A 68,812-nucleotide genomic window follows, 5' to 3' on the forward strand; every position below is an offset into this window, starting at 1 on the left:
AGGAGGCCAAAAAGCAGTCAGGGAAGACTCTTCCCCTCAGGAGGGAATGAACTCACCTGTGGAGCTGGGCTGATTGTCTTGTCCAGTCACTGCTCCCATCTCCACGTGAGCTGTTGGAAATAGGAGAAAACATTGTTAGACTCTTTCCTGGAGCAGCTGACCAAAAATCAACCATTATGGTTTTTGCTGTGTGTGCACAGTTGCGGGAAGCTGGGACCAAAGGGCCCTGGGGGTCTGCGAGATGCACAGTGCTTTGTTTGGAGAAGGAGATCATTGTTTTGATAGAGAAATGGGAAAAAAAAGAGAAGGAAAGCACAGACAGCAGCACAGAACATCGGCCTGACTACCAGAGCCAGGCCCAAAGGGTTAAAGCAGCCCAGAAAACCTTAGGGGATCCCTCAGGATGCTCCCGAGCAGACTCCAGTAATGAATTTTCACTCCTGTATTTTCATTATCATTGTCCCATTGTCCCTCTTAGCTCTGCAGCACATTATTCCTGTCATTGAGGCAGCTGCAAGGACAGTGCTGCTCCCTCAGCTTTCTTCTTGGAAATGTGATGGGCTGAGCCTCAGGGCAGGAGTGTGCATGGGCCGTTACCCCAGGAATGATGCTCTGCTTTGCCTCTCTCTCCCGCCAGCTCCTTCAGATTGCTCAGAGTCCCAGGTTTGCCACAGTGCTCAGCAGAGCTTGGTATTTTGTTCTTTGGGAGATGAGCTGGAGGTACCATCCACCCCCCTTCCCTGCTCATCCAGCCAAGCTCACATATTGTGATTAAAGACAGGGATAGACCTGCTTGATTTGGTGCAGCTGAACTGGGTGGGAAGGAGCATCAACCACCTCAATGCTAATAAGAATAGTCTTTGTTTTCATTTTTTCTTTCCAGAAATATTTTATAACTTCATGGCAGAGGCTGCCCAGTGAGGTCAGTGCCCCATCCCTGAAAGTGTTCAAGGCTGAGTGGGATGGGGCTTGGAGCAACCTGATCTCATGTAAGATGTCGCTGCTCATGGAACCATTCTGTGATTCTATGGAAATTTATTAGTTCCCTGGAAACTGGGGAACTGGAGTGGTGGCAGTGGTAATTTGTGTATTGCACCCTGATACAACACCACTTGGAGTTTATCCCTCTTGTTTGGTAGGATCAGAGGAAGCTCTTTTATTTTTCCCAAGATTCCCCAGAAGTGGAAAAGCAGAAGGAGTAAGGCAGAGTCTTCCACAAGCCCCAGCTTGCTGTACTTGAGGTTGCATTTTTAAACACCAGTGTCACTCTAGTGCTGGTCCCACAGCTGACTTACTGAGGTCGTCAGCTTTATCGTCGTCTTCGCTTCCACAGCTCGGGCAGAGCCTGCAAGGAAAACAGGACTGTCAGTTCCCAGGCCTTGAGTGACCAAGCTGCCCACCTGGAAGGGAGCAGTTCTCCCTCAAATCTGTGTTTTGCTTCTGTCACCTGGTTTAGCTCAAGGGTGCTATGGGGACATCCATGGTGACCCATGTGGCCCTTTGTCTGCCTCCTCCCTGCCCGTGGCTCAGGGCTGCGTTTGGAGCCGATGCCTTTGGGCCAAGGGTGTGTCTTGCCCTCCTGATCTGTGTCCCTTTCTGCTTTAGGACTACTCAAGCAAAAAAGACCCGAAGCCTGTGACAACCCCTACAGAGCCAAGGAAGTGAGGACTGGTCCTCTTTCAGAGAGGGAAAACACTGAAGAGGCAAAGCATCTCCATCACTCTAAAAGTATTCCTTAAATAATCATCCATAACAAAGGTAAGAGAAGGTCTCCTGGTTGTTAGGTGTGAGGGCTGTGTGTGGTGCACTTGGTGTTTGGAGCTCATCTGCCTGTGGTGGGTTTGCACCAGTAAAGTCTGGAGCTGTGTGGGTGCTGGTGCCAGCACAGCTCTGTCACCACGGTCCCACTGCCACAGCCGCTCCCTCCAAACGACCGTCAGCCCTTCCTGCTCGGTGACCAGATGCCAGTGGATTCACATTGCTGGGGGCAAACACAGGCTCTTTGCTCTTTCCATCAGCACTGGGTCAGATGGCAGGGCTCCCCCCCACCGAGTATTATTGTTGTTATTTATTTGTACCGTGGCAGTGCCTGGGAACATCCCCTCAGGGCTGGGAGCCTTTCGTGCTAAGGCAGGGCAGGTTGTGACATGCAGCACCAGCAGAGTGAATGCTGAGTGTCACTGCAACTACCCCACTGTCCTCATCCGTGCCGGTGTGGGGGTCACAACCAGCCATCACCCTTAATGCCTGCCTTCTTTCTGGTTCATTTGGTGCCAAAATCACAGAATCGTGGAATCATTTAGATTGGAAAAGACCTCAAGTCTGACCTTTGACTGAACACCGCCTTGTCAACTAGACCAGATCACTGAGTGACACGTCCAGTTGTTTCTTGAACACCTCCAGGGATGAGGACTCCACAACCACCCCACCAACAGTGGGAACTGGCCACTCCTCAGGACCATGTTGCAGAACAGCCCGGGAGCAACGCAGAGGTTTGGTGGGCAGCCGACCCTGACCAGCAGCTGGAGAGCACCTGAGAAAGCAGGGCTGTGCAAACAGGCTGCTTTGGGTACAGCAGCAGGACTCCAATTAAGCAGGAGCTGGTTCCCTGGGTTTTGCTCCTTGAGCCCTGCTGTCCCAATTAACTGGCTCCCCTTACAGTGTTTTTCAACTGTACAGAGATGAGCCAAGGACACATGAACGTAACGTGATCCAGGAAGATTCCCCGAGTGCCAGGAAGTTGGAGCGCTGCTGCCTCTGCTCTTTATGGCCGTGCTCGCTGCCTGGGGCTCCTCGGAGCACAGTTTGGAGCAGAGCTGTTGGGCTCTCACGTGCCCACAGCTGTGTTAGTGCTGCAGGAGCTCCTGTTCTGATGCACCGCAGAGCCCCCACTGTGCCCCTGCCACGGGGGCTCTCCTGTGGTTGCCCGGAGAAGCTATTGCTCTTGGCCAGAAAGCCCCAGTTGATTGGTAATGGTGCAAAACGCCTAATCTGGGGGGCAGAAAACACCAGGTGATATCCATGGCCAATCCCTGCCCATGGCCCCTCTCCCTGCAGCCCAGCTGCAAGCCCTGGCTCCCTGCCTGTGCCCCCAGCCCATGGAGTGGTGGCCAGGCACAGGATCTGCTTCCTGCCTCTGCCATTGCCACCCCTCCCCTGCTCCTCCTGCTGCCCTGCTGTGCCCCTTCTGCCCCTTGTGCCCTTGTCCTAGGGGCAAACGGGGCAGCAGATCCTTCCTGGGAGCTCTGGGCAGCCGGAGCTGCATCAACAACGGCCACCAAGGGCAGGTCGTTGCTGGGTGATCGTGGCTTTTGAGGGTTTCCCTGCGGTGCTGTGATCCCTCTGCCAGTCAGCATTGCTCAGGGTGTCTCTACCTGCCAAATTCTGCCTACAGCTATCCCAGGCTTTTGCTCACGCAGGAGCAGGACCCTCCGTAGCAGCTGGTGATGCTGGCGCGGGGGCACCGCGATTTTTGGGACCGTTTAGTGTTAACCCCTGCCACGCCAGCAACCGCTCCGGCTCTCCCCCGGTGCCGCTGCCCTGGCCAGCCCGCAGGCGTGCAGGGGGCCCAGGTGGCCTCGGTGAGCACATCCTTTGAGGTGAGGAGCCCGGGGCTGACGGTGGCCCCGGGCCAAGCTGCCCTGACCATCTGCTCCGCTCTGTGCCAGCCCGACGGCTGCTATAACGAGCGTGCGTGCGCTGGGCGCGGGAGCCGCCGGTAACAGGAGCCGCCGGACCCCGGCGAGGAGCTGACTCTGTCTTTTCGGCTCTGCCCCGTGTATATTTATCTGTACGTACAAACACAGCCGCCGGCAGAGGTGGCTGGGTGTCCCCAGGCTGTGCCGGTCCAGCGTCCCTGTGCCTGCGGCCCCGTCCAGCCTCGGGGCTGTGGGGAGCAGCCGAGGGGCTGCAGGGCACCGAGGGGGAACTTGGGGTTGCTGAATGTGGGCAGCAGGATTTGGGGGGTTTCTGTGCCCGTTTGCTGTCCAGAAAAGGGGATGTCAGGGGTCCCTGCTGGCTTGTAGCAAAGCCAAGGGCCAGGAGCCACGAGGCACACTGGGATGGTGAGAAGGAGGGGGGAGAGCAGGAGCAGGCCCTGTCTTCTTCCTTTTGGGAGCAGCAGTGAGTGCCCTGGTCATAAACGGGACTTTTATCTAAAATATACACCTTGGGAACGCAGAAGAAAAGCAGGAAAGGGCTTTTCTCAGTGCTAAAGAGCTGCCAACAAACCCCTGACTCCACATTTTGATTTGAGCCAATCAAAGAAATGCAGCCCAAAGCACGACTTTCTCTGAGCTGGGGTTTGGTTTTTCAGTGGAGTGTGTTATCAAAGGCAGAAATGTGGCAAGAGGATTGAATGAGGACTCCTGGGGTATTGTGTGCCCAAGGACGTGGCACAGCACGTGGATTGGGGCATTTTCTATTATTCTAATATTCTGTCTTTGAATCTTAGCCCTCGCTCTCCTTGTAGCCTGTAAAATGCACGAGGCCACTCCTTATTCAGAAAGAGATTTTCTTTGAGAGCCAACTTAATGCTGTTTTGGATCAGAGTGACCCTCGCAGGGAGACTCATTTCCACCAAGCTTAAAAATCTTTTAAGAATTGCCCTAAAAACAAAATGTGTCAACATTGAAAGAACTGCTTAAAAATAAATCAGAACTTATGCTACCTGGGGTTAGGGGACCAGAAATGTAAATTTGGGAAGAAAAGGCTGGTGGAAGCTCCCTGCAATGTTCCCTAAACCTAACAAGGTCTTTTATTTCCATCCCAAAAGCATAGCGAGAGTCAAAGAAAAAGAAACCTGAATCTAGTTGACTTAAAGGTCATGAGACTTAGCGTCGGGATATTTGAGGTCTCGTGATTTTTTAAATGTTAATACTGCAAGGGCTGCTGTGGGAGATTCACTGCCACAGTTCCCAGCTCTGACCCAGAGGCTCGAGCTGTTTCTGCCCTGCTTTAGTGCAAGTTTGATGATGGAGTTACCAAGTTATCTGTAGGAAAGGTCTCTTATACAAGGCCCATGAGAAAGCACCAAACTGGAGATTTTTTTTTTTTTTACTAATTCCTATAACATTTCTGATGTTTTCTGATCAGCCCCCAAAGCATTTAGTTTTTTAGGATTTTGGCAGCTAAAGCCACTGTCATCTCTCATTTTTGTCCTCAGGGGTCTTAGCACACCTTAAAGAGGTCACCTGAGCTCCTGCCTGAGTCTCAAAGAGTGAGGACTGAGATCTGAGGGTGAAGAAACTCATGAACCTGCTGCAGAGCTGAGGTTAGAGGCACATTTCTCTTTAGTACTTGATGTTCTGAGCCTGCCTCTCCTCTCCTTTTCCCAGCCCTGAGTTTTACCCTCACATCACCTGGAAGCTGTTGGTTGAAATATTTCATACTCGGTTTATATGTAACGCTCAACGAGTGCACAGGACGGCTCTTAAAAGGTCACGTTTATACAAATCTGTAATGCATGTGTATAAAATAGGTCAGTTTAGAGTGAATTCTGAACTCCTGTAAAACATGGAAAGGTTTCCTTAGGGCAATCTATTTTAATGCTTGGTCAGAGGAGGCCTGGACCTCACCACCCTCACAAGGAAGAATTCCTTCCCAATATCCCACCTAACCTTGTCCCCTGGCAGTGGGAAGCCATTCCCCCTTGTCCTATTTCTCCAGGCCCTTGTCCTAAGTCCCTCTCCATCTCTCCTGGAGCCCCTTCAGGCACTGAAAGAAGCTCTAAGGTCCCCCTGGGGTCTTCCCTTCTCCAGGTGAACAGCCCCAGTTTGCCCAGCCTGTCTCCAGAGCAGAGGGGCTCCAGCCTTTGGAGCATCTCTGCGGCCTTCTCTGGACTTGCTGCAGCAGCTCCATGTCCTTGTTATGTTGGAAGCCCAAGAGCTGGAGGCAGCTCTGCAGGTGGGGTCTCACCAGAGTGGAATAGAGTGGCAGAATCATCCCCCTCGACCTGCTGGCCTTAAGCCATCTCTGGGATGGGGATTTTCCCAGCCGGAGTTCCTCGGGGTACAAGATAAGGAGGTGAACTGCAATTGCAGGGTCAGCTGAGGGGCTGTGATTCACCTGGCTGATGGCACCCCAGGGCCGGTTACACCCCGGGGCTGTGTGCTGCCTGATGGACTTCCTTCTGGGAAAAGCTACTCAGTCACTCGGCTGCTGAGAAGCAAATCCTGATGATTCAGTGTTGCTGTATATGACTTAGATGAGGTGAATTCTTGTTCTGCACTTAAATCCAGAGGGGCAGGTGCTCAGCTGCTGAATCACATCTGCCCGTGAGCAGCTCAATCCCCGCAGGGCAGGAGAGCTGTGGTATTTACACCGTGGTTTACAAACCCTCAATGCCTCTGTGCAGCCTCTCGGGTGATTGCCCACATTATGCTCAGTGCCTGCCAGTCCCTTCCCAATGCAAACACCTAATTAATTCCCGTGCTTTTAAGGAAATGAAGCCATACAGAAATATGCCACCGGTAACAAATTATGTGGTACCAATGCCACCGATTAATGCTGCAGGAAATAATACTCTATTTCAGATGCTGAATGTTTTTTTTTTTTGTTCTAAATTAATTTGCCATCATACAATAAATCACAGAATGAATCATAAAACGGTTTGGGTTGGAAAGGACCTCAAAGATCACCCAGTTCCAATCCCCCCGCCATAGGCAGGGACAAAAATACCATCCTGCCTGGAAGTTGCTAAATTAACATGCAGACATTGTCCAAAGGGCTAGAAGGGAATTTTATTTTTTCCCCTCTTATTTTCATTATCTGAGAGCAGATTAAGTGTATAAGTCTGCAGTACCATGGATGGCTGTCCCAGTGCTCCCAGCCTCCAGCACACCTCCCATCCCAGTGCTCCCATCTTGCCTCTCCAGGAAGCTGATGGATACTGCAGGATTTCTAAAAACCAGCAGCTGCCAAGACACCATCAGTCCCCGCTGGAATTGTGATTACCTCCTTGCCCAGGTGATGCAGAAGCTTCGGATGTTTCCCATGCAGGTGAGGATGTGAGCAAGACCTTCTGGGGCTCTGTCAGACCAGCCACAGCTTCGCTTTCCGTGGAGTAGATGGGAAAAGTTGTGGGAAAAGGTGGAAGTGAGTGAAGTTTATAGTCCCACCAGGGCTGATCTTTGCACCTGTCAACTCCAGTAACAGCTCCATTTACGGGAGCTCATAAAGGAGATCTCTCTACCTGGCCAGGTGTGGTACCGAGCACTGGCTGGGGGGGTGGTTTCGACGGGATGCCCGTGTGTGAGTGCACCGGGAAATGCCAACACAAGCAGGTGCCATGGAGCACAGAGAGGCAATAAGGAAACGAGCTGGGGCAAGTTCCCTGCTCCTTACTGGCTGCCTGGAAGGGTGCAGGAAGTGAAACCAAAAGAGAAAGCAGGACTGGAAAGCAGGTGTGGTGGGTGGTGGCACCTGCAGTTGTGCAGGAGGAGGTGTTTACCAACATGGACTATGACTGCCTTGAAAGGTCTCTCAGTTTATCACCCAAGTGCTCTGTGCAAACACTCTAGAAAACACTCCAGGAACAGTGATTAGATTAAACCCCAAATGAATCTCACTGTTATCAGGCCCCAGAGTTGGGAGGTAATGTCAGTTTAGCAGGGCTGGTGTGCAAGGATCAGCTTAAAAATAGCCAGGCTATCATTGTCAATATTTTTATTTATTTATGTAGTTTTCAGAAGCTTTCTAAGTGTCTGCTTAAGAAAAAGCAGCATCCTGAGACATTTCCCACTCCCCCTGGATTGCAGGGTGACTCTGATGGGTGCCGGGTGCTGGGCAGTGGGTGAGGAGCTGAGTGGCTCCTGGCATCCTTCTTGTAGGGCCATCAGAAATGATCTCAGGACATCAGCCAGGGAAGACCATCAATGCCAGGGGCAAATGAGGCTGAGAACAGAGACTGTTGGGTGTCCAGCTAATCATCAGGAGGGGAGAGCTGGCTGGGTACAACGGTTCTTCAGCAGGGGCTCCTGGTTCCACAGCTCCAGGTGGTGTGGGCAGGGCTGCAGCTGAGGGCAGGTTACATCCCCGGACACTGGGCACATCAGCACGTTCTGCTGGTTCAAATGCAGAAGAGCTCAGTTGAGAAAATGTGAAATGAAGCCTGTTACTGGTCTAAACCCAGCTCTGAAAATGAAAGTAACCACTTCTACAAGTTTAAAACCGGTGCCATGTAGCAGCTCGGTGAGTCTGTAAGTAGCACTTCCCCCTCTCCCCAGTCTTAATGCTCTGTCCTGCTAAGACATAGAGTCAGTTAAAAAGAGATTTTCTTCAAATCCCACAGACTCTCACCCAGAAGGACACTGGGTGTGTTCCTGGTGGGCTCTCAGCAGCTGGGACGTCTGGAAGGAGCAGCACAGCAGCATCGAGATGCTTCACCTGCCACCCAAACCCCACTGTGGGTAGTGAGAAATGAATTTGATAGTGTGGAAAATCTGGGCACTATTGAGAAGTTAAGTCAGTCTCCAACTGGATTCATTCACTGCTGGTAGTTGGAAAAATTAATAAAGTGCAGATCTGAATCAATCTTGCTGATATTCCGTAAAGCATGAACATTATCTATGGCAAACTGCTGGAGTAGCAGCTCAGGCTCGGACCAGCAAGAGGCTTTGTGTGCTGGGATGCTGCACCCTGGAGCCTGCTGGGGAGGGGTGTCCTGGCTTCCAGCCCCTCCATCAAGGCTGGCTTGGTGTTCAGCTGGGTCCCCTCATCACCAGCCGTCGTGTCCCTGTCCTCGTGCCAGTGTCTTTCTTTTCCAAGTGGAGCAGCACTGTGGGTGTTACTTGCTGTACGTTATAGCCTGGTGGCTTTGCCACACTGTCCTGAGCATGGAGCTGGACATTTAAATCCCCAGCATCCCAAATATCACCTTCAGGATGCAGCTTTCAGAAAATAAAGCCGGATGAGTTGAGCTTTGGTTCCGTGACTGCAGTGAGCACAGTGAAAATCTACTAAATGCATTTCTAGGGAATAATTTCCTGGCTTGTACTACACTGATCACAGATGAGGTTTGAATTTGGGCTAGAGATATAAAAAATGCACCAATTAAGCTGGTTTTTTTGCACCTGGCGAGAGGTGAGTGTGTGAAAGTTAAAGTGGCCTTGGCTCGTGTGGAGCGGGGTTGTCTGTGCCGGCCATAAATCGAACCGGGACGGCTTAATTGCTCCTTCACAGTAAATAAAGCTCTGACTGAGATGTCTGCTCTCTAATACAGGGGGGATCTCCCGGGCTGTGGAGGATGATAGCTAGCCGGAGAAATCCATTCCGGGGCTCTTTGGGATCGATAAGCAGTTAAGGGAGCGGCGGGAAGATGACATTGCCTGTCTTTGTGCGCACACACCGCAGAGGGGCCGGGCCGTTAAAGGGCAGCGCTCGGGCTCGGAGCCATCGGCTTTAGAATGTGGTGGTTCCTGCTGGAATTTTGGACACTTGGTGAGGTAAGAGCAGCCTGTGCATCACAGTGAATGGTTGGGGACCATCACCCACCCTCACTCTGGGCTGGTGCCTGAAGTCAAGGTGATGGGCTGAGCCACGAGGTTCAGTAATGCTGTGAGGGCTCTGTGGCTCGGAGGGTTTCCAGGGCCAGCCCAGCTTGCCGGTGGCCAGCCCAGCTTGCAGGTGGCCAGCCCAGGGCTGCCTCACTCGGGCTGCAGCAAATCCACTGTCACAGTGGAGGGAGCTCGGGGGCTCAGAGCTGGTTTTAGCTGAAGGCTCCCAAGACGTGCTGTGGGGAGGTAGTGGCTCCATCCAGCTTTCTGCAGAAGGTCCCCTCCACTCATGACCATACTGCTGGTGGGTGGTCTGCGCTCTCAGCTTTTTTCTGTGCTGTTTCCCCCAACCCTGGAGATGTTGGACCCTGCCATCAACTATGGGAAACGTAAATGGCAGTGTCTGGCTCATCCCTAATGATTTACCTGGAAATGCTGTTGTGCAGAAGGGAGATGAATTGCCACTTAGCTTCTAGCTCCTGCCCTCCTGCCTTTTAAAAGGGAAATATTGCAGCTGCTTTCTAGCCCCACTACTCCTCACCTGGCTTGTGTTTAATTATTAATTCTTCCCTGCCAGGGAAGAGCCGGTGGGACTGCAACAGGAGCTGGACCAAGCTGCTGCCCCTCCAGCCCCAAACCCAACTGAGATTCAGAACAGACCAGGAAAAACCAAATTGTGAAGCAAACACTGTTGTGATTCTGTTTAGTGATATGTGGGGTTCCACCTGGCATTGCTCCCCTTAGGCACACACACCTTCCTCACTCCAGTAATGCAGGATGCTGGAATCTGTGGGTGAGACCAAACTCCCACCAGCCTCAGGAAGAGTTAGAAAACCCTTCTATCCTCTGAACTAAGTCTTTTTGGAAAGAGGAAAGTTCTTGCTGATGGTTTTGGAGCAGATGCACCCAGTGGCACAGTTTACCAGCAAATATTTGGGAAGGTCTAGGGTCAAGTCATGGTGTAAAAGGTGATATATTACATTTCTTTTAGTGACCATGTGAAAAAATGGCCCAGCTCACAATCACTTTGGCAGGACAGAGGGATGTGAGGCTCACCAGAGCTGTTATTTCCAGTGGCTGATCTGCTTGGCCTTGTTTAATCCATCGTCCTTGAGCCAATCTGCTGAAGTGGCACTGAGTGCACCCCGATGCAAAGCACAGGCTCACAAAGCTGGGGCTGGACGAGGCATCTGGTGCACCAAGGCACCACCACCTTCTGCCTCAAGGTTTTCCAGCAGGTAGGTGTGTGACCCAGTCTTAGTAATGCTAATTCTAATGAATTTTTTTTAGGGGAAGGTGGGGTAAGCCCTTGCAAAGTACTTGTAGATCTGTGCTGTTCAAGCTGAACAAGCTTAATGGCAGAGTTGGAAACACGAGTCAGGACTTGGCTGTTTTTGTGTTTTTTTTGTTTTGTTTTGTTTTTTTTTTTTTTTTTTTTTTGTTTTGTTTTGTTGGTTTTTTTGGTTTTTTGTTTGTTTGTTTGTTTGTTTTTATGTTTTTGTTGTTTATTCTATGTTTTTGAGCAAGTAGTGCCACAATTCTCCAAAAAATGTGGAAGTGGGGAGTAACCCACAAAGTGTAGGAGCAGAAATTCCCTCAGACATCCCCCCTACTCTGACCTGGCTAAAACGAACCAACAGGTTCTAAAATTGTGGGGTAGGGAGTGGGGATGGATGAAAACGCGCTTTGTTTCCCCAATGAGGCTGACTGCAAAACCTGCCTTGGAAAAAGAAAGTACATGCTTTGCCCTTTGCCACAGGGAATGTTTTCCCTCTTGTGGTATCCATTAAAATGAAACTTTAACTGTTTAAAATGATCCTGCCCTTACCTCTGTGGCCTTATTTAGATCTAGACACATCCCATCCTCCCTCCCTGCCCATGCCAGCCCTGTCACAGCGTTACAGAGTGTTGGGATGTTGCACATGTACAGGTGGTGCTTCCAAAAGCATCCGTGTGGATGGACGCTTGGATCCAGGCTGTCAACGAGGACAGCACTGTCCATCCCATGGGAGCATCGGGCTACCTTCCCTAGAATATAACCCCTTTCCAGCATCATCCTCCATCACCCTCCTGCCAAAATCCCTTCTTTGCCCTCATTCCTCCTCTTCTGTGGCTTCAGGATTATGTTGTTGTTTTTTTTTTTTCCCCAGAAAAAACAAATCCCTGAGCTTGGAAGCATTGCATGGACACGTGAGCTGGGGGAGGGATGGCAGCTTTCTCCCTGCCCTTGGCCACACCATCAAAGTGCTGTGGGCACCGAAAAGCCTGGGCAGGGGTCTTGCTGAGCTCTGCAGCTGTGCAGGAATTGCTCTCCAAATTCGAGATGTTCTCTGTATTTATTTTTCCGTCTGGGTCCGTTTGCTGACAGCCAACAACCCGTGGCTTCGGGCAGCCAGTGCCTGCGCTACATATTTTTGTTCATCCGTCCCTCCCTGCCAAGAGCTGGAGTCAGACAACTGGCTCCAGCTGGTGCCAGCTCTGGTTGCTCACACAGGGATTAGCACGTAAACTGCTTTGGTCCCCCTGCGGAGGCCGAGCGTGGCCTTCTCTCTTACCCTCCCGCTGCAGTTGCCTCTGTGAAAGATGTCTCTGACTTTGCTCTTGACTTTCTGCAAGAGGTTGCTGTAAGAAAAGGATTTTCCCTGTTTTTTTCGGGTGTCTCTGCACCCTGGGTAACGTGGGAGAGCATGAGTGCCTCGTGGTCCACCGTGTCTCAGGCTGCTCCTGTGCTTGACCCTTGGGCAGGACACCAAGAGGGATTAAGGGGAAGTGTTGGACCTGGGGATCTCCAGAAAACCAAGAAGTAATCTCCTAGTGCTGGGAGACTAAAACAAACCCTCCCTGAGATGGTGAGCACGACTGGATTTCTCACTTACAAGCGAAGCTGTTGTGGTTTCTCTGTGCTCACAGCCCTTGCCCAGGACTCCGCAAACAGAAATAAAATCAGCTGAAAAAATACAAGAGGCCCTGAGATGAGAACTGGGCAAATGATGAAGGAAGACAGTAAAACCAATGTAGAGATCTTGGGCCACCTCATCAAATAGCAGGAGCTGGAGTGGGGGTATTGATTTCAGCAGAGCTGTGCCAGTTTATGCAAGTTAGGGCTCTGACCTAAGTATTTCACCGTAATAAAGATATCCAGATGCTGGAAAACTTCCAGGGAAACTGTCTCCTTGGATCAGGTTGGTTATTGATGTATATGCATATCGATACATACACATTAACACCGCGTGGGGCTGTAAAATCCCACATTTAAGGCACCTTACAGCTCGACTTCAACTGTGCCAGGTGGTTACCTGTGCAACCTGCCAGAGTGAGGTGTTGTCCTTGGCAGGACCAAACGTTATTCCTGTTCTCCGGTGCACAGGGAAACTCGATCCTTGCTCTTCCCGTCACTCCGGAGCGTGACCGGGAGGTGGCAGGGGGGGTGGGACGCTGGGTTTCTGCGAACCCGCTGGCGCGAGGGGGGTCGGCGGGGCGGGAGCGGGGCCGCGGGGCCGGGGAATGTGCAGACTCAGTCCTGTCCTTGGAAAAGCCAGGGAGGAGTGCTGCTGGCGAGGAGGGGGCTCGTTTCGGGGTCCCCGGATTGTAACCCTGCCCTCCCTGCTGGATCTCATTGCAGGGAGCGGTGCTGGGCAGAGCCTGCCCGCGGCTCGCTGGGGATCCCAGTGAGGAGTTCGGACAGACTGGTTTGTGCTGGTCCTGCCTGGTGCGACAGTGGATGCTGTGCCCTTCATCCGACTGCCACCTCAGGGCACCCCAGGAGGTGCTCTTGTGCGTTCAGGACCTGGGGACCTGCCTGCAAGTCCCAGGTCTGTCCTCTGAACCTGAGCTCAGACTTGGCTGGCAACAAAATGAAGCCAGGTCTAAGGCTCTAGGTTTCCCATGCTTCCAACAGGTCCTTGTGAGTGCTGAGCAGGATGCTTGGAAGCCACTCAAGTGGGAACGGTTTACTTCCATAGGCTATTATATTTGCTTTGAACCACCTTCTTGCTGCGTTTTACACAAAGCCTGCTCTCTTTGGAGCAAAGCTTCTGTTTGGGTCTAATTTCTTTCAATGGGACTTCAGCATGTGCTCAAGTACTTTGCTGATTTGAGGCCCCAGTCATTAACTTTGCAGTTGATTACTCAAGTGGATTTTAGGTGGAGGAATGGGAATGCTAACATCCAGTGGGAAGAGTTGAGCCAGTGCTCAGGCTTAAACTGAAACCAGTCTCAAAGAATTAGTGCCGTCGGGAGTGTTGGTCAGCGCCGGATCCCGGAGTTGCTCCTCACAGTGTGTTTCCCCGCGGTGTCCGGGTGTCCTCCCAGCTCAAGGGAGTCGGCAGAATCCTTCCCCTGCTCCGTTTAACAGTTTAATGGCGTTTGGCAGCTTTAAAATTACAGTCTGGGCGGCTTCCCCCACACCAGAGCCGAGGAGGCGCAGAGCTGATTGCCTGATTAACTCCTCGGCGTCGCAGATCATCAGGAATGCAAACAACCCGCACGGTAAATACACATTTTAGGGCAGATCAGCAGCACACACACACTTTGAGGCCTTCACCAATTACCCAAATTGGTACGTTCCAGTCATTGCGTCGGCATATCGGATATAATGTATCATAGAAAAATCAGCGGCTCACAGCTAAGGTTGTCTATTGTGCTGTGGTTCTCAGCTTGTTGATCGTTTTATTTTAGAAAAGAAACAAATAGATTATTTTATGAGTACATTTATGGATTATGTAAAATTGTATGTACAGTTAGGGGTGGAGTGTGTCAACCCTGAGGTGCTGCCTGGTCTCGAGGCAGCAGCATTGGCCTCGTGCTCTGGCCTGGCTCATTGGTGGTGAGGGAAAGCAAAAGGGTTTTTCTTTTTAAATCATGATTGATGGATGATTTATAACCAGCTGCGGGGGCTTGAGTTCTGGCAAAATGATGACATTCAGTGCAAAGGGGGAAAAAGCGTGTTTTCCTCCCAGTACCCCCTGTTCAGTCTGGCCTGTGTGATGCAGCCTCTGGCAAACTGAGGCAAACCCTTTTTTATCCCTTTAACAGGGCTTGGGCACGCTCTGCAAGATTATTCCAAAATATTTTGAGAGAGATGAAGGGAATGAGCTCAGTGTAACACTGAAGAGCCTCAAAAGGGGTCAGTATTCTTCTTCAAACACACAAACCTGCATGGATGCGCTGACCTTTGAAAAAACACAACACACACGAAAATCAGCTAATCTAAAATGAAGGGATGATTTTGCTGTTGCCAAAGAGGCTCAAAAGCCTCGCTTTGCTCAAGCTTATCTCTTCTCCCTCCTCCGGGTCTTGCTCTCGTGTTGTACCGTCTCCGCACCCCGACGGTGGGAGCATCGCACCTGTAATCTGCAGATAACCTTTGTGCCTCCGGCTGTGTCTGCCCGCGTGTCCTGGGGGATCTTCCTCCCCGTTCCTTCCTTTAGCATTCAGGATCACTGCTCTCTGTGCTGGCATGACCTGAGCGTGCTTGTGGGCGTGGAGACTCCCACAGAATAAACGCCGTGTTTGGAGCCTGTGCTCAAACCCCCTTCCCTGTATGTCTGCCATGTTCTCCGTATGTGACAGACACAGACGGGCACCTCATCCCACGGAACTCTGTTGGAGCTCTGTTTGTGGGGAGCTCGTGAGGCTCAGGGGGGCTTTGAGCTGCTCCAACGCCAGGGTTTGCTCCCCCCCCCGGGAGGGCTCCACGTTGGTGTGGGCTCCCACCTCCACGCTGGGTGCAGAGCCCTTCCCAGCACAGCAGCTCAGCTCTGTGGGCTGCCAGGAGGTGAACAAAACAGCCCAGAGCAAGGAGGTGGGAGATGAAAAGAAACTCTGATGAAAGAAATGAAAGGGCAGGGAAGGGAAGGGGGTGTTGCCTGATGTCGCCAGGAGATGCTTGAAGCTCCTGGAGGGAAAGTGGGAGCAATAGTGTGGGAGAGGGGAAGTTTCTGGGTATGAAGGAGATGCTGATGGATGGGAGCAGTGAAGGTGCTAGTGGAGCCTGGCCACAGTCACAGTGTGGAGCACTTTGGGTTGGGATTGTGTCATGATTGATCAACCCAGCCTAATTAGAGCATTACAAAGTGGTTTGGATTGGGAGAGACCTTAAACAACATCTCAGCCCCCCCTGCCATGGGCAGGGACACCTTTCACTGGACCAGGTTGCTCCAAGCCCTGTCCAACCTGGCCTTGAACACTTCCAGGGATGGGGCAGCCACAGTTTCCCTTCCTCCTGCTTTTGAAGGATCTTCCTCAGCTTGGATAGCCCAGGGACAACTCCACAGCTGGCAGCCTGTGGGAGCTGTCACCAGGTGAAGAAGAGCTGGAGGTAGGTCATGCAGAGAAGTGATGCCCACTGCCTCTTGGGGCACCCTAGTGGAGCTCTCCAGCTGCAGAGGAGCCCTGTTAGGAAGAAATGAGTCTCAGCTGAGATGTGGTTGCAGGATAAATAAGGGCCCAGATGCACTGCAGGAGGTTTTGACTAGCTGGGGTGGTGCTTATTGTCCTCTTTGGCAAAACAGGGGCCATCCTTTCCTTCCACTGGAGTGGTGGCTCAAGCTGAGCATCTGTGCCTTACCTTCTCGAGCCCGAGGGACATGGCTGAGCTGCTGGAGAGCTCTTGGGGTGCTATGCCCTGCCCCTGATGGGACAGCAGAAAGCAGCTGGCTGTCCTCTGCCAGATGTCCTCCATTTCTCCTCTTTGATTGCCACAATTCCAGATGTGTTACCTGTCATCTGCTTCCACCCACTCCACTTTTGGGAGCGATCTTGTACCAGTGCACGATGGATCCGTCCTCGTCTGTGCTTCTGCTGTGAGCCTGGAGCTTTGAGAACACACCTAGAAATGTCAGCTAAAAATAATGAGATTAATGATCCTCACCCAGAAGTTGGGCTTCTGTTTTCCTAGAAAGCTGGATGGAAACCAGTGATGAGAGCTCTTTGCCAGTGGACAGGAAAGCTTGTCTCCAGCCAGCCGAGAGCAGGCTGTAGCCCAAGCAGAAGATGCCCTGCTACAGCTCCTTTTGGAGGGAACCCCCACCTTTTTGGTTGATGTTTAGCTTCTGGCACATAGCAGTGCTGTGGTTCTGAGAGATGCTGGCCTGTGGCTTTCCTGCTGATGTCCAAGGAAACAAGTCCCTGGGAGGAGACGTCTGCCTTGTCCTGGCACAGCTGCTGCCCCGTGTGGCCGGGGAGAGGAGGAGGATTTCTCCCATGTTTCTCCTTTGGTATTTACCTTTCCGGAGCAGGTGAAGGTAAGGATTCCATTTCCTGCTCTGCACAGGGAGTTTGGATGTGGGCTCTGCCCTGCTTCCCTCCATACCAGGTAACCCTCCAGATCTAAGTTCTTGCTGGCATCTCTCATTTACTGGAAATCTTTGTTATTTCCCAGGAACGCGGCGATGTATGCAGGACGATGTCAGATTCTGTGTAATAAATTTACTAAGAGGGTTTTTTTGCACTACCAGCTACTCCTAGCTTCTGTAAAATCAGTAATGATTTAGCTGTAAAAGGCTTTGCTGTGCGTCCTTCAGATACGAAATGTGCAAATGACATTGGAGGCTGGCAAAGTGAAAAGTGGATTCATTCCCGTTCCCAGAACGGGGCTTGCTCGTGGACAAATTGGCACGAGACCTGGAGATGTTAAATGGGCAAAGCAGGCTTTGGAAATTAATCATTTCCTATTAATGAGGAAGGTCCTGCCCTCCCGCGTGCCTGCAGGGAAGGAGAGCAGTGCAGGGAGGATGTGCCGGCCCCTGCAAATATTTGGGGTTACCTGCGGTGTGCAGGGAGGACCTCGCGCTCAGGCCGCCTGGTCCTTCCCCGCGTTCCGTCCCTTTCCTGGGTCGGGTTTTAGTTCCGCTCTCCGGCGGCAGCTGCCGGTGCAGGGCCCCAGTGCTGCCGGCTGCTGACCTCCAGAGGCTGGTGGGAGAAAACCTCGGCCACCCGAGTGGCCTCCGGGCACTCGGGCTGCAGGTCCCCAGCCCGGGCAGCAGCACAAGGGCGCGTCCGGCCCCAGGCTAACGCTGGTCCTTGCTGGTGGGTAACTGGGACAGGAGGCGGCTGGCCTGGGTGAAGCCCTGAGCAGCTCTCCTCGCTCGGGGGCTCCCCAAAACGTCTCGTCTAATTTGTACCAGCAAGGAGCCCTTTCTCCAGTGGGAGGGATCCGCCCAGATCCATGGCTGGATCTGGCAGCTGCTGCTCAGGCTACTCTAGGTAGGCTGAGAGTGTAGGAATGGGGACAGACTGTCCCAGTGACCCACGCTCAGGTGTGGAGCTCGAGACCCTCCTCAAGTGCTGCCTCTTCCCAGAGTTCATGCCCTTGAGCCAGGGATGTGCAACCTGGAAAGGGGCCTGGGATGAACCTGGTGGCATGTACAGGAGTGATGCCTGCAAAGAGGTAGCATATGTGTTCAGGCTTTATTAGGACAGTTTCCTCTGTAACTGAAAAGCCCCTTGCTGCTGTATTTACCTTCCTGGTGGGGACTGTCACTGTCCCTGGCTGGCTGCGGTCACCCCAAAGGGCAAAGCTGGCAGAGAGGTAGAGGGGCATGGAATGCTGCTCAGGTGGGGATTGTTCTGCCCACACTGAAATAGTCTAGTTGCAAATGATGGTTTTGCACAAGCTGTTATAGCACCCGCCAGTTAATTTTCAGAATTACCCCTGCATAAGTCTAGAGTTTTGCCTGAAAGATCTCTTTCAGCTTCTTCTTTTTTTTTTAATCCAAATCCAGATTTTTCTATTCATTTTCTGTAACCTGGTATTTGTAAATGGAAATAATTTTGTATCCCTACTGGATTTTTAAAAACGAAACTGCAGGTAACTGTTAAAAGCTTTCTTTGCAGACCCTGATCAAAAGCCTTTGCAGGTTTTGATCCAAAAGCTCTGATTTCAGTAAAAAAAAGCTGTTGTCCATCTGTCTTCCCCCACCTGTATTGCCCTCTCTGCTCTCCTCCCCTTTCCACTTAGACGAAAAAACCCCGTGTTTCCACAGGCTCAATCAGCATCAGAGGCACTTATTTAAAGGGAGGAAGAATATCATGATATTTCACTGCCTGTTTTGGATTCTGTGAAGGAATTTCATCCCCTCCCAGTTGCCACGTCTCTGGCATCCCTCCCAGATCTGAACTCTCTGGAGGACGGAGGCAGAATTATCTCTGAGCTTTGCAGCTGCCAGATGTTAACCGATGAAACGGCAGCCTCCCGCTTCCCTCTTCACTCCGGGTAAACCTCTGCCGGCCTGCCCTGTTTGAAATGCAAAACTCCCTCAAATCCCCTCTCACAGGGTTCTTGACGTCTCCTGTCAATCAAGCCTGGCAAAGACTCCCTTCATCCCTCTTCCAGCAGCTTTGCCTTAAGAGCTGCACTTGTGTGTGGCTGAGTGAAGTGCCTGGGCATCCTGAGCCGTGGTGTGGAGGGGTGGGAGCTGAGGATGGGGCAGTTGTCACATCCCTGGAAGGTAGCTGTCCTCTCCTGCCTGGCAGAGTAACCAGGCACAGTCTTCCTCCCCTCCCTGTTGGTGGTATGCAGCGGAGCCAGGGATGTGCAGGTCATTAGCAGGGTCATCCCAGAATCATTTTGGTTGAAAAAGACCTCCAAGTTCATTTGAGTCCAGCCTATGCCTAATCCCCACCTTGCCACCCATTCCAGAGCACTCAGAGCCATGTCCAGTCTTTCCTTAAACACCTACAGGGACAGTGACTCCACCACCTCCCTGGGCAGTTCCACTGCTTAACAACCCCTTCCGTGAAGAAATTCCTCCTGGTTTCCAACCTGCCCCTCCCCTGGCACAACTTGAAGCCATTTCCTCTTGTCCTGTCCCTTGTTCCCCCCCCCTCTGGCTCCCCCCTCCTGTCAGGGAGTTGGAGAGAATGAGAAGGTCCACCCTGAGCCTCCTTTTCTCCAGGCTGATCCCCCCCCAGGTCCCTCAGCTGCTCCTTGTATGACCATGAGACCGTGGCTGCTTGAGCATGGTGGGAGCCAGGACATGGCATCTCGTGGTCTTGGCAGCTGGTCCCTTGGGAGGGACTTTGGGAAGGGCCACCTGGATGTTGCCAACTGCCCCTGTGGTGCCCGTCATCCCTGTTTGAAGAGGCCCACGGGTGCTGCTGGGGCAGTTTGATATCTGGGATATCAAAGGGGTAGCTTGGTAAAGGCTTTGCTGGGATGCAGGTTTCTCTTGGGAGCAGTGAAATGCTCAAGGCAGAACTCGCTGGGTGAGGTTTAGTGTGTGTGCAGGGAGGTTACAGGGCTGCAGCAGCTCCTTCTGGCCTTCACACCCCTCCGTCTGCGAGGTCCATGGTGAACACAGCAGGGAGGCTGCAGTGCCTGCAGAGGCATTCACTGGCTTGTGTGAGTGTCTAGTGGGTTTGTGGCTTTGAATATTCCTGGTTTTGTTCCCTTTACCTGGAAAAAGCTGGGGTTGTTGCCCTGGGGATGGCAGTGGTACCAGGCACCGTGTGTGCTCCGTGAAGGGGTGCAGGACACATGCCCTTGAGTGCAATCATCCATGTAATTACCCTGTGAGCAATAGGAGCAGGGGGAACAATCATATTACCCTTATGATAGTGTTCATGGGACCATTGATCACGGTGACAATCGGGAATTCGTCACGATAAAGGAGGAAAAAATGGGAAGCTTCCTGTGCATGAGGTGAGCAGCCGATCCCAGACAGCTTTTTGCTCTTTAGTGGGTGATTTCGGCAGAAGAATGTCTGAATGGGACCCAGGAGCAGCAGATATGAGGTGGGCTGGACCATTCTCCCTTGTCCCTGCTTCTTTGGAGGGACTTGCATGTTAAAAACTTGCCAGCTCTTCTGTGCTTCCAGACATGGGGACACAGCTCGGATTGCAACAAGCCAAACGCTGCGACAAAGTGAAACTCTTGTGGCAGGTTCCCCTCCCTGCTTTTTTTTTTTTTTTTTTTTCCTTTTTAAAGCTTCCAAAGATAAATTGCATTTTGCTTCAAGATAATGAAATTTCCTTGGAGAAGCGACATATTTTTCTGTGGCTTTTGCATTCGGAACATGAAGAGAGTTTTTATTTTAAATCTCCATTGAAAGTGTTTGTCTGTCTATATTTTGCTTTCTTCCCTGTGAATGTTCTGACTTCACAGAGCTAGCAGGGACATGGAGATGGAGTGTTTCTGTCACTTATTATAGCTTGCCTTGGCATAAAATTTAATCTTTGGAATTTTTTTTTCCTTCCTAAAGAAATGAAAGTTGAAGCCAGATTAGAAACAGATAAAAAGATGTCATCCATCCTCAGACAAAGCAGTTTTGTTTTTCTCTTTCGCATTTGCCTTTGTTAATCCTCTGCCTTCAAAGGGAACAAAGAGATCCTTCCACCTGGAGAGGCTGGGAAAAAAGGAAAATCGAGGAGCAAGTGGCACTCCTGATCTGTGCTTGTGTTGTCCCGTGGCAGGCGTGTCTGCTGGGACTCACAACCACCCTGGAAAGCCCAATTAAGAGGAAAAACCAGGTGGCAGAAATTGCAGCATCTATGAAACAAAGTGGATTTTTTTGTTCCTAAGAGGAACTTGCTGATCTTTACCTGTCTCTGCTGTCTATTGCTAGAGGAGTAGTGCCTTCCCTGCCTCCTTCCCTGCCTCCATGGCAGTGTGGAGTGAGGGACACGGCGTGTCCATTGTGTTACGTGGAGCCTGGAGTCCCACCAGAGCTGCCTTAACACGGCTCCCCTCAGTGATTAATATGTTCTCAGGCACCGAGAGGCTCAAGGCACTTGGCACTTGACTGTCTCCTATTTCGGAACTTAATAAACAGAATATTCCAGCAGAAGAACCTGCAATTTATCTTTCAGTACTGTGCGGGGAGTTACTCCACGTCCCGGCTCTGGCTGCGTCTCTTGCCCAGGGAATTAATAGACTCTTCCATACCCCAGCTCCCTCTGTTCTCACTCTGGTTGCCAAATTAACCTTCATCTCACCTACTTTTTCTTCACGTCTCGCTTCAATTTAGTCCTCAAATTGTTCACATGACAAAGGAGTCGTCCTTCCTACAGCTTCTTCTGCTCTGATAAGACACCTGAATTTTCTGTGAATGCCTGAAGAGGACAATAACTTCTCTCCCTCCCTCTCTCCCGTTTGCTTCCCGATGGTTTAAGCCCCGAAGTCTCCCTGAGGTTATTTCCCCTGGGAGTACAGTAAGCAGTTTGGGCTGCACTGTGCCAAGTGGCTGAGTTGTGCCCTGAATACACCGAACGTTTAATGCCGCTAATTAATGATATTACATCATATTACATTTATGTGGGCTCACAGGAGGGGGTTCAGCTCCGCAGGCGATGCTGCAGGGGTTGGATGCTCCTCACCATTGCCACCCGTGTTCCCTGTCTCATCCGGCTCGCGTGTTGTGACGCACGCTGGACGAGTCTGGAGGGCTGGAAAACTGAAGGAATCTGCTTTTCTCATGGGGGAGAGGATTTACCAGCTCCTCAGGCTTCGACTCCTGGGAGGATGCTGTAGGTGCAGGCTTTTTCTCTGCAATTAATGCACAGGCTGGGAGCAGCCTGCACTGCCTTGGCAGGATTAGGGATGCGGGAGCGCTGCTCCTGTGCTGTGTGCAAAGCTTCCTGCCCTCCCCGCAGGCCTGGCCTCGGCTCGGAAAATAAACCGGGAGCGTCACGGCTGCTTTAGCTCTGTTCTTGTTCTGGCCTGGGGAGGCTCCCATGTCCTCTGCCAGCTCTGCTGCTCCACGGGGCTGATGCAGGGGAGGCTTGTTTGACCTTTCTCCTGCTCTGAGCCACTCCCATGTTAGTGAGTGGCTTGCCAGGATCCTCCTGCCACCAAGGATACCGTCCCAGTGAGCCCCTGCTCTGAGCTGGCTGGTGGTTCTGGTACACCCTCCGGGTGATGTCACAGGATGTGTCAGGCTCTGAGGGCTTGGGCTTGGCCACTTCACAGCTCAAAGGATTTGGGGTGACCCCTCCAGAGGCCCCCTTGCTGCATGGTTGCTCACAAGGGCAGCCTGGTGGGATTCATCTTAGAGCTTCAGCTGGTCCCATCACAGCCAGTGTGGTGGGGACAGTCAGGGACCGGCCCAGGCTGTGACCCCCTTGGTCTCAAAAGCAGTTACAAGGGATTTTTGATGAGATCTGTGTCGCGGTGTATTGTAACTCTTGATGCTTCCTTTCACTGGGATCCCAGATCTTCATCCTCCACAAAGGGTTTGGCATCGCCTGAAGCAGCATCTGAGAACAAAGGCAAAGCTGTTAATTAAGACAGAGCTAATTCTGGCAGCAGGCTGCCGCCATCTCGACGCGCTGCCGGCTGCGAGCGCAGAGGGACCAGCCGGGCACGCGACGGCCCAGAGCCTTCCCGGAGGCTCTTCATGCTCTGAGCAGGCCTTTGCCCCATGTCCTTCCTGCACAGGTGCCTGGTGGGCAGAACTGGAGGTTGCTGGTGGCCCAGAGAGTGGTTTTGCCTTCCCCGAGGTGTTTGCTGAGCGCTGCGGTGCTGCCCCTGCCTGGGCTCCTGGGGCTTCTGCTCCATGGGGCCGATGGCAGCTCTGGGATGGGGGGTCCTGGGGGAAAGGAAGAGATGGGAGCTCACCAGTGGCTGCCTGGTGATGGGTGGGGCACTGTAGGAGAAGCCTCCTGGCTCTGAGAGGGAAATGAAGGAAAACGTGCCAAAAACCCCACTAGGCTTTAATGTCCTTGGTGTGTCCTCCAAGAGGACACTGGTGGGCATAGTCTCTGGGGCAGCTGCTCACCACAATCCCATCAGGCGAGCAAGGAAGAGTGGCCCTGGGGCATGGTGCTGCCACCTCCCGTGCCTACCCTCCAGATGGCAACACGGCTTTTTTGGAGCCGTGTCCTCCACGAGAAGCGGAGCCTTTGCTGTTGGGAGACTCGGAGCAAGGCTGACGGAACAGAAAGCGTTTTGAACAAACACAGCTGGCTTTCACCCAGCGCAGCCAACTCTTTGGCCAGCTGAAAAGAAATCAGAAGAATATTGATGTTTTATTCTTTTTTTCCCCACACAGAAATTGTCAGGCTTTTTTTGGTCAAACGTTAGTTTCTGAATGCGAGTTTTTCAGTTGATAACAATTATTTGGGAGGAAAAAAAAAGACCCAAACTGAGGCAGTTCTCTGTATAACTCACAGGCTCAGCTCTTCATCTCTTGTATTCTCAAACGATTAACATTTTTTTGCTTTGCACATCATGAATATTCTATACTCGAGCTGTTACTGAGTTGTGCTAGATCAGATAAATAACATGGTGTTGCTTTTATGGCAGACTGGATAAAGATGCAAATAATACTGACATTTACTTCACAGTTTTCTTTCTGTGATCCTCTGAGTGAGTAAACTGGATTGCTGAGATATTCATGGGAAGGAAATGGAGAAGGGTTGTCAAGATGAAAGCAAATTTCCTTAAAACTTAGCCAGAAGGTTCTTGGCAATTTTTTTCTGTTATTTGCTCAGCTGAATGGGAGCTTCTTGAAATATATTTTGCACAACCGCAGAAGGAAAACTCTTATTCCCGTGGCACCGCTGTTTTTTGCGCACTCTTTCCCTGAAAAGCCGATGGTTTTCCAGCGCTCGGTGCCTCCGCGGGGTTTCTGGTCCCACCGTGGTGTCAGGTGGGCGGCCGTGACCGCAGTGAGCCCTGCCCGCGCTGTTTGTCCTCTCCCGCGTGTGCTGGGATGCGCGGATCCGTGTGGAGGGAGGGATGGGGTCGGCTGTGCTGTCTGGGTGCGGAGCGGGAGATGTTGAGCCCTGCGAAGGGTGACCAGGGTGGGATGAGACGGACAGGGCGAGTGTCCTTCTGGACGGTTCCTTTCGGAGGCTGTGGATGTAGATCGCTCCTGGCCGTGTGTGGGCACCAGGACGCGGCCCTGGGTGGCAATGCCCGGGGTGCTGCTGAGGGATGCCGAGCGCCCTGGTGTCCCCCGGGCCAGGCAGCTGCTCCCCCGCGCTCCGGTGCCCCTCTCACCCCGGAGCAATGCCCAGGAGAAGGCGGGGGCTGAGGGGACCCCGCGCTGTGCCCGCTGTGCCCGAACCCGAGGGGATCGGTGGGGGGGGCAGACGGGGCACATCCCCGCGGGGCTGCCGGTTCGCTCCAGGCTGCCTTTGGCGGTGAGAGAGGAGAGCGGGATTGCGGCAGTCTGAGCTCGCCGGCCCCTCGCCGGGTCCCGTCCCCTGCTGTGCCCGGTCCCCTCCCGTGTCCCGGCGCTGTCCCCGCCGGGGCCGACCCGTCGCGGGTCCAGCTGAGGGGAAACATGGAGGGGAGGGTGCCGCAGGTCCGCCAGGGGGCGCCGTCCCCCTTCGCACGGGCGCGCGTGGCTGGCGGGGGCGTGCCCGGGGCGGGGCGCGGCGCGGGGATTGGCGGGGCGGTGCCGGGGGCGGTGCCGGGCGGCGCGGGGATTGGCGGGGCGGCGCTGGGGGCGGGGCCGGGCGCGGCGGGGGCCGGCGGCGGCGTGGCCCCGCGCGCCACTCGCGGCTGCGATGTGACCCGGGCGGGCGGGGAGCGGCACCGGCTGCGCCTCCGGCCCGTCCCGGCCCCGGCCCGCCCTGCCCCGGCCCGACCCGGCCCGCGGACGTACCCCCATGCCCGCTCACGGCCGCCCGCCGGTAGCGGCTGACGCCTGCGGGGCCCGAGGAGGCGATGGCTGCGGATCTGGTGGTGCTGCTCTGCCTGGCCGCCGCCGCGGCCGCCGTGGAAGGTGAGCGGCGAACGGGACCGCCGGGAGCGGGCGGGATGCGGAGCCGCGGTGGGAGCAGCCGGGGGGCAGCTCCCCCCGCCGTGCGGCACCGGCGCGGAGCTGCATCTTGGCCCCGGGGCCCCGCCGCCGGTGCCATCCCGCGGTGCTGGCAGCCCGTGCCAGAGGGTGCCCCCGGCAAGGGGCCGGGGATGGCGGGGGGAACCCGCCCGGATCCGGCTGCTCCGGCTCGGGTCCCCTCCGCAATGGAGCCCTGCCCGGGGCTGCGGTGGGGCCGCCCCAGGGACCGCTCTAGGTCCCCACTCTGGTCCCCGGGGCCGCGGTGGGGCCGCCTGCGGGGTCTCCTCTGGGTCCCCTCGGGTCCCCGGGGACGCTGCGGGGGCCGTGGCGGTGCTTGGAGCTGCCTCTGGCAAACCTTCCTCCTCCCAGCGCCGGCGGAGGATGGATGCGCCGGGAGCCGTGGGCAGGTGGGCTTCGTTCCCTGGGATGAACTGAGCCGGGGGATGCTTGCCCGTCAGTGGAGATACAGGGCAGGTGCGTGCCCGTCCCCGTGCCGGTGGGCTGCGGTCTTTTCACTGTCTCCCGCCTGGTCGTGGGATTCACTGTGCTCCGGGAAGGCTCACAGCTGAGACCCAGGCTCCGGTAGGGTCTCAGGCCTGGTAGGACAAGTATCGCTTATTTTATTTTTTTTCTCTCTATTTTGTCACTGCCACCTTTTTTTCCTGGTACGGCACGGGCTCGCGGCAGGGCTTGCCCAGCGCTTGAGCGGTGGCTGTGGCAGGGAACGTGGTGCAGCCCCTTGCTGGTGGGCAGCGAGAAGTGTGTGGTTGCAGGGAGATGGTGCGCGGGGTCTCAAACCGCTGCTGGCCGATATGGGGCTGGACCCTCCTCGGGGGGATTTATAATGTGAGCGTGGTTGTGGCTCAGCTGGAAGCTGTCGGAGGTGGCCGGAGACTCCGGCTCAGCGAGGAGCTGGTTCAGGAGCTGGAATGCTGCCGCGATGGTCTCAGTGGGGTTTGTGCCCTCCGCTCACAAGCACAGCTGTCGGATCGGGGCGGGCAGGCCCTCTTGCTGCAGCATCCCTTTTCCACGGGCTTTTGGCTGACGCAGGTGTTGGCTTTTCGTATTCCTCGGGCTTCCTCGCCTCATCGCATCTCCGTAGGAATGCCTCGGGGCGGAGGTGCAAACGGGCGCGTGTTCGCTCGGCGGCGAAGCCGCACGTGAAGAGGCAGGACCTGTTCGCAGCGCTCGGCTCGCCGGCGTTTGCAGCGTCAGCTGCTTGAGGCACTGCTGGAATCGCGGCTGGCTGGGACACCTCGGCTCCCTTCCCGGTCCGAGGGCACTCCTGGGTGTCACCCGGGGTGTTCCCCAGCTTGTCCCGAGCCACCCCCGGGAGCACTGGCAGAGCCAGCGTCCCTGCCCGGCACCGAACCTGTTGAGGAGCGGTGGTATTTCTACTCTGATGAGGAAGTTGCTTGGATAGTAAAGTAGTATCCTAGGAGAGATCTCAGATTTCAGGGAAAATTTTGGACGGGGGATTTCTGAGGCAGAGCAATCGCATCTGATTTGGAGTCAAGGCGAGATCCTTCTGGCGTGGTCACATAAAGAAAATGCCTTTTTATGAGGTTTATTTAAGTCATTGAATCTCTTGGAGCAGACGCTGAATTTGCTAGGTTGAAAAGTGGGTTTCTCTAATGGAGCTGAAGCATCTCCTAGGGCCTGACCTGCCCTGGGGTCTTGCTTTCCCCCTGGAGCATCCGCAAGGCTGGATTTGCTGGCAGCCCTCTCTGACAGCGAGACAAACCCACGGCGGGCGCCCGGCTCTGCCCGGGGCTGCAGGAGCAGCTGAGCGAGGGATGGCTCCCTGCATCCCAAATCAGCCAGCGAGACAAAAAGTCTTTTTTTCTGGGATGGCGGGAGGAGACGTCTGGGGGTCTGGACCCGGCTGGAGGGGAGGAGGATGCAGCCGGGGTCAGGGCTGGGGCTGCCTATAACCCGCTCCCGTTATCCTCCATAAAACCTTGCTAACTCATTGCCTGCGGCACGCGAACCTGGAGGTAGTACAGTCGCTCGTCTGACTTTTTTTACGGTTCCTTGGTTTTTTTACCAAATCCAGTGGCTTAGCTGATCCTTTTCTGCCGGACACCTGGATGTTTGTATTAATTTTAAAATTTTTTTGTGGCTTGGAAAGAGGAAGAAGGACGCGAGGAGATGGCAGCGCCAAATACTCCGTCTCTCCCACACCCTGCAATCACTCAGGAGCCGCTCGCGTGCTCTCTCTCGTGTTAGCTGAACCAAATATAATCCCATTTAGCATATAGAGAGGGTGGTAATGGGCTGACGATGTACGTTTTAACTCGGGGTTGGAGGTGCCAGGTGGGGCTGATGACCATTTTGGTGCAGCTCCTTCACTATTTCACCTGCCTCCCCGCTCATCTCTGCGTCCCTGCCTCGCGTCTGCTCGTTTAAAATCCACGTTTTCCTCTCCGCGCTTGCAGCATCACGATAAGCAAAGCGCAGGAGGGAGCTGGAAAGCCCTGCTGGGGGCTGGCGGATCCGGCTTAGCTTTGCTTCCCGTGCTTATCCACTCGCTTGGGAACCGCAAGCCTGGGAGAGGACCAGGGATGGGGTTTGGTTGGAGAGCGACGTCCCTGGATCCTGCTCCTCGCGTGCTGCCCGCCCCGGGCGCCCCTCTCCTCCCGCCTTGGCTCGGGATGTGCACATCTGTTGCAGGGCATCCTTTGGGCTTCCTGCGCTTCCGCCCGGCGCCGGAGCGGAGCCTGTGCCTGTGCCGAGCAGGCTGAGAGCGGCGGCCGCCCTGCCCTTCCCACCGTCACCAGCACCATGTGGGCTCCCACCTTTGGCCCAGCTGCTCCGCCCGCAGCACAGCCGTTCCCAGGGAGAAGCTAGAAATAAGTCTCCAAGAGGGAATTTGCAAGTGCTAGTGTCCTGCGTGGGAATTTATAAGTGCTACTATCCAGCCATCCCTTTACTTTTGGTTTGTTTTGGGGTTTTTTTGGTTTGTTTTTTTTTTTTTTTTTTTTTTTTTTTGCACAAGCTACCTGGGGAAGGAAAAGAAAGCCCTAAGGGGAAAACCCTTATTCTCGGTGTGATGAGTGAGCCCAGATCTTGTCAACCTGAAGGGAAAGCATTTTGTCGAGTCATGGAAAAGGGGCTTGAGACCGCAGGTGCCTGGGTTACCTTTTTTTTACTAATTGCTGGTGTTTCCACTCGCGGATAAGGTGAGAGTCTGTGATAAATATATTTATTTTCCTGGTCTTTTGGATGTTGGGTTGCTGCATTTGTTTGGTGGCCCTAACTACTGTGACATGAACTGCCAGGGGGTTTGCAAGGTGGCCTCTCACCCATCCTGGGTGCAGCTCCTGACACAACAGACCAGAGTATAAACCTTCCACTGGCCTAAAAAATCAGAAGAAAATATAGATGTTTGATGATGAAGGAGCCCAAATGTGTTCATCTGGCTCTGGATCCAGACACGGTGCTGAATACATGTTTCTAGCAGAGATGGGTTCTGCAAGCTAAAGAAGTGCTCAGATTTAATGAAAAGGGGGAAATAGTCCCTTGGGCAATGGGTAACTCAATGCCAATCAGATCAGCACAGTCCTGGAAACCCTGGTCCTGGTGCAGCGGGAATGCTGAGGGATGAGGCTGATGCAAGCGAGCCCCAGACTCGTGTGATGCTGTCCAGAGGATGCTGTGGTGCTCCGGTGCCTCTGAGCAGACATGGTGGGAATAAGGAGTCGTTTAACAGCACAGCAAGGCTGAGTAAATAGCTGGGGTTGGGAAAGGGAAAAAGGGAATGTTTTTGCCAAATATTCATTAGGATTTGAAAGCGCATTTCGGTTTGACCTTGTTCTCCTGCTGCAAACATTCGAGCTCTCAGGCATTGCACGCAGTCAGTGCTTGAGTGAGGCAAATGTTAGGCTTGGATGTTGGGTGGGTGGCAGTTTGGGAAGGCATCTCCTCGGATGGAATGGTAGGAATTTGGAGTGCGAGTCGCTGGTGTGATAGAAGGGGTGCAGATAACCCGGGGATGGGAATTCGGGTCCCCTGGTGACTGAGAGCACCTTGTGAAGTGGTGGTGGGTGGTGGGGAAGGCAAATGGATGTGAATCCAGAGGACATCGTGACCTGTGAATGGTGCTCCTGCTGGCTGAGCCTGCGGCATCCCCCCTCAGGTTAGCGTGGGAGCAGAAAGGTGTGGAAAAGGGTGGAGCAATGGCAGAGTAATGTCAGGAGAGAGCTGGGACCCTGGGTGGACACAGAGCTGGTTGTTCCACTGTCCAGCTTTTAGAGGTAAAACCACAGTCTTTGCAAGAAGGAGTGGCGTGAGAGGCTGCTTGGAAGCGTGCAGGGAAGGGAATGGGCATGGAGCTGCTGCAGGCAGCAGGTAGAGCCAACACAGCCCTTTCCTTAGGGACAGTGAGAGCAAACTCTTGCCCAAATCAGCTCTACAGCTTCCCAGATAAGTGGCAAAAGTGGATGGGCTCCCTCCTTCCCTGAGTCACTTCCAGCCGCAGCTGAATTTTTGAAGTTGTTTTATTTCGGTCACCATCCATTTTCCACCAAGTCACATCACGAGAAATGGTGAGAAAAACAGGGGATGCGTGTTTGTAGGAGCGAAAGGATCTGCGCTTTATTTATTTATCTATTTATTTCTCGCAACTTTTGAATTATTAAAGCGTGTTCAGCGGAGATTAACTTTCCCTGCTCAATATTTATTATTGTTTCATTTCCCTGAAAGTTGGAGCTTTGATGAATGGGCTGGAAGGTTCTGTAGTTTCTCTGTGGCTAATCTAGGTACGTCCGTATCCTCTGCTGAAAAGCTAATTTGTAATTTTCTATGGTAATGCCGCTTAGTGGATTATAACGATGCACCGGGGTCTGCTTTTCCTCCCGCTCCTCTGCTGGGGGAACAGCGCTGCCATCGGAAAATGGTGTCAAACCTGGAAACTGGCCATTAGCCCCCTAAATTTTCGGTCTCATAACAGAAATCCAGAAAGCCCGTGGACCATCTGGTCTGTTTTCTCACGTCTGGGCTGGAAAGCATCCGCCTGCCCCCGGTGTGGTTTCAGGGATGGGAGAGGTGGCCGGAGCCAGCACCCTGTGCCGATGCCACGACCCGTCTGCCCGTGTGGGTTTGCGTCAGCGACCGGAGCTGGATGGTGTGCGCAATCCCTGCTCCTGCAAACCTCTCCCACCACCCCAATTATAATCAAGTGTTATCAGTCTTTTGAATAATTGAAGAGGCTTTCTGTTGAATATTTAATTACGATAATATTTGGTTAGCGGGGGTTGTTGGGCTCCATTTGTGCAATTGAGAATTATTGCAAGAAAACAACCTGTTAAAAGAAAATGTTTTTGTCTATGATCATTGATTTATCTTTTTTTTTTCTTTTTAAGCTAATCAGTTACTTAGTTGAAATTGGTTAATTAGCTGAGCTCCATTAAGACTCTTCAGCATTTAAACTTGATGTTTCTAAATAATTATAGTTTTGCCTGCTAAGCCCACAACCCAGGGTGACCTAATTACTATTAAAGGGAGACGTACTTTGGTCTGGCTTTAATAAGTCCCTGCTGGGAGCCCCGTGGTGAAAAATCACAGAGGCAATAGTTCAAAGGGGAAGGGGCTTGTGCCAAGCCTTGGATGGGGAGGATGACTGTCCTTCAGCCTTGCTTCTTCCAGCCTAAACCAGGGATGCTCTTGATTTGGGAGGAGAGGAGCCCCAGAGCATCCCCATGGCTGGCATCTCTGTGCCATCCACTTATGGGACCAGTGGAAGGTGATGGCAGGTGGTTGCTTGGAAAACAAGAGAGTTAGGATTGGTTTTAGTTAATTGAGTGTTAATTTGCTTGTTTTCTCAGTCATTCCCCTTAATAAGCAGGTGGAGTCCTTTCAAGATCTTTCCAGATGGGGGGAGAAAAAAAATACAGTATTAAGTTAATCTTGTTTATTTTGTTTTTTTTTCTTTTTTTTTTCTTTTTTTAACAGTAGTAAGGTTATTTTGGTTATTATTAAGATCTAGTGGAAGGTGTCCCTGCCCATAGCAGGGGATTGGAGCGAGATGATCTTTAAGGTTCCTTCTGACCCAAACCATTCTGTGATTCTAGGATTTTATTTATTTATTTATTTATTTATTTATTTATTTATTTATTTATAATTTGGAAATAGCCATGCCAAGTAATTAGAGATTAGTGGAGCCTCAGGTATGTGCTCCTTTGTGTAGTGAATAAAATGTTTATTATCTGTAGAGGCATCCAGTTGGGGTTACTGGTGGTTGGAGCTGATTAAGCTTTAATTTGTTATGCAATGAGTAAAAGTGGTAACTGGGAATAGGTGACAGGCTGTGGAAATCCTCACTTTTAGGCCATTTCATCCCATCCTTGGTGGGGTCTTCATTGTGGCTTCAGAGGATTGTTTCATGATATTTTCTCCCCAAAAGTCCTTCTCACATCCTGCCTGCCTCTACAATCACCAGTACCCTTTGTGCCACATCCCAGCAGCAACTGGGCACCAAGCTTTGGATTATTCAAACCCAGCCAGCCTTTTCCTTGGACTGCTCTGTGCATGGCTGGGTTTTGGTGTCTTTGCCTGGCTGTATATTACATTTTTGAGGGGAAGGGCAGCTCAGCCCACTGGGTGCTCTCCTCTCCTGGTTTTGCTGTCTACCCTCTCCAGTCCTGCAAACCCCAAGACCTGTTGCACATCCACATCTTTCCCACCCTTTCCCTATTTTCTTTACGTTTGCAGGGCAGAGCATGGGGACATCTTTTTTTGCGCGTCCTGGGGCAGGGCAGGTCACCTTCTTGTTGCCTCCTAGGCTCGATTTCAGGTGGAGGCTGCTTCTCCTTCAGCCCCAAAACCTGGGAAAACAGTGTCTGCTTTGAGCACGGGGTCAATCCCCTGTGTCCTCTCCTTGTGGGGTGTTGTGGGTGAGCCAGCAAGTGACACCCAAAACACAGTCGGGTGACAAAGCCGGGGTGGACCCAGAGCTGGTGTTGGTCCCCTGTCTCCTTGTGCTAAAACCCACACCACGGGTGGAGGGACGGAGCAGGGAACGGCAACGTTTGAAGTTTTATGGAGGTTTTTCATTTCTTTTTTAGCAATCAGAGGCCAGGGACGGGCCTTTGATTACTCGAGGTCTCCGCTCGCTTCTGCCGCTTCCGTAGCCGCGGGGTTGGAGCCGCCTCATTATTGTCCTCGCTGGGGTCCTGTTGATGGGAGGATAATTGCTTTTTGCTCAAAAGACAGTAAATCACCGCAGAAGAGGCAAAGGGGTGTGAATTACATCTTCCCCGGGCAAACCAGGAACTTGGCAGAAGAGTTGAAAAGGAAACACCATCCTCCAGAGGCAGGAGGAGATCGGGGCTGGCTGTGTGGGTCTGCTCCGGTCCCACTGCCCTCAGGATGGGGGGAGCTGGGAGGGAGACAGCCTGATGTACTGGGCACAGGCTGGGGCTGACCTTAGTGGTGGCTGGGCACTTTAGTTTTTCACCCAACACCTGTAGCTTCCTATTTCCAAATGCCCAAGGAAGGAGATGAACACGTAGGGCCAGAACAGGAGCGGGGTGCTCTCGGAGTGCTGCATTAGGCGCTGGCTCTGCTTTTCATTTGAAACAAACGTGTTTGGAAATAACAGAATTGTCAGAATTGTACTGTCAGAAGTAGTTCTTACAATGTTTTTGGCTAGTCCAGCACTTTTGCCTCCTGTGATGTACCCATGGAGCTGGTGAGGTTGCTCCATGGGTGTGTTTACCTGTGGTCTGTAGCAGCCCGGAGGTGCCTTCAGTGGTAACTCCATCCCTGTGCTTCTGCTGTGGTTGTTTTTAAGGCAGTGATCTTTAATTTAATAAAGGAAATTATGGGCATGATCTGGCTGCAGGCAAACCCAAGGCACATGGAGCTGCTTCTCAGCCCGTGGGGTTTGGCTGGAGCTCTCCAGAAGCTCCATGCAAGTCTCTTGGAGATGCGTGGCCTTTGCTGCCTATGCTTTGCCCCTTGAGAGGAAATTGCTGGTGAGGGTCTAGGTGGTTTGAACACATCAGGGTCTCAACAGAGGCACTGTGAGATCACATCAAGTGATGTCATTTGGACCAGAGATGGAGCTGTAAAGGGGTAATTTCTGGTGTCATAAAATAGAGGAGGATCAGCTCCGTGCCACGTCTCCTGGGGAGTGATGTGTGGCATCTTGAGCCGTGTAGTTGTGCCAGGTAGCCTCTGTCTTGCTCAGTGAAATGAATAAAAGCACCAGCTGAGCAGGAATTAAAGGCATCAATGCCTTTTTCTTTGGCCCCAGGTTGGGTCAAGCCCTCCTGAGCTCTGTCCATCAGCTGGCAGCGCTGCCCCTGACCCAGGGATGCCGCAGCCAACCTTGTAGAGGAGAGCAGGTGGGTGCTGGCTGGTGGGCGCTGTAAGGTCACGACCTAATTGTGTTCAGTATTTAAAGATCAGCTTTACTCTCGCTCCATGTGCCATGTGTGGGTTATTCCCGCAGTGGCTGCACCGCTGGGCGCTCACAGGAGCTCCTGCGCTCACAGCTCAGCTCCAGAGCCTGACCAAGGCTGTGGGAAGACACTGTTAACTTCCAGGGGCTCTGGATGAGGCTGGAGAAGAGGGGCTGCTTTGAGAAGGGCTCTGCTTTGAGCCCCCTCTAGCGCTGCCTTTGTGTGCCAGCGCTGTGCTCTGCTGCCAGGGCTCATGGGAACGGGGAAATCCCTGCTTTTGCACCGTCCCTAACTTGGGGGAAGATGGCCCAGCTGCCTCCCACCATTGGGACCCACTCAGTAGCATCCCTGAAGATGGGGATGCCTCCCACCAGTGGAATACACTCAGCAGCATCCTGGAAGATGGTCCATCTACCTCCCACCAATGGGACCCACTCGCAGCATCCCCAGGGCTCCCTGCTGATGGGGCTTGAGGAGCGATGGGCGGGCACCCACCTTACCCTGTGCCTCTATAACTCCTGTGTTTTCCCACTCTGGACCCTGTGGGTCTGGTGTGTGCTTTGGTTGTTCCCAAATGTCATCTCCTGAGTCACGGGGCCAGCAGATTTTTTGAGGTGGCTCTGCGGCAAGGCACGTTTTTATTTTGTTCTTTAAAGCTTTGCGGTGTTCAGGGGAAACTGGGATGTCTTTGAACCATTTAAAGTATTCCTAATAGGTTACCTTGAAAGCTTTCCGCAGTCTTGAATGAATCAAAGTGCAAATGTTTATAATGCAACACCCACACAGGCTGGGAGAGGAATTTTATTAAGGCAGGAGAGTCAGAAAACAATAATAATAAAACATGTTTTATGAAGTTGGTGAGAAACTTATAAACTAGGTGAAGTTTTACAGCAGATGAATTTGATACAAGTTGTAAATTTGAATTCCCAGGCTGGTCCTCAGGTCTTGCTCTTTATTACCTGAAATAACATTCTCCACTTTTAATAGTTGGCTGCGGCAGAGCGAGCGTGGTTTTATCTCTCTAAATGATCCGCCGTGCGTGTCTTATCATCAAACTTTCCCCATCCTAAGGACTCTGGCCATTTCCTTGAGCAGCACGGTGCCTGTTGCCAATTAGCAAATTGCTGCTGTTTGCTTTGCCATGACAGGAGGGGCTTTGGAAGTCCTTCCATACATCCCCATGTCCAGATTATTGAGATTTTTTTCCAGCAGAAAGTGCTTCGTTGTCTGATAAGAGGATTGTTTTGTTAATACCTCAGCAAAAAGGGACTGGGAGATGCTGTTGATAAATCAGTGTATTTCAGTAGCAACTTGCTGTGCTTTCCCACTCCTGTCACTGCTGGGAGGGATATGGGCACTTGCCAGGGCATTGCTGTGAGGTGACTGATGGCCTTTTGAGGTGTTTGGTGCTCTGTTCCAATTTTTCCTTCTCATATTTCCTTGAGAGCCCACCTTTTTCCCAAAAAGGAGGTTTCCTTGTGGTGCAATCCAGGGACCAGTGAGGTATCACTGCCTGAGCTGGCTTTGTCCCCATCTCAGAGGTGGCTTCCCAAGAGTGGCATGTGATGACCCCTGAGTGCCCCCCATGCCTCCAGCCCCTCTGTGCCACTCAACTGTCAGCAGCTGTAGCACGGGAAGAGTATAAAAATGGTTTTTCAGCCCCCTGCCCTGTCTGTGCACACACCAGGGGATTATTCCTCTCGAAAAATAAGTGATTACTTAAGTAAAGCTTTAGAGGTAATGGCCAGATTATTCCCTTTAAAATGGGAAAATAATTAGGGATGTTTTTTTAAATAGGCTTCCCACCCTTGGATCTTCTGGGATTAGCCTATGTGGGTGTGTAAATATTTAGTTTCCAAGGACTTTTTTTTTTTTTTTTTTTTTAATTTTGCTCCCCTCCCCTTCCTTGAAGAAACAGCAGCGATAAGTGACTGAAATGAGGCAGCAGCTGTGCTTGGACACTTTCCCCAGCATCCAAAATATAATTGAAATTAAAGATGACCCACAGAGGAAAATGAAATTAAGGCTTTGCTGGTGTGATGCACCATGGAGGGTTTCCTCTGCTTTCCTCTGTGTGTGAAGTTGGAGAAAGAGGTTGTGCCTTGGGGTGCTGGGATGTTCGAGGTGATGGAGAACAAGTCCAACCCTGAGTAAGAGCTGTGGTTGAGCACGGTGGGCTTCGTTGTGTCTTCTGCCTCTGGCTGCCCGTTGGCTTGGAAGGATTTTTGAGCTTGTTTCTGTTCGTGGAGGACTCTCTTTAACATCCAGATAATTTAGACTTTTTGCACCAAGGCACTTTGATATTTGGCTTCAAAACCACGTCTTGTTTTGAGACTCGTTGCAGCGCTTGCAACGTGTTGGTAAAGCTGGGAAGGCGAGCGAAGGGAAGCTGAAAGCAGAAGCAAAAGATGTAGGTAGATGCAAAAATGGTTTTAACCAAGTGATCTGATGGAGTTGCAGACTGAAGGAGTGGTTGAAGCCAGTAACTCACGCAGCTCTCCTAGGGGTCTGCGTCCCCTGAGACACCTACAGCTGACAAGCATCTTGCCAAGCTGGAGGAGGCCAGATCTTGCATTCCCCATCCATCTAAGGGATAAATCCCAAGCCCCAGTGAGCCATCAGAAAGCCAACAGAAGAAAACCTGGCTCGGAAGCAAACCTGCCCAGCCCTCACTTTGGAGGTGTCATCAGTGTGTTGTGGGGCTTCGGTCCCCATCCTGCTGCTGGGAGATACTTAGGAGGTGCTTCTTAAAATACTCATGACCCTATCATTTCTCTTTCTGGCAGGGGTTATTTATTGCAAACATTCACCTGGGGCTGCTTTCAGGTGCCTCGCTTGTTCTTTCAAAGGCTCTATTTGTGCTGTTCAGCTGCTTTTGGCAACTTTGGGACTTTTTGTTTGCTTGCCTGCCTGCTGGAAAGCCTTCAGAGGTTGTTTAAGAGGCGAGGGGAGCCTGTAGATCCAGAGAGTTTTTTTCTTGTTATTATTATTATATATTATTATAATTAAAACATATTTTTAGCAGCTGAAATTCGAACCCGTCTGGGTATTTATACAGCAAGATGTTTTGGATGAGGAATAGGCCAAGAGAGTCACATGGCTGGGGCCAACGTGAAACAAAAGAATCCATTTATTATCCAGGCAGGAAATTTGTTCCTCGGGATGTTGTAGCTGCAGACATAATGATTTCATTTCCTCTGGTTCACCCAGATTAATGGCTTGTGCTCTTTTGTTTGTGTGCCTGTGTTATTTCTGCGGCGCGGCTTCCCCTCCTGCTCCGTGCGTGTGCGAACATGTGTGCGAGTGCCCTGGGCGAGGAGGGGGGGACGGGGGGTCTCCGGGCTGCAGCAGCCAGCTTGGGATGGTGGGGTGGGATGGGAGGGCTGGGAGAGCTGAGCAAAGCCTGTGGGACCGCCTGGGGAGTCCTTCTTGGCAGTGATGGATGTCCTGGTGCGTGTGCACCTCCAGGGGTCCTCTCCTCCTGTGTCTCTGGAGATCTTCTCCTGCATCTCCTTTGTTTTTGTCCTACTTACATTTCTGGGGGTCTTCTCCTGCCGTGGTCTCCAGGGCAGTGAGGGGTGTTTTCCTGTGGTGGTGAGATGGAGAGTTTGAGACAAATGTGAATGTTTGCCTTGTGGAAGGTATGACAGCAGTGTGTCTTCTCTGCAGCCACGCTCAAGGGTCTATGGAGGTGTTGTGTGCTTGGTGGGAAACCCAAACCTTTGCACCCTCCCAAACATGATGCTGGGAAGCAGCTTCTTTTCCCAGGGAGCCGTGCTGACGTGCAGGGGTGTGGGTGTTGGCCACATGGCTATGGATGAGCACCTCCCTCCTTGCTGCCTGGGTTGGCCTTTCGTTCCAGGCAGGTCCCAGCCCCTCATGGGGCCTCTGGCCATCTGGAAGCCGATGGTACTTACACTCCCTGCTTGATAAAAACCCAACAGACCCGTCTCTGTGGACACTCCAAGATCAGTGGCAGCCTTAATCGCTCCCTTTCTCTCTCTCTGAGGGTTTGCCTTTCAAAAGTGATGTGACAGACAAATGATGCCTTTGCATTGCTGTTGCCTGATGGGCCCTTGCGGGGTTTTGGCACAGAAGAGTTTTTGATTTACTGTGTGCAGTGTGACCGTGATCTTCTCTTCTGGGTTAATCTGGAGTAACCTCGTGGAGTTGGAAGCACCCATCTGTGATGAGGAGTTCAATGTGGCATTGCCCAGGATCCACCTGGAGAAGGATTAAAGTCTGTTTTGCTGCCCCTGTGCCTGGCTCTTCCTCCTTCCCTCCTTTAGGTGTTTCTGCTCTAAATTTGTGGAAGAGAGTGAGTTTCTTCTGCCTCTTCTGGGGGAGGTTTCCCTTGTGGGGACATACCTCACTGAAGGAAGACCCTCTTGGCCATCAAGGTGCATCTGCCATCCCTCCTGGCATACTTCTGGGTCCTTGGTGCACCAATCCCATCTTGCACGTGTTTTGCACCTTCTTGCTTTTGTTCTGCTGAGCTTTTGTGCCATGAGGGGTGCGTGCGGCTGAAGGCGTGAGCTCAACGTCCAAAAGCTGTGGAGGAGAGGGATGGGGGAGCTCCTGGTACCTTGTCAAGGGCAGGCTCCTTCTCCCCACCTTCCTGCCCTCCCAAGTGGCTCCCGTGTCACCCAGGTGACAGGGTTTGTGAGGCTGTGACAGCTCCGTTGCGCAGAAGATGATGAACAGTAATGAGACCCAGAGCACAATGTGCACTTAAAGTGATTTATTTCAGCAAGGAAACCACAATCAGGGAGGATGGGTCAGAGTCATCAGGAGAAGAGGTGGGTATGGAGATGAGCTCCAGGGGAACTTTATCATCAACCAGCACTGCTTTAAAAACGAGCGGAGCTGGCGTTGCATGAAATGGAGCCGTGCCGGTCATGCCGAGACCATCCCTATCCCACGGTGGATTGTAGGCACTTCCCAGGGTCTGGCCAGTGACCAGGGTGGTTCTGGTGGCCTTCTCCGTGCTTGCCTCCCTGCAAGCTGTGCTGAAGGATTTTGGTGAGCTGTCACCTGTGTGGTAAGTCAGCACTTGGGAAGGAGACTGTCCTGGCGAGGAGGGGGGGAAGTAATCCCTGAGCCCACCTTGGCGCAGCTCCCAGCACGCAGATGGCTCTGCTCGTGCTGGAGCCTTTTCCCAGCTTGCACCCGCGCAGGCACTGGGGCTGGAGGCAGGGCTGTGCCAGGCAGGCCTGCTGCCAGCAGCACCTTCTGCCAGCATCCTCCTCTTCCTCCTCTTCCTCACCTCCCGGCGCCTGTGGGAGCTGTGGCAGTGCAGCAGCTCAGCTGGGCACTGCAGCTTGTAGGAAAAGCTTAGCCTAAGAGTGGCCCTGAGCAAAATCTTATGATTTGAGGTTGACTTAGAGCAATGCTCGTGCTTCCTCCCTTCTCACAGAAGAGGGTCCTGGTGTGGGGGGATCCCTGGTTCTGCCTCCATGCTGGCAGGAGCTGCGGGAGGCAGCAGTTTGGATCATGCACCAAGAGCTTACCATGAGGGGTCCTGGAGCGTCTTCCAAGGGGGTGATTGCAGTCACTGATAGCTGTTGGTGAATTTGGACAAGGATTTAACACAGCCCCACTGGCACCCTGTGTGAATGGCTGTTTGGAAATCTTGGCAAACACATGTTGTCGTTTAATCACCAGACCAGATGTGGTTGTCAATGTACCTAAAGATGGCCCAGTCTGATGGGAAAGTTTTTTGGGTAGGATGCAGGATAGTTATAGATCCCAACCACTGGCTGCTTTGTCCAAATCCAAAAGTGGAAAAGAAAAAAAAAAAGGCAAAGCTGAGAGAGCCCAGGATGTGTCTCCAGGGCATTTTAGGAAGGGGCATTTAGATGTGGGGCCAGAGCAAAAAACCCATTGGAGTCTGCTCATGGAGTGCTCTGCCCTTTCCAACGGACCTGTTGGCTTTGCCACATCCCCTTCCCCACGTGTGCAGCCGGATGAGGGGGAGGACTGGGCAGGTGACGGGGCTCTTTGCCAAGGCGTCCCCAGGGGATGCAGGCGGAGCCTCCCCCCATCCCATCCGCGTCCCGACGCGGTGCCGGCAGCCCCGTGCGGCGCCGCGGTGGCACAGATTTATTTCCCTTTGCCTCGTTTGCACTCGCGAGCTGACTCCATATGGTGCAAAAACCAGGGAGACGCTGCTCGGCACAGCAGCCGGCGCCGGGCTGGGGGAGTGGTGCAGGGGCCGCTTGCCGACGAGCTTTTGCAGTTTCCCTCTTTTGAGGCTCAATATTTCCACCTCCTTCCCTCGGCTGTGCTCCGGCAGCTGCGGGCGCGCTCGTCACCTCCAGCGGCAGCCGGAGCATCCCTGCGCGATTCCGCTCTTGCTCCGCTGCTTTCCCTCTTCTCCCCCTGCGATCCCAGTTGCACAGCGATCTTCAGGGTGCGTCCTTGGGCCAGAAATGCTATTTTTTAGTTCTTACTTACTCATGAAATTTTCAACCGATCCCCCTGGAAGCTTTAGAGTTACCTGTCAGATGCCGCCTTTAAAAATGCAGGATCAATCTGGCTGAAGCTGTTCTGTGCTGGGGTGAAAAGTGAGGCTTTTCCCACAGATTTTGGCATCTGGGGGAACCACCAGGCGCTCGCACTGGGAGCAGTGGTGCCTGGGGGAAGGGGTGCCCCGGCAGTGCTTGCTCGGTGTCTGAGCAGTCTGTCATGTTTGTGGCTTAGCAGAATCCCTTTGACATTTTAAAATAAGATCTAGTAAATAGGAGCTGGACGATGCCAGGTGCATCTCTGGGCGTGAGGGCTCTCTGACAGCTCGGCTGGCATTTCAGATTTAGGGCTCTACGAGACGCGTGTTTTCGCGGCGAGCGCGAAGCTTTTCTGGGGGACATGGTCCAAGACAGTGACTCATCCTGAATCTCTCAAGAAGTGCTGGTGTGTAGGGAAATGCAGGATAAATGTTTTGATTTTTAGAGTTTTCCTCACAGGCGGTGCCACCCTGGAGGAAGGCAAAATAACTCCTGCAAGGGAAGGAGAGCTCCTGTGAGCCACGTGTGAGCGCAGTGCTGGGGAGATCCCCTGCAATCCCACGGGCCAGTGGCCTGTGTATCCAGGCAGGGAGACTGTGTGTCCTCCTGATTCATCCTAACACATGTAATTGCAGATGCTATTGATGTTTAGGGCTGCTCTGTCCTCTCAGGCGACTAATTCTGTATTTAGAGGCAATAATTTCCAAGGGAATCCCAGCTGATAAGGAGCCCACTCCATGGAACTTGTTAGGCTTCAATGGCCCTTGTCTGTGAAATCTCGAACACTGCCCTTGTTTATTATTTTTTTCACTTCTTTTTGGAATTCCTTGCTTTCTGGCAGTATGATGACGATCAAGTTTCCCAAGAGAAGAGCTCCTGGCAGGATGTCCTTCTCTTGGGAAAGCTCACTTCCATCGAGCCTGGCTGGAGCACACCACGTGCAGCCAGTGCGAGTACGTGGGTGGTTGACCAAGAAGTGAGCTACAGAAAAGTAGTTGTGGAAAATAGTCAGTTGTTGACATTGCTACCCAATAACGTTTGATTTATCCTTGAGACTCTGTGCTCCTCTGGAATATGTGAAGGTTTGGGATTCTGGATCCTCCTGACTGTCTTGGCTGGTGAGGTGGTTGTCCAAGCCAGCTGGTCTCCACCCAAGGAGTCCATGATGTGATGCTGCTGTGCCCAGTTTGTGCCAAAGCCACCCAACGGCACGACAAGGCACAGAGGGACCTCAGGCACCCGACCTTCAGCCTTCGTCTGCTTTACCATGTGCTCCTGGGTGGTGATAAGGTGGATGCTGAAGAGCAAATGATTGCTCTTCCCCAACCTCCATTCAAGCCAGACCTTCTCACACCCCTTAGCTGGATCTTGAGTTGGAAGCTGCTACTTCTCCTGGGCAGCCTTGAAAGCTTTTTGGAGGTTAAAGTTTCTGGGAAAGCCTCTGCCCACCCCTGCTTGGCTGAGTTCCTCTTCCACATCTTGTGGAGGATGAAATGAGTAACTGCCAAGCTTGACATATGGTGATTTTCGGGGCAGGCTGCGGCGTTCAGAGATGTTTGCTGGCTACCCAGCCTCGAAAAAGCAAAGATGAGGATTTAAATGCATAGTGGCATTGTTCTGGAAAATGTCATCTTCCCAGCCCGGATCCCTCCCCGGCAGTGGCATGGTAGAGGAGCTGTGCTCCTGGGGTGGCTGGGTCTGTCCTGGCGGGCCAGAGCATTCATTAAAGTGCACTCTCAGCCCTTGGTGCTGCTTGACTTCGAGTTGCCAAGCTGTAAATGATGATGTATGACTGTGATCTGTGCGTATGCTATGTGTGGATTTTGGGAATCCGTGGCCTGTGTGCAATTATAAAAAGTATGATATCAGCAGCTGACTGTCGTGAGCAAATGAGCTCCTTATGTTTGAAAGCTTGTTCTCAAATCTTCAAAAACAGGTTTGCAATTTGGAAAACAAAAGGTATTGAAAGCTCTATCTTCCCTCTCTTATCTTTCCATTTGATTTGATCCCCTTTGTTTGTTTTTTTTTCCAGTGATGAGTGCGTTTTTGGGCAATTCTCTGTCATTTCCTTCCCTTTCTCTTATCTCTCCCTCTGCAGTTCTTTCTCTTTTCCTCTCTATCCCTCTCCTCGTCTCCCTCCCCCCAGTAATTTATTCACAGGCGGGTTGTCTCTTTGATTTACTGTCTCTCTCTCCTCGGTAGGATTATGATAAATGGATTGTATGGCTTCGGCTGAGCTTGTCCAACACCACGTACCCGCGTTGGGTCAATTCCCTTTGGAGCGTGAAAACCAAGGGGAGATGCTGGGGCTGGGCCTGAAGGTGGAGTGAGCGTTGTAGGCAGGGCTTGGTCCTTATGCTCCGAACTTTGCATCACCTCCTGAACTTTTTAGGCTGGGGTTTTGGTTTGGGGTTTTTCGCTTGCAAAAATGGAAGAAGGTGTTTTATTTGGCACTTTTGGGCACATCAACCAGCATATTAAAATTTAGTGTATCCTGATGTGGGTAGGTGTTTGCCGCGTGCAATTAGAGCGTCTCATCCCGCAGTCGCAGCAGGCAGCGCTTTATTGATAAAGTTGTTGTGTAGCTGCTGAGCAAACACCCCCAAATCTGAGCTTCATTAAGTTATCGCCTGCCCCGCTGCGATGCATCTTCACTGCACACTGAAATCCATGCCACTGACGGGAGATCCCAGAGGAGATCCTGGACTGTGCTGTGCAGCCGCAGCTTAATGCATCCCGTCACAAATTGACACAGCACGCTCCTCCTCGGCTCGTGCATATAAATTCTTTCCCTTTCCAGCCCAAAGCGGGGGGTTTTTTTTGGCCACCGCAGATCTCCTCGTGCTGGCAACGGCTGAGGTGTCTTTGCTGCTCCTCTCCCCCGGGAGGTTCCCGCAGACCCTCAAAATACAGGAAGATGATATTTCGTGTTGACTTGTTGTTGTTTAGTGCATCCTCTCCCTGCCCTCCTGGGTTTGTTACTTGTCGGGTAATCCTTCATAACGAACCCGCGGGAGATTGATGGGGAGAGCTCGTTATGCACTTCCGGAGCCGTTCCGCCGTCGTTCTCTAGCAGCAAAATGCACCATTAAAGGCAGAGAGCCCTGGGAATGATGGGACGTAATTAGTTGTTGCTGTAATATTTTTGATTGAAAATGTGTAGGTGCTGGAAGAGGCTCTTTCAGAAGCTGCTGCTCTCAGGGAACTGTGAAGAGCAGCAGTAAGGGCTGAGGCTGGTCCTGCTCGTGCCTTGCCCACCTCTCCAGCGCTGTAATTAAACCATGTGGGAGATGCCGCTCCCTCACAATTCCGAGCAAGAATCAAATGGGCAGTCCTCTGGTAGAAGAGATGTTTTGGGTGGGTTGTGTGCCTAGCAGCTTGATCCCTCCAACAGAGCCATGTAGATTTTCTGTTCCTGCTTTTTTTCCCAACTTAGTCTGAATTTCAGAATATAATTAAAAAAAACTTGCACAGGCAAACAGGGACGGTGTCCGTGGGATGTTACAGTCAGAAGTGTGGTCATAACCTGGAATTACTCAGGCAACCTCCTGGTGTGTGCTCGAACCTTTCCGTAGAACCACAGAATGGTTTGGGTTGGAAGGGAACTTAAAGCTCATCTCACTCCACCCCCTGCCATGGGCAGGGACACCTTCCACTGTCCCAGGTTGCTCCAAACCCCATCCAACCTGGCCTTGGACACTTCCAGGGATCCAGGGGCAGCCACAGCTTCTCTGGGCAACCTGTGCCACGTTCTGACTAGCCTCACAGGGAAGAACTTCTTAATATCCAGTCTGAATATGCACTTTTTCAGTTTGAAGCCATTCCTGCTTGTCCTGTCACTCCAGACCCTTGTCCACAGTTCCTCTCCAGCTCTCTTGGAGCCTCTTTAGGTGCTGAACAATCGCAGTTCTCTCAGCCTTTCCTCATAGCAGAGGTGGTCCATCCCTCTAATCATCTCCATGGCCTCCCCTGGACTTGCTCCAACAGGTCCTTCCCATGCTGGGGACCCCAGAGCTGGATGCAGTGCTCCAGGCGGGATCTCACCAGAACAGAGTAGAGGATAATTTCATCAGTGGGTAACAGTGAGAATTAAATCGAAATTATTCCCGTGGTGCCTGTGGGACTTTCCTTCCACTGGCATTGAGAGGCGTGATGGAATGGTGATGGAAGCCATGATGCAACCTGGGCTGGGCTTGAAGTCCTGACAGCCACGGGAAGGCAGAGCTCATGATATCATGGCAGTTAAAGTTATTTAGCACTAGGCTTTGGAATAAAGCGTCTTGGCTCTGTTTCCCTATCGTTCCCTTTCTCTGGTAATGTCACCAAACTTGGACAGAAGCTTCCCAAGCTGTGCGTTTGCCTTGGGCTGATTTTGCTGAAGCTCTCAGGAGAGAAGGAGGGGGTAGGAAGGAAGCCTGGCATGTACGAGCATGAAATGGAGGGGAAAATATGGTGCTTTCCCTATGGAAAAGAAGTCCTGCTATTGTTCCCCTCCCAAAAGTCGTGCTGTGGGGCTGGGGCTGCCCAGGGGCTGTGCTCTGGGGCTGGACTGTGTGCTGACCCCACTGACACTTGCTGAGGGACATCAGGATGAGTCTCCAAAGATCTCACCTGTGGAGCATCCTCTGCCCCTCTGGACCTCAGACCTGAGCCCCCCGCCCCTCGCTCCACCGCTGCCCTCCCATCTCTGAAGGCTCAGCTATGGGCATGCACCTCTCTGCTCCCCACGCATCTCAGGGGGCTTATTTCCAGCAGCTGGCATCCTTTCCAAATCTCCCTCTACCCATCTGTTGTTATCAAGCCTCCTCTCTCCTTATTTTGCTTAATTTCTATCTTTTTCCTCTTGGTTGTCTTAGACATGCCTGTGTCTCTCTGCAGATGCCCAAGCATTTGCTTTGAAGTGCCTTAGGCTGCTTCCTGCCATTATCTCCTTGCAGGAGCGAGGGAGCTGCTGTTCCTTGCTTTGGGAGAGGGACCATGTCCCTGAGGCAGTTATTGAGGAGCGATGCACTCGTAGAAGTTTCTTTGTGGCCTCTCTGAGCAGAAAATTTGTTGTTGTATCTCCTTCTTTCCAACTGACAATGTCAAAACGGGATCAAGTTGGGTTGGTTTGGTCTGGCCTCCTTGTCTCTGTGTGTGTGCCCATAACCAGACCCTGCTCCCTGCCAGGGAGAAGTCACACCTACTCACAGCACGACCCGCTCTGGGGAGGTCTGAAATGTGGGTTTCAGGCTGGGGATTTCGGGAAATAAGTTCTGCTTCATTTTGGATAGTCCAGAAAGCTTTTTCTGGAAGAGGCTTCCATCCTGCTGGGAAGGGTGGTTGGCAAGACCAGCTGGTGCGAGATGAAGGCTACTCTCGCCCAAATAACTTGTTTTTTCCCGGCTGTTGGAATGATGCCAGCCCATCCTTCGCTCCTCTGAGACGCGGCTCATCCCGCCGCGGGCACTGGCTGTGGGCAAGTTTGCCGGGAGGGTGTGGGGAGCCTGGGACAGCAGCGAGTTCTCCCTGCCTGGATCACAGGAGTGCCATCCCAGATGGATGTGCTGCTCAGCGCGGGGATGCTGGTGCATTCTAATTGCTGGCATCTTTACTTGTTACGAGTGTAATTGTGAGTAGACGTTTGTTTTTGTATTGATAATTAGGGACTGGAACAGATGGCGAAGGCTTAGTTTAAAGTAATGTGTCCATTAAAGAAAATCTACTGTATACAGCTGAAGATTCTTCACTCTAAGAGAGCTCAGCTCTCAGTAGCAGAGCTCCTCTTCTCCCTAATGAGGGCTTTGGCCATTACAGCCTGGGCAGCGGAGCCACAGATCCCACACACTTCTCCCAGCGAGTGCCTTGAGCTCCCTCCTTGCAGAGCATCCCCATGGCACCTGCTGTGCCCACGTGCGGGTGGGCAGGCGTGGAAGGAGTTGCTGGAGAGCAGGTGAGGGGATGGCAGTGACTTGGGCACAGAGCCTGCCTGGTGGGACTGGCTGATCCAGGTGGGCAGGCAGCATGTGGATCACCCGGCGTGGTTAATGATGCCGGGGCACGGGGAGATGATGTACCCCTGCACTGTGGGGATTTAATTAATGTCCAGTGCCAAATAATGAGGACTGGTCCTCATGGAAGGACGAGGCAGGTGGGAGGAGAGATGCAAGGTGTCCATGTGGCTTCTCTGCTCATTAAGGGTGCTCAGGCACTGATCTGCACTAATCCCCTCCTTAGCAGGCAGAGCAAAGGATTTTCCTGCCTGCCCCTCCTTTGCCTGCTCCCAAGTGGTGGATGGCTGGGGGGGTTGGATCCCTGTGTCCCCACACCTGTAGGGGTATTTTGCAGATGTGAGTGCTGGCGTCCCCGTTTTGTCCCCCATTTCTCTGTGAGGACTTGGGATCTGCAAACCCTCCCCTGCTGAAGGAGGATGCTCAGCAGCCTTAGCCCTGAGAAGCCTGTCCATAAATGTCCCACTGAGGTCATGGTGTCACTTTTACATCCCAGAAAATGAAGGTTTCCTCCAAGAGGAAATAGGAGAGGTCAATGGGAAGTTGCTGAGCTGAGTCCTTCTGGTGCCAGTTCCTCTGCAGTCACAGGGTTGGGTGAGCTCAGCAGGAATTTGAGCTGGAGAGGGCGATTTAACCATTTTATTTTATCTAACAAAAAAACCCCAAACCAACCATTTTGCCAGGCTGTGGATCTTCTTGTCTGTGGCAGTGTCGTTGGGAGATAGGGCAGGACCTGAGCAGGAGATGTTCTTTAGAGGGTCAGGCTGTCGGCCCTCTTTTTCCTTTGCTGTGCAAATTGCTTTGGAAACATGGAGCTATGGAAGGGCAAGTGTTGGCCACCAGAACTGGATTTGTTACCTGTTGTGCAACAGGCCCCAGAGTCCCCTTAGGACTCCAGAAGCATCCAAAGTGAAGGCTTCTCCACAGTTATTTTCCATTTATTCATTTATTGTTAATTTATTTCTCTGTTTCTTTAGTTATTTTGAAGTCTCCTGCTTCGGCATTGCTGCTGTGCCTTCCTGCTTTCCTTGCAAAATGTGAAGCCTTTGGGGAGGCACAGAAGAGGAGGGATGGGGTGAGATTTTGGGAGGGGTCCTGGTGAATGTCACCTCGGAGCAGAGCTGGTCCTCGCGTGCTACTGTCCCACAGGCAGCTGTTCTTTATCAAAAGTACATTCCTCTGTCAAACCCTGGGGAAGGAAGCTGTAAGTGCATGGAACAGGAAGGGAGATGATGGAGTGAAAACCCTTTCTGAATAAACCCTTGGGAGAAGTGCCCTTCCTGTAAGGGAGCGTGTCCTTATTTATCACAGGGTGGATGAGCCAGCCCCGGTCCCAGCCTGGCCACGCTCCCTGTGTCACCCTGTTCTCTGCTGCCTCAGTTTCCCCTGTGTGGCACAACAACAGGACACCTTGTTTCCTGTGGGGGAGAACACCAAGGGTTTTAGGGGCTCTCAGAGCATCCTCCCGATGTAGCCAACAGGCAGGGGGCACTGGGAGATGTTTGCAGGGCCAGTCGCTTCCACCTCCACGTCCATTTAGGCTTGGACATATCTGCCTGCTCACTTGAAGGGCTGTAGCAAGGATTAATGGCTGTTTGATTAGGGGCTGTTTAATTAGAGGCTGGGCTGTTTGGAGGAGAATGAAGGCTTGGAGGTGATGGGATTAGAAACTTGCAGGAGGTCTGGAGCACCAGGGCCTGGAGTGACAGGACAAGGGGGAATGGCTTTTCACTGCCAGAAGGCAGGGTTAGATGGGATATTGGGAAGAAACTCTTCCCTGTGAGGGTGGTGAGAACCTGGCACAGGCTGCCCAGAGAAGCTGTGGCTGCCCCATCCCTGGAAGTGTCCAAGGTCAGGTTGGACAGGGCTTGGAACAACCTGGGCTAGTGGAAGGTGTCCCTGCCTGTGGTTGAAATGAGATGAGCTTTAAGTTCCCTTCCAACCCAAACCATTCTGTGATTCCATGATTCGGGGCTGGGGAGGAGTTGCAGCTGGGATACCTCATTTTTAGCTGCCTTCTACCAAATGGAAAGGGACTGAAACTGTATAAAGTGACCTGTGATAGCGTGAAGGCCACCAAGCTTTTCTGTTTTCCGTAGGGAGCAGGAGTGAAATGTCTCCTGTCTGAGGGCACTGTGGGCAGGAACAGCCTGGCACCATGGAAAGAAGGAGGGCTGTGTGTTTTGAACCCCCCTGGCAGTGCCACAACAGCATCCCGGGGCTGGTTAGGGTTGCAGAAGCTTTGCCAGCTTCCACACCCTTCTCTCTCCATCTCTGGAGGGGCTGAACCTTGCTCTTTCTACACCGGTGCCCGTGCTCACCCCCGGGAGCCAGGCCAGGTCGGCAGCTCCGGTGGGGATTTTGGGAGAGGGAGCGTTTATCACTCGTGGCAGGGCGGGGAGTTCCCGGTCACGCTTCTCCGGCTTCCCATCCCGGAGCAGCCGGCAAAGGGAGGGGTCGGAAGATTAATGGGAGTCTTGTTTCCCGCTTGTGATTGCTGGAGCAGGCGCGGAGAGATTAAAAGCAGCAGCCCGGCGGCAGGTCAGATTCCTGGGCTGATTTTTATTTCCTGACCTTTATTTCTCTGGTCACACCCGTTTTCCTGGCGCTGCGAAGCTGCCGTGAGTACCTGGGAGCACAGAGGGAAGGGGAGGGGTGGGGGATGCTCGGCTGTGCCAGTGGCACTTCTCCTCCTCCCATTTGGTGGGGACACGGGAGTCGAGGAAATTAATCTGCATGTCTGCTTGCTGCAAACAAATAAATAAAACCTGGAGGGTTTTCCCCATCTGTTTCTAGATGGTGTTGCTCTCACTATTATTCTTGTTGTGTTCTGTTGGTTTTTAGTTTTTTTGAAGACTAAAAGTAGGAAATGATATGACTCCATGAAATACAGCATCCTTTCATTTTTAGGCTTTTTTTTTTTAGTTGGTAATGGTATTTTCCTTTCCTGGGTGTGGAAGGGTCAGAGCTGGCAGTGTGGGCTGGGTTCAGGCTGGGACTCTTTGCTCCGGAGCGAAGCTGTCCGATGTCCATTAGATGTGTTAGGGCTGCTGCTGTTTGATTCCTGAGCACTCCAATGTCGTGCTCGCTGTGGGAAACCAACTGAAGGTTTTTCTGCTGCTCTGTGCTCCTAATGTAACCAAAAACTTTGGGAATAACTTTCTGTTTCTTCTGTTTCCTCAGAAACTTTGATGGATACGCGGACGGCGACGGCCGAGCTGGGCTGGACTGCCAACCCACCCTCGGGGGTAAGTGCCACTCGTCCAGCTGATCCTTACATAGTCTGGTGGGATTCATGCTTTTAACCCTGCTATTTGTGGTGGGAAGCTGGGGGAGTTGCAGTGGGAGCTCAGTGACAGACACCAGGTTGGTGTGGGGTGGCCTGTCGCTGTCCTGAGCTGCGTGGCCGATCCGGGCTGAGCGTCCTTTCCCTGAACCGATCCCGGGGGCTCGGTGAAGGTGGAACTTTCTTCCATCTCTGTGCTCTCTCCTTCCCTTCCTGTCCTCCTTCCCGGTGAAGGGTCCGGCCCCATTGCTGCCGTCCGCCCCCTGCTCGTGCCTTCCCTCTCCCTGTGCCAAAAGGCTTGTAATTAGGAGACATTAGCAGGCTCAAAACAGCTTTCATACCTGGAACATCATCTGTAATTGCACTCGGCAGTGCTCTTCCTTGGCTATTAATGTCACTTTTATGAAGTAATGAGGAACAAAACACCCTGAGGCACTTAAAACATCTTTTTTATATAGTATCAGCCTTTGAGAAATGGGAGCATAAAATAACCTGACTCACATTCTGCTGGCAGAAAAAGTGAGAGATGGAGCTGAGGGGAGAGGAGCAGTGGAGGTAGAGGATGTGAGCTGATGGATGGTCACCACGGTAGGACAGGCAGGCTGGAACAGCAGCAGGGTCCATCCCTGGGGACTCCAGGATGTGGCACTGGAGTGGAAAGGATGCCAGGCTGCTTCTTTGTTAGGGTGTGACTGGCTTGGCTAGGTCTTCAAAAGAAATGAGGTGGCACACCACCAAAGCTGAACCACACATGCAGTGGGCACAAAATCCACTCCAGGCATGTCAGAGCCCCTTGAAATGAGGGGCTTTGCTACTGCATTGCTTTGGAAATAATCTGAGCCTGGATAAATTGCTGGAAAAATGCAGGAGGGGCACATGCAGGTGATGGAGATGGGATATAAATAGCTGCCTGCAGCTGCTGTCGCTGAAAGCCCATGCAAGGCAGGCAGGGAGCTTGTGTTATAAGGCATGGTGGTCTCACCCTCTGCAGAGCAGCAGAGTGAAGCCCCTCCCCAGCCCCGATCCCTGCATCCCACCATATTGCATCCCTCCATCCCTCAGTGCATCCCTGCAGCCATCCAACTCTCGGCTCCTTTGGGAGTTCCTGGTGAGGCTTCTCTGTCACAAGAGTGTGTATTAGGTCTTCCCCAAAGTATTTAAAATGCCAGGTCCTTTATTTAAAGTCATACAGTCACAGAATCCTCCAGGTTGGAAAAGCCTTCTAACCATCAAGTCCAACCATTCCCCCAGCACTGCCAAGGCCACCACTTACCCATGTCCCCAGGTGCCACATCCAGATGGGTTTTAAATCCCTTCAGGGATGGGGACTCCACCACTGCCCTGGGCAGCTGTGCCAGGGCTGGACAACCCTTTCTGGGAAGGAATTTTCCCTACTATCCAACCTAAACATCCTCTGACACAACTTGAGGCTGTTCCCTCTTGTCCTGTCCCTCGTTCCCTGGGAGCAGAGCCCAACCCCCAAATTCCCCCCTCCTGTCAGGGAGTTGGAGAGAGGAAGAAGGTCCCCCCTGAGCCTCCTCTTCTCCAGGCTGAGCCCCCCCCGCTCCCTCAGCTGCTCCTGGTGCTCCAGCCCCTTCCCCAGCTCTGTTCCCTCCCTGGACGTGCTCCAGCCCCTCAATGTCCTTCTTGTAGTGAGGAGCCTAGAACTGATCCCGGGATTCCAGGTGGGGCCTCACCAGTGGCCAGCACAGGGGGACAGTGACTGCCCTGGTCCTATTGCCACACTATTCCTGACAGGGAGAGGGGTTCCTGGCTGCTACTGGGGCATCAACCCCTTCTCCCGGGCTCCTCTCAGCTCTCTTGGGGCTGGAGGCACAGGGATTTGTTGGGCCAGCTTTCCTAACCCTGTGGTTGCCATTGGCATGGGCTCTGTGCAGGCTTTGTGTCCTTTTGGGTGGTGGCATCTCCCCTTGGTGTGTGCTGAGCTCCCACTCCCAGTTCACCCCAGCTCACAGATTTGCCCTCTTGGGGCTTGGGGAATGTTGCTGTTTATGCCAGGGCACGATGCCAGCCAGGCTACAGGGGCTCTGGCAGGATGTGGGCTCTTCTGCTCTCCCTGACGGACGTGCTTTAAATCTTAGTGGAGACAGAGAACAACATTGACTTAATCCCCAGCTCCCTGTGAATTATTTAGTAGCATCTCATCAAAATGATGCATTTGTCGCTGTTAGAGCATCGGTGGCAGCAGCAGCTGCTGGCACTGTGGGTCTTTCCAGCCACGGGGATCTGCTGTTCTCTGTGCCAGGTTGCAGGAGGGCTCGACCCAGGGGATGCCCAAGGCAGCCCTAAACCCTCGTGAGGGTTTTCCAAGGGGCATTTCATGTCGTTCCTAAATGCAGGAAGCCCTGAAGTGCAGCAGGGTCCGCTGGCAGGTTTTGGCTCCGAGTTTTGAGGCTCTGAGGGTTTTGAGGATGAAAAGGAGGATTCCCACGGCAAGGACAGCAGAGCCATGGGAACGGTGTTAGCGCTGGAAGAGAGCTCGTTTTCTGGCGTTAATTGGATGTGGGGCTGCAATGGGAAGCCTGGGTGGGAACGGGAAACAATGCCAGCCCCCTCGGTCGGGGAGGACTGCGCCGCTTCTGCTGTGAAAAGGTGTCTGGTAATGAAGGGGCATTGAATCCACACGCCTTGTTCAGGGGGGAGAGGGGGTTTTGCAGCGCTTTCACAGCATGGGGTGAGAAGGAAGAGCACTCAGCTGGATGCAGGAGGCTTTATTGCTGGTGTGGTAACCATGGCTTAACAGCAGTGTGCAACTTTGAGCTGTGATCTTGGTTTAAGCTTAGTGGAGCCAAATAGGTGGACCCGGGAGTGAATGTTCTGCTGCACTTGTCGGCAGCATGTTGAGGACCCTGCTTTGAAAACACAGCTAAAACCTGCATTTTGTTACGTCAGGGCTGTGGTTTACAAGGGGGGGAAGCTTGGGGAGGAGTCGAGAAATGTGGTTGTTTAATGGAAAAGGGAAGAGGGCAAAATCTGTGAGGTTTCAGGGTCAGTTGTGGTGCATCAGCTCGTCAAGACTCCGTGTGATGGGGCAGGTTGGCATCACCCACCGTGCCCCCATGTAAACACAGGCATGAGTGCTGCTCTAACATCGCTCCTGGAAATTATCCCTGATGCTGAGCGCGCTGCTAAAGATTGCCATATGAATAATGCTGTTATGAGGAGACTGTAAACATGGATTAGTTAAAATGAATGGATTATGAGGTTGTAAATCTGTCTGTAGGACTCTAATGCCATCATAGACTATTCACAGTTTGCCGCTGTCCCTTAATTGAAATTGTAGCCTGGATTATATTAATGCCCTTCTATAAATCGAATTGCAAATCTATATTCCCTCTCTCCACGGCAGTAATGTTTTATTTAGTTAGTTTTCTTTGCCGGGGGAAATGATCCCGTTGTGCCGGGAGCTTGGGGTCAGGCTCTCCAGTCCATGTGCTGGCTTGGGCTTTAATGAAGCTGTACCCTTGTGTAGTGCCTTCCCTCCCACCTCCAGGTGCCTGCCTGGACCATCTTTCTTCCCATGTTTACTTCTCAGGGCAACTGAGGCAGTTGCCTACATGGAAAAGATGTTTTAGTATTGGTTGGGAGCGGTGAGGAGACACATGCAGGGGCAAGAGGGTGAGGATTTCTTCTGGTGCTGGCCTTGGTGGTGTTTCTGCATGTGCACCACATTGTGTGTCCATAATCACATTCCTAGTCCCCTTTGGAGCTTTGGGATTGTCATTCCAATGCCGAATGCAGGGTCAACGGCACCTCCGCGGCTCACAGGCCGCTGCAGGTCCCTCTTCCTCCCTCTCACCACTTCTCCCTTCTCCATCCCGCAGTGGGAAGAAGTCAGTGGCTACGACGAAAACCTCAACACCATCCGTACGTACCAGGTGTGCAATGTCTTCGAGCCCAACCAGAACAACTGGCTCCTCACCACGTTCATCAACCGGCGCGGCGCTCACCGCATCTACACCGAGATGCGCTTCACTGTGCGGGACTGCAGCAGCCTCCCCAACGTCCCCGGCTCCTGCAAGGAGACCTTCAACCTCTACTACTACGAGACAGACTCTGTCATTGCCACCAAGAAGTCCACCTTCTGGACAGAGGCACCCTACCTCAAAGTGGACACCATCGCTGCTGACGAGAGCTTCTCCCAGGTGGACTTTGGGGGCAGGTTGATGAAGGTGAACACAGAAGTGAGAAGTTTCGGGCCCCTGACCCGCAATGGCTTTTACCTGGCCTTCCAGGACTACGGGGCTTGTATGTCTCTGCTGTCTGTCAGGGTCTTCTTCAAGAAGTGCCCCAGCGTGGTGCAGAACTTCGCCATCTTCCCGGAGACGATGACAGGAGCGGAGAGCACGTCCCTGGTGACTGCCCGGGGCACCTGCATCCCCAACGCCGAGGAGGTGGACGTGCCCATCAAGCTGTACTGCAACGGCGACGGGGAGTGGATGGTCCCCATCGGCCGCTGCACCTGCAAGGCTGGCTATGAGCCGGAGAACAACGTGGCTTGCAAAGGTAAGGTTGGCTTTGGGTAGCAGGGGGCTTTTGTTGGTTTTAAGACAAAATATTTGTCCCTAAACAAGCTGTTTGGAGCAATGTCTGTTGTGAAACTGGCTCTGCGCCATTTCCCTGCCCTGAAGTGGTTTTACTACAGGGACCAGGCAGGGATTTGGGAGCAGTGGCCAACCTGTGGCTTCTTGGAGCGCTCTGGTCAGTGGCCAGTCTCGGTGAGGCCGCGGGTGCCGGCGCCGCTTCCGCCGCCCTCCCGCTGGAAGCCGCCTCCGGGATCCGGTGCCTTCAAAGTGCGGCGCTCACCGGCTGAGCCGCTTTCATCTGCCTCGTTATTTCCCCGGCACAGCCGCGGGAGCCGGGCAGCTGCCGCCGGGCCTGACGGCGGTGGAGCTGCTCTGAGCCTGGCCATTAATTGGGACTTTGTTTGCTGGTTTTCCGGGTTCCCCCAGCCACGCTGCCGGTGTGCTGCTGCCTGCTGGAGTCCTGCAGCGCGGGGTTATAAACATGAAATAGTGCTGCCTGCTTTTCATCTCCTTTCACCGATGAATATTTCCCAAATACCACTGGAGGATTACTTTTTTCTTCTATTGGCCGCCCTTTCCTTCTCCTCTCCCAAATTAAGGTGTTGGTTTTGCACGCTGCTTGGAAGGAGAGATGAGAAGGATTTTTGCATGGGATGCTGACTGTGTTTCATCAGTCCCAAGTAGCTTCTAGAAGGTCAGCACCACCAGGACAAGGAAGGGTTGGAGAGAAGAAGAAGGTCAAAGTGCTTTAGGGCTGGTTTTGGGTTTGTAGTGGAAAGAGGTTTGACTTGGACCTCTTTTAGTGGAGGTGGTGGCAATGTGTGTAGCACCAGGCTTGGCTGTGATGCTCCTTGGGGTGGCCACCACCGTGTTTCTTCTTCATCTGTAACTCTGGATATGTGAAAATGGCAAAGCTGAGATTCAAGCTTTGGAGAAACTCGTTTGTTGGTTTGCTTTAAACCTGAGAACTTGTGTAGGTTTTCACCATGAGAAACCTCATTCCCACCTGGCTAAGGTGGGATGGCGGTGCCTTCCAGTGCCAGGGCTCTGACAACTGGCGAACCATCAGAATCCTTGCTCGAGCAGCACTGCTGGTGGATTCCTTTGGGTTTTGTGTTTGACCCTGGAGGTGGTTTTGTTCCCGCTGGGAAATGGTGTATTCCCGTGAGGAGCTGAAGCTCTCCGTCAGAGGGAGGGCTCTGCGAACGGGAGCGTTTCTGGCGAGATGTTCCTCTGCTGTTGAATCAACAAACAGAAAAGGCACATGGTTTTATGGCAAAATGACATTTTCTTATCACAGGAAAACAAGTACTAGTTTTAGCTAAACACTGGAATTGGGAAATAATGTCATTTTGCCAGAAATGTAGGGAAATAGTGAGAACGTAAAACCGCGGTGGGTTTTGGTGGTGTTGACCTTTCCATCTGCCCCCAGTTGGGGTGGTGGAGGAAGTTGGGGTCGTGGGTGCTTCTAACCCCTGGGAAGAGTGTGATGCACCTACTCAATGCTTGTAGTTTGGGGCAGGGTGGAGGATGAAGGACAGCAGGACACACGAGAGGCATGGCAGCAAACCTGCTGAGGGTGGGTGTTAGACCATCTCCGTGGCTTTTTTTGTTTCCTTTCCTTGTGCAAACCCCACAAGGGTTGTGATGTGTTCATGCCATCAAAGCTACACTGAGCAGACCCTGGCAAGCTGGGGATTTGCTGGGGTTTCTGTGCTGCAGTGCCTGTCTCCAGTGTGCTCCCACTGCTCCGGAGTGCTGATGCCAAAGGAGAAACTGCTGAGCTCCTGGTGAGCATGCTGTCTTTGCATGGGGAGCATGCTTTGCATTTGGGCTCCTTGAGGGGAAAATTAGGGATCCTGGCAGCTCTAAGGGCGTACAAATACCCTTTATGGATTGACTGGCAGCATTGAGGGTCCTGAAAGCCGCTGAAGTATGCTGTGGGTGCAGAGCAAGCAGGTGGTTAAATGGCACCAATCACACCTGTGACGACAGGACCATGCTGTTTTGATGATCCCATAGGTGCTGGTACAATGCTGTTGGCAGAGGTGATCTCCAGTAACTCCCCTTTCCCAGTCCTGTGAGAGTATTTCCCAGTTCCCATGTCAGGAGGACAGAGAAAAGGCTGGGATTGCACGTGGGACCTGCACATTTGGTGATCCTGCTCCATGGTGGTGAGGAGCCCAAATCCAATACACACACCAGCCCCTGGAACTTCACTAGAACCTCTCCTAAAAGCTTAATCCAGGGCTTACATTAGGGCTGTTGGAAAATTATAATTGCATTTGAGTAACAATCTGACCTTGGATTGGACTCTGGCTCCTTGGTAGCTTGTTGGCCATCAAGCTCCTCCTTGTATCCCCCTGGACCTTGGAGATGGCCAGGGAAGACCTGAGCCCACCTCTCCCCTTCCCAGAGGTCGGTGGGCAGGAGGTGGCACATTGCAAAGTTTAGGAATAATTCCTTGGTTTTCTGTTTGACTTTGTGTTCTCTGAAGGGTTCCCTGCCTGGTTCTCCTCGCAGGGATGCTGCCAGGATGACACCCTGGGAGCTCCTGGGAAGCACATGCTCCTGACATCTGCTCCAGGCCTTCATCAGCCCGAGACAAGCCGCTTAACAAGCCGGTGGGAATTGTCACCAAGGAAAAATAAAACGATAAAGAAAATCCCACAATATTCGAAGGCTGAGAAAATGGGCTTAATTCCTCTGTGGTGGGGAAAAAAACGGGGTTGAATTGTTTAGCTCTCCCCAGCTCCCTTTTCTCCCTCTCCCCCCTGGGACAGAGGCTGTGCTTGTCATGGGGCCATTAGATCGGAGCGGGTTCGTGCTGACAGCAGAGCTCGGGGCCGCTCAGGGAGTCATTAACGCCGGCTTTTATCGGCACTTACCTGCTCGCGGGAGGCACCGGCACAACGCCGTCCTCACTGGGGGGGATTGGAGCCACGGGAGATTATCCTCATGTTTTAGGGTCAGAGGGATGGGGGCCGTTTCCACCACCACGCCAAGAAGGGGGTGGGAGGGAAGGGGGTTGTCTTAATCTGCCCCGTTATTTGTCCCCATCCCAGGCTGGGTGGGGTTTGGCACAGACCTCCTGGCACAGCTCTCAGCTGTACCCCAGAACCCAGTGGACTGCCCGCCCCATCCTCTTGGGCACCTCGTGCCCATGTGAGCGGTGGGTCAATGGGAAATGGAGGCTGCTGTCGAATCCAAAATGAATAATTCATTTGGTGCAATAGCCCACGCTCCGGTCGGGCTGATATTAAATCCATTTGTCTTGCTCTGCCCCGTCCCTCAGCCTTGCTTTATGGCTTCCTTGCGTGGTCAGGGGGCAATGCATCATCCAGCTGGGGAGGAGGTGGGAGGAAAAGCGGGAGCAGGGATCACTGGGAGGCAGGGGAAACCTTGAGATGAGCATGCTGGGTGGGTTTCACTTGTTCTCCTCGAGGAAGGTAATTAAATCCTCTCTCTGCTGGTGTTTGGCTCTGAAACCTAATGATGGCGAGGTAACCCCTGACTAGAATGTTGGCAGTCGGGAGTCTCTCAGCTTTCATCCCTTTTGACTTTGAGGAGGGGGGTATTTTTGTCTGCTGGAATCACACTGACTTTCTCTGCCTTTCCCAGTACCAGGCACTTACTCAGGTGCACGGAGCAGGAAGAAGTCTGGGTCTAAACCAGCTTTGTGCCGAATTTTGATGTGGTATTTATAAGTCCAGGGAGAAGGGGTGTGAGAGCAGTCCTGCTGCTTCCCAGCCCTGTCTTGCTTTCGATTTTCCCCTCCTGGCAGATTCCTGTCATAGCATGTTCAGGAGCCTTCAAGGTGCCGCTGCTCGGGATAATCAGCCGGCCTGCTTGCTCCCAGCAGCTGGAAATCTGAGCCAGCAGGGGGGCAAAAATTAAACAAACCCCCACAAAAGAAGCACAAAGCTGGGCTACGATGCCCATGGTGCAAAGGCTGCTCCTTGAGCATCCTTGCTCCCAGGAATCCCTGGCTTTCCACGAGGCAGATGATCCCCTACCCCATCTGGATCCAGGTTCCCCCCCCCCCCTTTTCCATGTGCCGACCGATGTGCAGGGCTGTGTCCAGCTTTTGCCAAACCTCTGTGTGAATTTATTCTGGTCTCCTTCATCCCTTTGGTTTCTGTTTTTTCTCCGTTTGTCCTTCCCTCCTGCCTTGTGTTGTGGAGGGCTGGATTTGGGAAGGGGCAGTAGTGGGGAAAGCATCCCACCAGTTGAATGTCAAGGAGTGAGTAGCCTCACACTGGTCCCCCATTGTCCTCCCCTCCTTTTGAGCAGCCTTAGTGATAATTATTGATTTCTTCTGCTTGTCCATCAGAGAAGATTGGAAACAATAGGATTTATAAAGTGATTTTTTAAAATGCTAATTACGAATGTTTTGTAATTAGCAGTAGAACAATTTGCTAACCAGGGAAACAACTTAAAACAAGGGAAATGTCAAATTTTCACAGTCAAATTGTTGCTTGTGCTGAGAACTGGGTCTTTCTGATCTCTGGCTGTGCCCTTGCCTGCCTTTTCCCTGCTCTGTGGTCCAGCCTGGTGCCCCTGTACCATTTTGGGGCACCTAGGAGAGGTTTTTCTCAGGTGGTGAAGGTGATGTTGGTTTTGTCCCATGGGTGAATGGCAGGGATGTCATGGGGACACAGCTGCCTTCTCCCCTGTGCCTTGGAGTGTATCCATCCCATCCCAGGGTTCTGCAGCTCCTGATGCCTGGGGCAGTGAGCAGACCAGGAATTGCAGGGGCTGCAGAAAGGCCCTTTTTTTTTTGCTTTTTATAGTGTGGCTTACTTTTAATTTTTTCTCAGTGCTGCTGGTTTCATGTGTTTGAGAATCATCTTTCCAGCCTCTGTGCTGAGCCTACTGCCCCTTGCTTCTCCACCGCTTCAGCATCTCACTCCAGCTTCCCTGGCCCACGAATGATCTCTCTTTGCACATTTTCTCCTCTAAAACAAGAGGAGAAAACCAAAGAGGTAAAAAGAAAGTACTTGCCCTACCCCTCTCTCCCTCCACGTGCCCTTGGATTTGGCTTAGCAGGGCTCGGGATGGGGCCAGCAGCGTCACAGAGTAGGGCAGGTGCTACAGGGGCTGGGGAGCCTATGGATAAAAATGACATAATTGGGCTTAAAACCCATCAGAGTTCCTCAAACTCTTTCCTGGGGGCCAGTACGAGGTCAGCCAGTTTGTTCCAAAGCCTTTCCATCCCGACCTGCTCCCGTGGACACACGGTGGGGTCTCTGCCTGGCAGCTGGTGCAGGGGAGTCTCTGCGGCTGGTGCTCACAGTGCTTTAGGTGGTTTTCCAGGGAAAATGTTTCTCTGTGGGTCTAGAAGTGGGATTTCAAGCTTTCCTCTTATCCAGGGTGTGTTTTATTCCAGGTTTAGCTGAGCCACAAGCTTCCACCGCTCAAAATGAGCCTTTTCCTCCCTTTTTTTTCCCCTTTTGTTTTCTTTTTTTGGCACAATATCAAGTTTCCTGCCCCTCTCCCATCCCTGCGTCAGCCCAAACCTCTCCCCCTGCTTGGAGTGTGCTGGGAAGTGGCAGCTCTCCCAGCCCTTCCCAAATCCTGGCAGTGATGCTGGAGGGATGGAGGGATGCTCCCCTTTGTTGCAGGGGCTTTGCCTTTCCCTGGCAGCGATCTCCCTGCTTCCACCACTGGGTGGAACAGGCAGCCCAGTTTTACCACGGCCACGCTGTGGAGGAGACACATTGGAATCACCAAAAAAAAAAAAAAAACAGGAGAGAGAGAGAGAAAGGAAAAAGTGTGATTTTTCTTAAATTATGCCTTAATGAAGGCATCCATTAACCTCCCTAATAATTTTGCAAGGAAAATGTCCACAAAAACCTTGTTAACGTTTTTTCTAATGGGTGTGATGGGTTTTAATGAAAGTCTTAATTAGATATTATTAGGCAAAATGAGCCTCTGGTGGGTTCAGGCCCTTTTCCATCCCCCAGAGCAGGGATGGGGAAGGTCCACATGTCCTGGCTGCTGCAAAAGAGGAGGCTCAGGCACCACAGCTACCACTCCCTGGCTCTGTCCCCAAATCATCCCTGTGATCCAGAGACCTCCAAAGGGGAAATGAAGGAGAAACCTGGAAAATGCCCCGGGGAAGGCAGGAGTGGGGGCCAGGTGAACATTGCAAGGTTGGGCTTCCTGAGCCAGACCTTCGCTGCAGCGGCCTCGGAGGGATTAGGGAATGGCCCATGAGCTGCAATGTTGAGCTTTATTTTCCTGCTCATCATTTTTTTTCCTCCTTAAATTGTTCCATGGGTGGTTTATATATTCCCCTCCCCATCATGATACCTCTGAGGGTTGTATCAATTCCCACTTTAAAGGAAGAAAAATTCCCCCTTGATTCCCCCCGTAAAGGGTCTTTTCATGAGCCTGTTTATAAATCTGCTTCCAAACCCTTGGCTTGTTAATGATCCATTTAGGAAACTTTCTGTGGTAACTGAAGTGCTTGAGGAATTTCATTTTTGGGGGGATATTGGGATGCAGAGCTCTATGTGCACTTGCAGGGGCTGCCATGGGCACGGATCCATGAGCATCCCTGTGGTTCTGGGGATGTGAAACCCAGCCATCTTTCCCAACCTCATCCACTTCCCCAGCCCAGAGACCTGGCTCTCACCCTGCTGCCATCATGTTGAAGGCCCTTTGCTCTCTGGCCAGAGCAGGGATTGTTCTCCTGGACAATGGGAGAGCCGCAAGGAAGCGCCGGATCCGGCCCATGTCCGGCACCCGCATTGTTTCACCCTTGTTTGCAAACAGCCAGCACCTGGCAAACCCAGTGACTCAGCCAGGGACTTTGAAAGCCTTTCTATAACTTGTTCCTTTTTGGGTTTTGTTGGTTTTTTTTTTTCTCAAAGTCACAAGAGAGCTCCTTTGGGAATGGCTCTGGCCGGCGCCGTTTCGCTGCTGTTCGCTTGCCAAGGGGTGAGAGTTTCACCCATGTTCGGGGCTGTGCTGCTCCCTACAGCCCACAGCAAGTTCTTTGGGAGCTGGTGTCTCACCCAGCAGGAGGGTAATAATAATTTAAAAAATAAAAAAGGAGGCTTTTGGCCCTGGCTGGGGAAGGGGCCGGAGCACCAGGAGTGGCTGAGGGGGCTCAGCCTGCAGGAAAAGAGGCTCAGGGGGGACCTTCTCGCTCTCTGCAACTCCCTGAAAGAAGGTTGTAGCAAGGGGGAATTGGTCTCTTCTCCTAGGTAACAAGTTACAGGACAGAGGGAAGCAGCCTCATGTAGCACCAGGGTGGGTTTAGATTGGATATTAGGAAAATTTCTTCACCAAAAGGGCTGTCGAGCCCTGGCACAGGCTGCCCAGGTTAGTGGTGGAATCACCACCCCTAGAAGTGTTCAAAAGATGTGTAGATGTGGCAGTTGGGAACAGTTTAGTGGTGGGCTTGGCAGTGCTGGGTTAATGCTTGGAGTCAGTGATCTTAGAGGGCTTTTCCAACCTAAATGATTCTGTGATTCAGTACTGGTAATAAAATGGATTTTTTTCCCCCCCAAGCCATGTTATAATTCATCGACACTCCCACGTGCAAGGAATCATTTGGAAGCTGAGTTGGGCTGCGATTGGGCTTTGCAGGTCTCTTACAACCCGTGCTTGGGGAAACAGACCTTTGCTGATGATGTTTTAATGATTGAGAGACCCGTTGTGTAACTGGAAGTGGTGTAAAAGCCATGGACCAGGTGCAATGAGGTGCCCTGCTTTCCCCTGGCTGTGGGAGGAGGTTCGTGTGGGTGGGATGTGCCGACTGGGACACTGCAGAGGAAGGATGGAACCCACTAGGATGAGAGAAAAGCAATCAATGCAGATACTGAGGTTTTAATTTTCTCCGCTCTCCAAAGCCCGTCGTGCGCCCGGGCGGTGACAAATGGAGAGGTGCCGGGGGTGTCAGCTCCCAGTGTGTCAGGAGTGGTCATTTGTCACGCCTGGTGCCTGGGATCTCAGAGGGTGCTGGAGAGCAGGAGCAGGGCGATTAAATCACAGCGTCGCTCACGCACTTGAGCGGGGCTTTGGGGGAGCCATGGGAAAACCCATCCATCTTCAGCAGAGTCACGGCCAAGAAATGATCCAGCCTGGGATGCGGGAGCATCAAACCACAGGGAATATTCTGTTGTGGGCACCTCAGATTAAGTTCTGCGCCCACCACAGGGGGGAATTGCTGTTCCCCCTCCCTGGGCTCCTTGGGGAGCCTTGCCTAGCTGAGAAAATATAATTGATGGCATGAGGGGGGAACTGCATCACTTGGTTTTCGTGTTCAGCTCGGGACTCACCTGCTTGTATCATATTTCCTAAGTGAGAATGGATTTTAGGAAGGAGAGGCGTGGGCTGGGGTAGGAGCTGGTCGCCTCGGTGCTCTTGGTGTGGCCGCATCCTGCATGAGCATCGCTGGGCTCCCAGCACCAGCATCCCCCTGAGCAGGGAGTGATTCCTGGGATAATGCTGTCCTTGTCCTGTCCCATCTCTTCCGTCCCCAAGGCCTCTCTGGGATGAAGCTCTGCTTGGTGCAGGCAGAACTTTGCCACCTCCTTGCTGTTTTGGGGGAGAGCTGAGAAACCTGGGCCACAGTGTGTGCCACACCAGGGGGGTTCAGCCTCAGGTCTGGTTTCTGGACTTTGCTGCCTAAAACTTCTCCTTAAATGCAAGGGATTCCTGGGAAATTATGTACCCAGGGCATTACAAATTGAATTTCGCTCAGCTTTGGCTGCTCTGCAGCGCAGAGGGTAACTTACCTGTGAGGTGAGACATGATATCATCTTTGTTTTTTATTAAAATAAGATCCATGCAGACCTGCCCTGGACATAGCTTTGGGCTGGGTTGATGCACACTGGCACACATGTCCCCTCTGTGGTGCAGAGGGATCTGATCACCCTCCTCAGGAGCAGGGATTACTTTGATGCTTGTGGGTTTTGCTCTAGTGCAAAATGGGGAATTGGAAATGGTCCTGGGCACAGCAAAAAGGTTCTTGGGCTGTCTGGGCATTTCCAGGGTCTGTTGTTTTCTGGCTAAACCCAAATCTCTGGGTTCCACCACAGGCACCTGTTCCAGCACAGCAGGCGAGCAGGGATGGCAGTGCTGGGATGAGGGTGACAGGGTGAGACCTGGGCTTATCACAGATCTCCTGCTCCATGTCAGATCTGCTCCTGAGCTCTTAATTCTGTGTTATTATTGAAGACAACTTATTCTTAGAGAGCCCAAGGTGCAAATTACGTTTCGCAGCTAAGAAAAGCTTCCAGAGCTGCCTACATACAGTAAATCCCTGCAATCTCGGGTGGCTTTGACTTATGTGGAGCAGATGTTGAGGATGGAGGAGACTAATTTTTTTTTGCCCTCTTGTTGCTATCACTGGCATGGGACATGGGTGGAAATTCCAGCCGGGAGAAGCTGTCTGGGCTCAGAGGTGGGGCTAGTGGGTTTTGTCCCACCCTGCAGCTTTGGACATCTCTCCTGTCCCTGGTGGTGGCACCAACATGGGCAGTGCCAGAGTGTTCACACCACTTGTAGAAGGTCCCTTCCTTGTCTGGGGGCTTCCTGCCCTGGCTCCTTGCTGCAGCATGAGGGTGAGCTGGTGCAGGAATTATGGAATCATGAAATGGTTTGGCTGGATGGGATTTTCAAAGGTCACCCCTCTGGTTGGTGCTGTGTGTCCTCTCTGTGGCTGGGTAGGAAGGCAACTTTCCTCTCAGGAATAGTAATTATGGCTCCTTTTGTTATAAATATTTATAGGGAAACTTTCTTAATTACTTTTCTAATTAATTCCATGCCTGGGACTCTTGGGGTGGATGAGGAATGTGGCAGAGCAGTTGTGCCTTGGTTGGGACGTCCTCCCGTGGCAAACCCATCCTCCCATGCCTTGGGTGTGGTCCTTAAGCAGTGAGCCAAACTGCAGCTCCCCAAGGCTCATCTCCACCAGGATGGAGGGGTCCTGCTCCATGATGGGGCATCCAGTGCCATGGCACGGACACAGGGGAGCTGTGTGTCCATGTGTCCCTGCCCATGCCGGCATCCCTGCCCCGGCAGCACCAGCCTGGCCCTGCGGCTGAAGCTCTCCCCCAGCCCCATCCTGGGGTGACTCATCCTTTGCAGCGTCAGCACTAACGAGGAACCACTTCAGACGTAATTAATGAGCACTTGATGTTGTCTAGATCGAGGGGACACTGTGTGACGTGAGCTGGCGAAGGAGGAGAAGGTCCTTAATTAGTTCCTGTTAGGAACAGGAGATGTTTGCTTCCCAACCAGGAGGGGGCTGTGCTTCGGGGAGCCCAGTGCTGCCCCATTTCCCTGTCAGAAGAGGGCCTGGAATTACAGAGTGGTTTCCAAAATCCCTGGTTGCTAAGGAAAGGTGCATCGTTTTCAGGGGCATTCCAAGCACAGCCCCTGCCTGCACCTCTGTGCCTGGGGGAAGAGCTGCTCTCCGAGCTCCTCCGTGAGTTTCCGTGCTGGCTTGTTTCCCTGCTCATTAAGTGGCTCGATAGCTCACGTCGGCGTTGAGGAGTGAACATGATGTGCTGGGTTTAGTGGAACATGGAAGTATTGGCTCTTCCACGTGGCTTCCAGTCCGTGTCCATCGGCTCTGGAGTCTCACGTTGCTGCAGTTCGGGGGGGGGAAAATCTCTCACTCCGTGGAGCCCAACGCCTGGGGTGAGGGTAGAGCATCTCTGGGGTTGTGTTTTTGGGACAGTTCCTGGCCTGAGTCTTAATCCCCCAGCTGTTTGCTCCAAACTCATTGGGTGCCTCATCACCCTCGCAGAGAAGAATTTCTTCCCAATATCCCGTCTAACTCTGCCCTCTGTCAGTGGGAAGACATTGCCCCTTGTCCTGTCTGTCCAGGCCCTTGTCCAAAGTCCTTCTCCAGCTCTCTTGGAGCCCCTTTAAGGCCCTGGAAGCTCCTGCTTGCAAGGCTGGCAGAAGGAAGAGCCTGTGGCAGGCTGCAGCCACTAGATCTGTTTTTAAAGAAGAATATAAGGAGGTTAAATAGCCTCAAATCATTGCTGAGAACTTCATCCCCCTTTTTCATTTGTTGACTCAGAATAATGAGCTTGGACAGAGTTAGGAGGATGAGGAGCAGCCTGTGCCTATTACTGCCATGGCCACATGTCTGCTGTAAACCTCCCTGCATATGTGTGGGAATTGTCTGGAGTTGGATCAAATTATTTAGTTTGATGACTGGCAGTGGGTGCTCGGAGAGGCAGTGCCGACCTCATCCTTCCCTGCAACACCTCCCTCTGTGAGAAAACACCATGGAGAAGTGGAAATGGGCTGGGGACTCTCCATAGGCTGTGCCACGTGCCCACCAGCCATGTCCCACCACTGATTCCACGTGCAAAGTGCTGGAGCAGAAGGTTGGGCATCTCTATTTGATGGTTTATGGAAAAGAAGGGAAGCTTTGGTGGGTGTGGGACTGGGCAGCCTCAGCCTGGAGCCAAGTGGAAACTAAAGCAGAGCAAAACCCGAGTGGGAGAACAGTGATTTGCAAAAGCCACCTTGGGAAGCGTCGAGGTTTTCCCCCCGCTGGCTGTTCTGGAGAGCAAAGCGAGTTCCCTGCTCTGTGCTGAGCTGGCAGCCCCACGGCACCGCCTGCCCAGGGTGCGCCTGCTCTTCCCTTTGCACATGGATCGGGGACAGGCTTTTTCTTTAGACCTTCAAAATCCCCCCAACCATGAAAAACAGAGAAAGTGAAGCCCAGAGTGGTGATTAAGTGGGTGAGCTTGGACCTGTTGGGAAGCTGCAGGCAGTGAGCAGCAGGGCAGGTGGGAGCCCAAACTGGCTGCTTCCTTGGCTTGTTTTAGGCTTTAACTCCTTGTTTAGGGCCATGATTCCACCTAAACAGTTGGTTTTGAAGCTCTTCTGTATCCAGAGACCCTCAGTTTTCCCAAGGCTGCCATCCTGGAGGAAAAGCACTGCTTCTGGGTGAGCATCAGCTGTGTTTTGCTTCCAGTGAAGCACCGGGGGCTTGGTCTGTGAGCACCTCTGTCTGTGTGAGCACCTCGCTCCACTGGTTGATGAGGGATGGGTTCTTTTGGGAGAAGTGAATAGGGATGCACCCAACCCTGTTGCCTCTAATCTGCCTCGCACAGCTCCTTACCCTGCAAGCACCTTTGAAATCCTGCCCCGCTTCAATTCATTTCTCATCCATGAGAAGAAAAAGAGGGGGGAGTGAAAAACCCTGAGAAGGGGTAACACCACGCTGAATTTTCCTTTCCTCATGGCAGGCCGGCTCAGAAGCCTCTGGCTTTAATTTACATGTGTCCCAAGGCAGATCTAAGCCCATTCCTCCAGAGGTGGAGGGCTGGTTTAATTAACTGGCTGCGTCACGCATTCCTCTGTGCAGCGGGGGGGAGATGGAGCCCAGTGCCTGCAGGATTCCAGCCCAGATGCTGGGAAGCTCATGTTTATCTCATGAGTTCCTGCCTACCCAGTGCTGAAAGAAGGGAACTCAACGGGGCAGGTGCTGTTTGTAATTCAGACGGCCCCGAGGCAGGAGCATCTCTGGGTGATGCAAAATTTGTGCGTTTGGCTGCAAAAATGGTGAAGTTTGCACCAAAATGAGGCTTTATCCCTCCCTGGGACAAGGCTCTGCTGGGGTGTCCTGTCCCCAAGGTGCTGTGGTTTCTGGCTTGGCTTAGGAACATGTGCTGATCTCACTGGGAGTGTGAGGATACTTTAGGCTGGGAATGCTTGGACTTACCTGTTTCTCCATATGGGTCGCTCTCCTCGCCGTACTAGAACTTGATGTCGGGATTTGGTGGCTGATGGGGTGTTTCAGGGCCGGGTCTGATCCTGTTCTCCTTTCTTGGTGTGGTCAGGAAGGTTGGATGCAGGTACCCTCCCACCCCTCCTCACTGGAGTGTGGAGTCACTCCCGATATAGAAACCTCTCTGGATTAATTTGTGGATTCTCCTGGGGGGTGGCACGGCAGCACCCCCGGCACTGCCGGCTGCCTGCTGAGCTCGCCACGGCCGTGCCGGGGCTGAGACACTCCGGAAAAGCACTTGGCTTGATATAAAAGGGAATTGGATCATTAAAAAGTAGAAGTGTGTGTGGGGAAAACCTCACAAAACAACCCTCCAAGCCTCTCCCCAGCAGAGATGCAGGAGGGAAGGGATGACAGAAGAGCATCATGTAGGGATGCAATTAAACCTCTGGCAACAGGCTCCCGTTCCCTGCTTGGATGTTTGCAGGGAGGATAACGAGGGAGATGAAAGTGGGGTGGGAAGGCAGCGCCCTCGTGGCCCTTTGAAGGTAGGGAGATAACAGCCCCCCTTCCCAGCCCCCCCCCTCCACTTGTGGGTGACAACCTGCCTGATTCTGCTGGTTTTCCCCCCAAGCTGCAGCCGCATCCCGCTGTCATCATCATATCAAAGGGATTGAAATGCAAACGCATCGATTGTGTTGCGGCCCGAGGTGTCACCAGTCCCCCCTCCCGGCACTGCCCGGAAAGCCATGCCGGGAGCCCTGGAAAGCCGTACCGGGAGCCCTTGAAAGCTGTGCCGGGAGCCCTGGAAAGCCGTGCTGGGAGCTCTGGAAAGCCATGCCGGCTGCCCGAGTGCCTGCCCTTGTAATCACAGCATCCTCTAAATGCCATTTTTCTGTAGCACACAATTTCGTGTGGGTGTTGATTTGCCTGGATGGTGTCTCTCAGCTGAAAGGCTCGGGGAGGGTGCCCTGGCTGGTGGCAGGGCGATGGCAAGGAGAGCTTTTTAAAACACTCCTCAGTGGGACTAATCAATTTAAAGGCTAAAAAATTGATGGTTTTTTCCTTATTTTTTTACTGTATTTAAAGATAGATTTTGTTTCACTGGTGTCTGCAAAATGCCTTAAGAGTTTCTAGCAAGCATCTCCTCTCTTCTTTTTTGGGGGGTTTCATCAAAAAATGGTAAGCCTCCTGCAGAAAGTGTTAAGTTGGGAACCAGGTTTTTTTTCTTGATGATAAAGTATTGTTTGCAGAAAGGGGGCCCTTGAATCTTTTTCCAGCAGGCTGTAAAAGCAATGAGCTGCAGTTCCTCCTTTTTCCTGACCTGTGGTGTCCTCCAAACTTGCTACCCATCTCCCAGAGGTGCTGGGTATGCTTTTGGAGCAAGGCTGGATTATCCAGGCTCTTTAGGGCCTTTGCACGTGGCAGTTCTCTCCACAGTTTTGCTTGAGGGCACCACCTCGTGCAGTGCTGCTGCTTCTAACCCAGCCTTTCATCACCTGCTGTGCCAGAGTGCCACAGGTACGCTTAAACACACTGGGTTTGCCCTGGAAAGGCACTGGACCCAAAAGGGAACCCAAAACAAGTGTGAATTTGGGAATACCTGGCAAATGGGGTCAGCTCTGCCCCATGAGGGACACTCAGGGCATGGGAATGATGAGGTGTTGCCGACTGGGTTTGCTGTGAGTGAAGGGAGAATGGTGGGGTGCCAGCGAGGGTGGGGGCAGGAGGTGGGCTCCTGAATCGCTGCTGAATCTGTAATTCTTTGCAGAAGTTCCTCTTTTAAAACTCAAGAAGGAAAAATGCCACTCTGCATCCCCAGGGAGCTTTAGAGCAAGTTAATGTAGAGGAGATGTCTCCTTCCTTTCTTCCTTTTTTCTTTTTTCGTCTCTTTTGACTAAAGCTTCCCTGAGAGAGTAATTAAAAAGTGCAAGTTCCAGGTGCTAACTGGGAGGATTTAGTTTGAGGAATGAAATGCTTGGATACCCCCACGCTTGCACCCTTTCCACAGAGGCTGTGACGGTGGCTTGCCTCGGGCAGGAGCAGGGATGGATGAGCAGAGAGATCCCACTTACCTCCCGCTCTTTCTAGGACTCCTGGCACCTGGAATATAAGTGTGCAGGATACAGGAGAGTTTTAAGCAG

The 68,812-nt window shown here is 52.6% G+C and overlaps 3 protein-coding genes and 1 long non-coding RNA gene across 6 annotated transcripts in view; 3 read left to right on the forward strand and 1 right to left on the reverse strand.

The window, feature by feature from the left end:
* Positions 1 to 3,702, reverse strand: part of KY (kyphoscoliosis peptidase) — a 28,771-nt gene extending 25,069 nt beyond the window's left edge. The window contains exons 1-3 of the mRNA XM_039391113.1: positions 3,375 to 3,702; positions 1,296 to 1,345; positions 57 to 110 (exon numbers count right to left, since the gene is read on the reverse strand). Of these exons, the coding sequence (XP_039247047.1) occupies positions 57 to 99 (43 nt within the window). The 5' untranslated portion in view covers positions 100 to 110; positions 1,296 to 1,345; positions 3,375 to 3,702. The remainder of the gene's footprint in view (positions 1 to 56; positions 111 to 1,295; positions 1,346 to 3,374) is intronic.
* On the forward strand, positions 3,664 to 8,532 carry LOC113999308. 3 transcript variants are annotated; one of them, XR_003544810.2, is made up of 5 exons: positions 3,664 to 3,790; positions 5,165 to 5,272; positions 6,779 to 6,999; positions 7,830 to 8,198; positions 8,291 to 8,532. It is a non-coding gene; the product is annotated as an uncharacterized LOC113999308 (long non-coding RNA). The 3 variants fall into 3 exon arrangements; XR_003544815.2 differs by having other exon boundaries at positions 3,666 to 3,790; positions 6,876 to 6,999; XR_003544813.2 differs by having other exon boundaries at positions 3,670 to 3,790; positions 7,989 to 8,198.
* Positions 8,533 to 24,996: 16,464 nt separating this feature from the next.
* On the forward strand, positions 24,997 to 54,332 carry LOC113999307 (ephrin type-B receptor 1-like). Its single transcript, XM_027742667.2, has 4 exons — positions 24,997 to 25,165; positions 49,307 to 49,371; positions 53,255 to 53,936; positions 54,280 to 54,332. Exons 1-4 carry the CDS (start codon positions 25,108 to 25,110, stop codon positions 54,330 to 54,332), a joined length of 858 nt encoding a protein of 285 aa, XP_027598468.1. The 5' UTR covers positions 24,997 to 25,107.
* A 13,085-nt stretch (positions 54,333 to 67,417) lies between these two features.
* The window catches only part of EPHB1 (EPH receptor B1), a 25,046-nt gene continuing 23,651 nt past the window's right edge, over positions 67,418 to 68,812 (forward strand). Inside the window, exon 1 of the mRNA XM_039391176.1 lies at positions 67,418 to 67,439. Within this exon, the coding sequence (XP_039247110.1) occupies positions 67,418 to 67,439 (22 nt within the window). The remainder of the gene's footprint in view (positions 67,440 to 68,812) is intronic.

The sequence above is a fragment of the Pipra filicauda genome, unplaced genomic scaffold, assembly GCF_003945595.2.
Source record: "Pipra filicauda isolate LSUMZ 115617 unplaced genomic scaffold, ASM394559v2 scaffold90_size2875636_pilon, whole genome shotgun sequence".
Taxonomy (NCBI): Eukaryota; Metazoa; Chordata; class Aves; order Passeriformes; family Pipridae; genus Pipra; species Pipra filicauda.

What these genes read in the sequence shown, in the direction of transcription:
- LOC113999307 (XM_027742667.2), top strand. Translation starts at nt 25,108, where the DNA reads ATGGCTGCGGATCTGGTGGTGCTGCTCTGCCTGGCCGCCGCCGCGGCC. An exon ending in CGCCGCGGCCGCCGTGGAAG is followed by an intron (nt 25,166 to 49,306) that starts GTGAGCGGCGAA and finishes CTGTTTCCTCAG; the next exon opens with AAACTTTGATGGATACGCGG. An exon ending in GAACAACGTGGCTTGCAAAG is followed by an intron (nt 53,937 to 54,279) that starts GTAAGGTTGGCT and finishes TCCCCGGCACAG; the next exon opens with CCGCGGGAGCCGGGCAGCTG.